General features: G+C 58.2%; 1 protein-coding gene across 1 annotated transcript; it reads left to right on the top strand.

Moving 5' to 3' along the window:
* The first annotated feature begins 47,046 nt into the window (after positions 1–47,046).
* On the top strand, positions 47,047–50,762 carry HMX1 (H6 family homeobox 1). The gene is made up of 2 exons (XM_045984335.1): positions 47,047–47,440; positions 50,107–50,762. Exons 1-2 carry the CDS (start codon positions 47,047–47,049, stop codon positions 50,760–50,762), a joined length of 1,050 nt encoding a protein of 349 aa, XP_045840291.1.
* Positions 50,763–69,597: the final 18,835 nt, after the last annotated feature.

Raw genomic sequence — 69,597 nt, 5'->3', positions numbered from 1 at the left:
TCTCTCTGTGTCAAATGAATAAATAAATCTTTAATTAAAAAAAAAAAAAGGCGGAGGCAGAGGCCCTGAACCAGGGAGCTGGAGGGGTGGACACCCCCAGAATCTCAGGAGGGACTCAGCCCCACCCACACCTTGATTTCAGCCCAGTGAGTTCCTGGCAAACTTTCTGACCTCCAGAGTGTCAAGATCAGACACTTGCGTGGTCTGGGGGGGTTGGTCACACAGCCCCCAGAAACCAGCAGGCTGCTCTCAAGAGCCACAAAGAACACCACTGTTCCCTTCCTCTCCTTGGGCCTCAGTTCTCCAGAAAGAGAGAGGTGTGCACCCAGTCCTAGGGGTCAGCGGCTAGCCGAAGGATGCCATCAGCGGTGTGGATGGCACTTGCCACGTGCTCCAACTCCCTCCCCGGCCTCCCCTGTGCTCTAGCCTCACACACCCAGCTGACGCCTTCACGTGGGTGCGTGGGTGTGTCTGCGGAGCTTCCTGAGCTCAGTGTGCACTAAAAGCCATCTTCTCTCCAAAAGGGCAGCTCCAGGCCCTAGGTCAGCCTCAGCTCTAGCCAGTCCCTCAGAAAACCCCAATGGTGCCACCAAGACTGATCTCGAGCCAGGCCCACCTCTTCTCTCTCCCCTTCCACCCTGGCCTGGACCCTACCCCCACCGTGCACCTCGCAGCCCCTCCTTCACCTATTCTCCCTGTTTCCACCCATAACCCAGTGGGGCCACCTCGCAGCTCTCTGCCCACACTTCCCGGTGGCCTCGGCGATGCCATGCGTCTCTGCCCCCTGAGGGTCTCTACCTGGTTGCCCTGGCTCTCTTGCTTTTCCCCAACACCCAAGCTTTTCTACCCCAGGGCCTTTGTACCTGCTGTGGTCTCTGCCCAGGAACTTTTCTCGCAGGTATCTGACAGATTCCTTTCTGCAGGAACCAACTTCATCTGGTGGTCTTCCCTGACCACCTTACTGACCTAACGCTCTTTCTCTCTGACGGGGTCTTGGAGCCTGCCCCCTATTGGATATGCGGTCATGTCCATCTCCCCAGAGGCTGGTTCACACCCGCTGGACCCCATTGACCCCCAGCACCTGGGACAGTAGGTGCTCACCAAGCCTTTATTGGACAGAGAGTACAAAAGCCCCAGTGGGAAGGAGGAACATGGGGGTTAACACCCCAGACTGCCTGTCTCTGCCTCCTGGGAGCCCAGCCAAGGTGAGTGCTGGACCTGGGCTCTGCCTGCCCCTCAAGAGGGCCAGGGGCCCTCTGCATGCCAGCCCAAGGATCAGCTTCCTGTGTCCGTCCCTGCGCTGTTCCGGGGTCCACAGTGCATGCCCTCTGGGGACAGTGTGGTTGGAAAGTGCGGAGGCCGTGGGAACATGGCCGAGGCCCCGTCCTGGCTTGTTGTCCTATCTACAAGCTGTGTGACTTCAGCAAGTCTCCGAACCTCTCTGATGGTTCCCATCCAAAGGGACGGGCCGTGTTCCCTGCCCACCTGGGGAAGTTCCCTGGGATGCTCAGCCCCAGACTCGGCACTCAGGGCACTCACTGCTCTGGGCCCGAGTGGTCCGTCCATCGTGCCCTCCTCCCCGTGGTGGGAGGGACTGTGTCTCAAGGCAGGGGCCTTGGAGCACCCCTCAGCTGAGAACAAGCCTCAGTTTCCCCACCTGTGAGGCAATGGCTGTGGCCCCACAGAGCAGCATGTGATCGTTAGTCAGCGGTTAAGTATTCTCTAGTGGGATGTTCTCAGCAGTGACAGACATGCCACGGCACTATCTGGGGCCGCTCCGAAGCCTGCAGATGACACACAGGAGACCACATAACCATCCCTTTATATCCTAAAAGCGCCGGGCCTCTACCCCAGTGTAGGACACCTTCGTCACCATAAGGAGACGCAGGTAAAAGTGAATTTCAGACAAACGATTGATCTGCAGCATTGGCCTGTTGCGTGCCCCTCCTGGTGGTCATCACTGGTGCAGACCACCCCCTGCAGCCCAGAAATCCTACCTGGGAGTGTGGCACTGGTGGGGATCCCCCGTGGGGTCTCAGATGCAACCCCCCCCATGACCTGGACTTCCTGCCGGGCTGTGGTCTGAGGGGCGACCACTAGGTGGCACCATTGTCCTGCAGGTGCAGGTCCTTGGAGACGCCTGTCTGGCAGAGACCCCCCAGCCCGCACCTCATGGGGGAACCAGACCCAATGGGCACCTTCTCTGGGCCTCAGGTCGCGGGAGAGCATGGGGAGTGCAGCAGGCGGCAGGTGAGCTCTGGGGCTCTTACATGGCACACTCCCCCTCTCCCTGCAGGTGGAGCCCACGGGTACAGGCCCCTCTCCCCAGCCCATCAGGTCCCGGGGTCGGGCGACCCCAGGTGCTGAGAAGGCAGAGGAGAGCCAATTGCACCCCACCCCACCCCACCCAGAGGAAGCCGCAACTGCTCTGAGTCCTTCCTGTCCCCTCCTTGTCTGTCCAGCTTCTCCGTCCCTCCTTGCCTGTGCTGCATGTGTGTGTGTGTGTGTGTGTGTGTGTGTGTGTGTGTCCGAGACTCTGTCTCTCCCTCCTTGCAGCCTCCTTGTGCCTGCGGCATGGCATTGGCCCTGAGCCTCGGAGCCTCCTGTCCCCGGGGAGGGGGGCTGCTATGCGCCCCTGGAGGGGACAGTGGGGCCCAGCCCAGAGCCCTCCGGACAAGCCAATGCCCCGCAGAGGCTCGCTGGTGGGACTGGGCTGGGCCTAGTGGGCGCTGGGATACAGCGGGGGCCTGAGGTCAGGGGGCTGTGGGAAGGACCCCAACTCCGCTGGAAGCTTCTAGAACAGTTCAGGCTAGCATAGGTGTTCTCTGAGCCCGCTGTGCCCTGGCAAGCCCTTTCGTGTGCTAGCCAGTTTGATGGGCAAACGCAAGCCAGAAACTGCGCCCACGCACAGGTGTGGCCCCTGTCGTCTCTGAGACCTGAGGTTGTGGGAAGAGCACTGGCTCGGCCCGGTGACAGGCTGATGGTGGCATAACCCCCCTCCTCAGCCGCTTCCCAGGCTCCATCCCTGCAAAGTGCGGGGAACAGGACTGGTCAGAGGCATTTCCCAGCAAGCCCATGGGCAGGGTGCATCCCTTGGCCTTCTCTCTGCATGCCATTGGAGCTCTGCCCAGGCCCTTGAGGACAGGCAGGGGGGCTCCACGTGCCGCTGCCCCCACCCCACCCCCCAGTCTCTGACGTACCTTCAGGGCATCCCCTGGAGGCTGCTTCCCATCGCAGCACCCACATAGGAGGGTTCCGAGGGTTCTGGCTGCCCAGCTCCCCCACCTGCAGGAAGGGCCAGGAGGCCTCTGTGTGTGGGCCTGGACGCCCTCCAGCCAGCTGGCCTCAGCCAGAACCCCCATGGCCCCAAGCACCTGTGCAAATCACCACATTAACCACCCATTTCCTTAATGGAGTGTCAGCCCTGGAGACTTGGAGGCGGCATGAATAATGCAGGCCAAGCTGCCGTCACCAAACCAGGAAGCGCTGCTGTGATTTTCATCTTTCCCTGAAAGTACCCAGAAGGGGAGGGGGGCTTGGGCTGGTCCCAGGCGTGTGGGTGACAGGCACACTGGAGCTCGTGCCTTCCAGGGGGCCCCCTGCCCCTTCCCACCCTGGTCACAGGTGTCGGGGTCCCAGGAGCTCAGAGAACCCTGGCTTGCGTTCTAAGCTTGGCAGAGACCCTGTGGAGGCTGCTTCTCCCCGGCTGCCTGCCAATGCTCACACCAGGCCCGCACTGGGGGATCACAGCCTGGGTGGAAAGACATAGCAGGCCAGGGGAGGCTAAGGGGCAGGACGGGGGCCAGGGGTCCATGGCTGTGGTCTGGGCTGGAGGGACAGAGCAAACTCAGCAGGCTTATGGGATGGGGCAGGCAGCCTCCATCCCGAGAGCTCTAGGCATCCCTGTGGGCTCGTGGCCTTGACCATGGAACCAGCTCTCATGGACCTGAGCCTCTGCAGTCTGGCCACTGGGTGTGTCCCAACCGGGACCATGCGGGCAGCCAGGAAGAAGTCCCACAGGGAAGCTTCAACACCTCAACAGCTCTGCACACTGTTTCCAGGTGCTCCCCAACCCCCTGCGGCCTGCGCCCTGGCTCAGTGCTCCTCCATCTCGCACGTCCATACCCACCGCCCCCCCCCACTGCGGGACCCTAGCTTCTTCCTCCTGGGGCAGCCCAGGTTTGGGGGGGCATTTACTACCAGCTTCCCTGGCTGGGCTTCTACCCTGGGCTGCATCTCCATCACTCCCGCGGGGTCCCCACCACAGTGTCCCCAGGGACCCCAGGGCCTGGCCGGCAGCAGGTGCAGGTGAAACCCACGTCCGGGCCATGACCACTCATGAGCCCTGGTTCAGGCTCACTGTGCATCCTCCTCAAGCCTTGCCCCAGAGCTCCAGCAGTCACTTGGAGGTTCTGCCCCGGACACAGGAAGACCCCTTGAGGCAGAGGTGTGGCTCCTGGCCACGGCCCCACCCCGACTCTCCTTGCCCCTGATGCCCTGGAGAGGATGGCGGAAGTCCAGCTCCGACCGTCCGGGACCCCAGCTGGGCAGGTGCGGTGCTAAGCTCTGCCTGTTTCCTCTCTCCCAGCCCTACACCTGCGTGAGGCCGGCACGCTCTCCGCATCCTACAGGTGCAGGAACCTGAGGCCCAGCCAGTCGGGGCGGCGGGCCTGAAGTCATACCGCTAGGAAGCAGCTGTGCTGGGATTTGGACCCCAGTCCCAGGTGCTGGGCGCAGACCCAGGGGCCGTCCTGCCTCCTGATTCTTGGAACTTCCAGGGCTTCCAGTCTTCTCCCTTTGCTTGACAAGCATCCAGGGGATGCCAAGAAGGTGAGGCCTGGTCTCCATTAAACTCTACATGAAAACAATCCTTCCCAGAGATCTAAGCCCTGAGGCTGTTCTGTTACCAACAATGGCTGCTGCGGGGAGGCCCGTGGTACAGCCCGCTCCCATGGCCTGCTCCTGAGACACCAAGGCATGTGGAAAGGGGTTATGGCAGCGGGGGGTGGGGAAGGGGAGGTGACATGGCTTGAAGTCAGCTGGGGGCACCGTCACAGAGATGCACAGGACAGGCCAGCCTCAGACAGCTCAAGGGACACCACACGGAGCCCCCGGATGTGGGGTTTCCTATACTGGAGGCTGGTCATGGGCAAGAGGCCTAGAAGCTCCCCACCCCTGGGTTTTCCGGTTTGGGGTTCCATCCCTGGGCACCTCTCCCTGCAGCCCTGGAGCCTGGGTGGCTGAGATCAGGGTGGTGGCAGGGCCGTCTCCCCTGAAGGCACCCAGGACGGATCTGCCCCATCCCAGGGTCTGGCTGTTCCTGGGGGCACCACCCCTCTAACCTGCATGTCCGCCTTCCTCCTGACCCATGACACGGGAGGAGACCCTGCTTCCACATGCCGTCACATGCTGAGGTCCTGGGAGTTGGGAAATCAGCATAGGGATTTGTGGGGGGACACAGTTCAGCCCATCACAGATGGGCACCACAGCTGACTGATAGGAAAATGCTCCTATGCCTGGGGTGAGTGGCAGGCAAAGCGTGGATTTCCCCCAGCAACCACCATCAGCTCAGGGGAGGGGCCCCCACGCTGCACTGAGTGTGTTGGGAGCGAAGGTCTTGGCGGGAAAGGTTGGTAAATTCTGTGTGGTAAGCGATAGATTCCTTTTGGGGGGGAAACGAGCGAGAGAATGGATGTGGAGCCAGCGAGTGGCTTTCAAGTCCAGCCCCCTTCATACACTGCAAGGTCAGCAAACCGCTGAAACTGCCCCCCCCCCCAGTAAGCTGAGAAGTGTACTCAGAAATAGAAAAAATGATTTTTTTATGGCATTTACTGCTCAGACCTATCCATTCAGCTAAGGAAACGATACCCCACTAGGAATGCGATTGGCCTTGGGTATCCCCATGGCATTTGATCTTGTCTAGAGTTACACTCGCATGGGTCATGGCCAGGCACTTGGCAAAGCCTCAGCAAACCCCTGTCACGGGAGCACATGTATGAATGAATGAATGAATAAATGTGGGTGTTCCAGGTGTAGGCTCTATGGGAGAGCCTCCATGTCATTCATTCCCGGGAGCCAGAATGTTCCAACGCTTGGACAGCTCCGTCGGGAAGTGCCACAGGCGTCGCCAGGGGATGCATTTGATGTCACGGCTCTGCTGGCTCCAGAAGCCGCTTCTGTGGTCCCAGAGCAGGCCAGAGGGAGGTGAGGGGTAGAGACCAAAGTGTCCCGTCACCAAAGGAAAGAAGATTCGGGGGACAGGGTCACTGCCTTCACCCATTGGAAGCGCTGCCGTGGGGAGGAGGGGCTCCAGCTGGTCAGGTGGGGCTCTGTCTTGGGGACACAGCTAGAACTGGTGAGTGGGAGCCCTAGGAAGGCAGGTTAACAGAGCTGTCCAAGTCTAGAAAGGGAGTCCTTGAGAGATAGTGAGTTCACTGTCTCCAGAGGTATATAAGATGGGACGTCTTACAGGAGCAGATAACAGAGTTGTTCGAGTATGGAATGGGTGCCGTCAAGAGCGAGTGAGATCCCTGTCCCCAGAGGCATGCAAGACAGGGCTGATCAGCAGTGAGCTGGGAAGACTGTGGAAGTCACCAATAGGCACAAATATGGACCGGGGGGCACATAAATCTTGCGCCAAGTGGCAGGAGGCTGAGGAGGGGCTGCTGTGAGGCTTGCCCTGAGCCCCACGCGTGGGTCACAATGTGACCTCCGGAGACTCGCAGTCACCGCTCCGAAGCTGGGGGGCCCCACTTTCTCCATCTCACGGAAGAGAAGGCTGAGTTCCTGAGAGGGCCAGGTGTGAGGCCTGCTGGGGAGCCCTCTCTTCAGCCTCCTGCCTCAGGTCAGAGAGTCCAGGCGGGAACCCCTGGGCTGAAGACCCCGGGCTCCCCAACAAGGCCTGAGGGCCAACCCCACAGCAGCGGGAGTTCAGCAAGGATGAGGAGAAGGAAGAGGAGGAGGAGGAGGGGGAGGAGGAAAGGGAGGAGGAGGAGGAGGAGGGGTGCTGGCGGTGGTGGGGTGGTGGCGTGGCTGGTCTTTCCTAGCCGAGGTGTTAGAAGAATCCCAGGAATGATGATTGCTTCAGCCTGCAGGGCTGGGTGGGGTGGCCAAGGTCTGCCGGCCTGCCCCGCACCAGAGCCCCAGTTCCCCAACGCTGCCTCCCGCTGCCGAGCGCCCAGCTCTGGGCTTGTGATTAACCGCCAGCCTCCGCCCGCTGGCGGTGAGATCATGGGGCCGTATCCACCGTCCTGTCAGCTCCTCCAGTGTAATGGGGAACAGATGCTCCCCGAGGGGCCCCCGGGCGTAGGGCCGCCCGCAGGGGCCGGCAGGGCCCCCAGGATCCAGCCAGGGACTCCCATCTCTAGGCAGTGCCATCACGTACCCGAACCTTCTGTGTATGGCCCGGCGCTCTGCTAGGCCCCTGTGTCCCGCGGGCTAGAGGAGGCACTGGGTGCTGGGAGGGACCCCGGGATGCTGACCACACCAGCCGGGGCTTGGAGACACCGGGCGGCGGGGCAGAGCTGAGCTCGGGTCTCTGGGGTCCATGTGCAGTCCCCCCAGGCTGGGTCCTGATGCCCCCTCCCCATGCAGGCACCCACGCACGCATCTGGCCGGGTCCCCACCCTGGCTGGTGTGCCAGCGGAACCAAAAAGTGGGCCGGTGTCTCTGGTCTGGGCTGTGGCTGTCCTTCCTTCTCCGTCACAGCGACATCCGTCCCTCATCATGCATCAGGCGCACAGACTGCAGCCCCAGAAAGGCAACGGGCCTCCCCAGCAGCCACAGAATCTGAGTTCCCAGTTCAAATCGTCCAACACAAATGCGCCGCCCACCGGCTTCCGCACCAGTCACGTCCCAGGTCGGTTGGGCTCGCTCCCTCTGGAAGCCCCAGGGGAGGGCCTGTCCCTGGACTCTCCCCTTCTGGTGGCACCAGCCTTCCGGGGCCGGTGCCACATGCCTTGTGTCCACCTCCTCCTTCCAGTGGCTCTAACATCCCTCCGGCTCTCTCCCCTGCGGCCCCTGACCACACGCAGAGCGCGCCTGCTGGAACCCAGCACTGTCTCCTCCCTTGAGGACCTTCACTTCATCCCATCCACAAAACTTTGTAGAAATAAGGTCTCATTTGCAGGGATTAGAACATGGATGACTGGGGGTGGGGGGAGGTGGCATTTCTTGGTGACAAGCCCAGGTCAGGGCCGTCCCCCTGGTGTGCCGGGTGGAAGGTGCTTGGGCAATGTTGGAGTGTGACCCTGGTGGGCCACGCGCCATCCACACTCCACTGCCACCCACAAGGTCACTGCTCTCTGAAGGTGACATGAGGTCGGAACGGTCCCTGATCTGGAACCCCCGGTGCCCTGTAATGGAGGAGGGCTGAGTCGCTGGGGGTAGCGACACCTTCGCGCTGGTGGCCAGGTGGGCCCAGGGGGCCAAGCGGAGCTCCCGTCAGTTGCCCGAAGATACAATAGTGACCCTGGCTGCTGCTGGTGCATGACAGGAGCAGCTGCACCCTGCTTTCCCCGGACGGGACCCCCTCGACCGCGGGAATGAACCACAGCCAGTCCAGGTGCCCCTCGGGAGCCCCCGCTGGGGGCAAACACGAAATTAGGAACGCCGCATTGGAACAAAAGTGAATTCTTTCTGCTCCAAAGTAGAAGGAATCCCAAAACGCGCCCCATTAAAAAACAACAACAACAAAACCTGACAAATGCCACAGCCACAAAAACATCCGGAAACAATAACATTTGATTTTTATTCTGGGCCGGACAACATTAATGACACTTTAACCCGCATGTTTCACGTTGGGTTCTCTGCGGCTTCTCGCGTGACAAGCCGGTAGCAGCATCGTGGGCATGAAGACTGGAGCGGCCAGCCCGGATGCCAGCAGTCTGCTGCTGCTTTGGCTGGGCTTTGACCGCCATGGCTGGATGGAGGCCCCCCATCCGTCCTGCTCTGTGCTCATCTCACAGCCCCTTGTGGATAATGCTGCGGAAGGGTGTGAAGCTTTGCCAGAATGTTTGCACGGTCAGCTCAGGGGGTCCCTCGGGTGCCCTGCTCCGGGTGCCCAGCTGGTGTCTGTGGGCTGGCTCAGGGTATGAAACACAGTGTGGGTGCTGGCCTGGGGGGCGGGCAGGGGGTCCCCGTGGTGGGGCTGCCTCCGCTTGCCTCTGATGCTCACTCCGACCCCGTCCTCCGTGGGCTGCTCGGCTCCATAAGAGGGAAATTTATGGTGGACAGCAAGACCCCTTTGATGTCTATCCAAACCGGGAATCTGTGATTTCTCACTGGTTTGATTGAACCGCTCCAAACCGTCTGTGGAAATTATGGTCTAACCCACACCTTCGAGTTTCATCATTTAGATGAAGCCTCTGGCCTCTCGATGGCCCGCAGGGGTCCGTTCCCGCTGCTTGAGCCCTTGCCTTCCAGTCCCCGTGGGCTCGTGGCACCTCACTGGCTGCATCCCTGAGGTCGGTTGCTTGGGGAGTCTGGGTGGCTTGGGCTGCCAGGAGCAGGAACACTCACGACACCTTCCACGGTAAGGAATGCTGTGGCCCGGCTCCCTCCACGGTGTCCTATCCAGTGTCCAGTGTGGTGAGGCCGCCCCTGGGGACAACAGGAAGGGGCCATCTAGGCCAGGGGCCCCTGTCTCCCGCTGCGCCAGGTGCCAGAATGCGCATGGAGAGCCCAGGGTCCCTGGTCCCTGGCAGGCGGTGGGGAGGTTTCTGCTGCAGACCTGGAGCCAGGGCCTGCCCCTCTGTGTCCTGGGGGGTTGGGGGACAGCATGAGAGGGAAAAGCCCCTGGGAGGATGAAGGAATGTCTGTCGCAGACCGAAGCCTGGGCCTGTTGCAGGGTCTAGCTGTGGGTCCCCTGCACCATTGGCCCCCGCGGTGGGGACCTGTGGTCTGGGGAGGTGGTCGCTGCACGTCCCCTGAGAGCTCTGTGCCGTCCCAGCACATAGCTGGGCTCCCAGCATGCGTAGGACTGGCGGGAAGAGAGCAAACTAGGTGCCCAGGGCCTTGGTTGGGGACAGGGGCAGAAGAGGGGCCATGGGCCTGGGAACACGGGGAGACTCCTGAAGCTAGAAATCAGCCAGTAAGGGGAGCCTCCAGGGGGACCCAGCACACCGGGTTTTGGGACCCCCCCTCCAGGCTGTAGGCAATCACACTTGCGTGGCTTCCAGCCACTGTGTGTGCACTCATTTGTCACCACGGCCACGGGAAACAAAGACATGGGCTGGCACCTGCCTTTAGCACCGTGTCCTGCCTCTGGGGTTCACGGCCCAGTTGGGGGGGTCCATATCTCTTCTGCTGAGAGGTCCCACAACCCCGACACCATCCTTTTGAGCAGGAAGCCCGTGTGAGCACCTGCCACACACTGGTCGGGCACATGACAGAAGTGTCCTTGCGGCCCCATCTATGAAGCACGGAGCCCTGCTTTACAGGCAGGGAAACTGAGGTCCAGCAGGGTGTGGTGGGGAGTGCTGGAGAGGCCCAGTGGTGAGAGCAGGTGTCCACAGGGGCTGGGGGCTCAGGGGGACACAGACCCCAGACAGACCCTCAGGGCAGAGTAGGCATGAGCCCAGTCCCCGCCCCCGTTCCTCCAGCCTCTCCTCCCCCTCTATCCTCTACAAGGACAGAACATTCCACTCACAGCGAGACAGCTCAGATGGGCCCAGCTATCTGCTGACCATCTCCTCACAACTGAGGACCTGTGAGGGCCTGGCCCCCAGCACTGCCTCCAGGCCCCAGTGGGGCAGGTGCAGAAGCCCCCCAGGGGAGCCGCCCACAAAGGCCCAGGCCCTGCTGGGAGCCATGATGGCCAATGGCAGGTACTGCCTGAACCAACCAATCTTCAAACATTGCTCGGAGGCGTCTGGGGACCTGCTCACGGCCTGCCACTCGGAGGCAAGAAGGGGCGCATGGATGTGCACCATCTCTGGGACCGGCAGAGTCTGGACTGGGTGAAGATGGGTTTGAACGTGGCCCTAAGGCCCTGGGAGCGTTGGCGAGTTTGCCATAGAGAAACGGAGGAAGGAGTGATTTTAGCTAGCGCCCCCTGGCTGCAGAGGGGACAGCGGGAGGCAGCCCCTGGGTGCCTTGCTCACAGATGGTTTCCTGGGACAAAGCCCCGCCTCCATGCCTTGTGCCAGGCTAGGTGCTGAGGCTACACGGGGCCAGAAGGCCCCTTCCTGGACCCAGAGCCTTAGTGCCTCACCGCGGGGGGTAGGGGGGACGCTGAGCAAAAATCCACACAAACAATGTGGAACTGCAAATGGGATGCAGGAAGGCTTCCTGGAGGTGGTGAGTGCCGTTAGGAGATCTGAGGATGTGCAAGCCTAGAAGTTGGGGAGAGTCGCAAAGAGGACAGCAGTAAATACGGAAGGAGACCCCACAGAAGATGAGAGCAGCAGGCAGGTGGGGCGGGAGGGCAGACGGCCCATCTCCCTTCTGAGCTGTCCTCCTGATATTAGGCCACCCACACGCAGCACTTCGACAGGCATGAAATATTTAAAGCAGAACAGGGAAGGAGCAGAGAAGAAAGGAGGATGAAAGAAAGGGAAGCAGGTGCATTTGAGAGGGAGACACAGCCCTGAGGCTGCAGAGACTGGACATGATCACAGCTTGGAGCCAAGGCTTGGAGGTGTACGTGCCCGTGGGCATCTGTCCTGAGGCGACAGGGAGAGGTCGTGGTGGAGCGTGGAACTGCCCAGTTCCTGCATGTTCCTTTCAAGCACAGTGTCTGGCCCGGAACAGAGGGATGTGGGACTTCCCAGTCACCAGCCCTCCTGCGTCCAGGGTGGGACCAGGCCCTGGACCTCACCCCAACCTCCTTTCAGCACCAGACAGAAGGAAAGCAACACAGCAGGGAAGTGTGGCAGACCCTCAGAGCTTCAGAGAGCTTCAGAGTCCAGTGTGGCTGTGACTCCACCTGAGGACGGACGCCTCAAACACACTGGCAGCACCTACTGGTTGGCAGGGCACGTGGGCACAAGATGGGCCCTCCCGCGTGGGCAGCATCAACCCAGTGCAGAGTTGTCCTTGTCCCAGCCCCACTGGAGCTCCCCGCCAGCAAGAACGGTGCCAGCCCACTTGACACCTTGAGGAGGCGCAGGTGGCAGAGATCTACGAGGGCAGGGCCCAGAGGGAATCGTGCAGGGTGGGGGATGGGGGATGCTCTGCACCCCTAGATAAGGGCCTGATCCTAAGGCCACCCAGAGTCTCACTTCTGTGACCCCCACAGCCTTGGGTGTCAGAACCAGGGTCCAAAGGCAAACCCCATGCACCTGTCCCTGACGTGGCCAGCCCCAGAAGTCCTGGCACACAGCACTCTCCCCCAGGCACCATATGTGGAAAGAACAAGTGGCAGTTATAACTGTCCAGGCATTCCGTGCTCTTTCTCCAAAGAAGCGGCCATCACCTGTGAGATACGTGCCCAGACAATCACTGTGTGCGGAAGCCCTTGGTTGCCGGGGCAAAGCTCTCCGCCTCCTCCCTGCATGATCCAGTCCACGGCACAGTGGCCCAGGGTCTCATGCCCACCGCAGCTCCTGCCCGGTCCTCTCTCCAGCTGTGTGCCCTCCAGCATACCCTCTCTGAGCCTTGGTTTCTTTGTCGATCAAATGTGGGTCATGACCGAATGCACCCTTAGAGGCTGCCCTAAGGATGGCATGAGCATACGCAGGTAGAGTGTTAAGCACACACCAAGAGTCAGATTCATGTAGTGGAAATGCCATTAGCTGTGAGTAGCCCCTCTACCAGCGGCTTCTTCTCGCCCAGGCACTTGCCTCTCTGGCCACAGCAACCACCACCTCTGTCCCTTGCACAGGAGCTGGAGCTCAAAAGTTGTCACGATGACGGGCACTTGAACGCATATTTCTACATATGTAAATTGTTCCCAGCAGCAGTCTTCCCAGGAACCAAGAGGTGGAAGCAGCCCGAGTGTCCATGGATGGATGGAAGACGAGCAGAAAGTGTCCCATCCACACGATGGAACGTTATTCAGTCTAAGAGGGAAGGAAATCCTGTCACCTATTGTCACATGGGTGACCCTAGAAGACACTCAGCTCATGGGAACAAGCCAGCCACAAAAAAGACAAATTCTGGATGATTTCACTCACAGGACGTCCCTATAGTCAAAGTCATAGAGACAGACAGTAGGTGGTGGTCGCCAGGGGCTGGGGATAGAAAGAAATCTCTGGACGGATGGTGTGATGCTTTCCCACTTGCTCCCACTCAGTTGTACACTTTTAAGAAGAGTTAAAATGATAAACTCAACATTATGGTATTTTGCCAGTTTTAAGAAGTTTATGTGGTTTTTCCAAGGTCACCAGCTCCTGAGCCGCAAAGCCAGGAGGACTCAAACCCAGCCCCTCCTTTAGGAGAACTCTACCTTCACTTCTCACACCCACCTGTGCCCCTGTCCCGGGCATACTGGCACCCAGATTGCTGACCCCACCTTAGACTTCCCTGAGCCTCCTATCCACCTCGCTACAAAAAGATACTTCCCCACTCTCAGGGCCCAGGAGAGGAGAGGCCATCCTGTGGACGGGGTCCTCTAGACCCGGGGACCCCACTGACATGAGAGAAGAGCTCACCCACCTGGGCAGAGGTCCACAGACAGAGCAGAAACCAGAGTCTCTCCAGGAGGTGTGCCTGGGGTAACATCCACAGCCCTTTTCTCTCTGCCCAGGGAACACCAGAGCACACCTGAGCAGATTCTAGCAAAGCAGCAGGAGCTAGTCCTCCAGGCTATGGCCATGCACCCGTGAGTGTGAATGGCTGTGTGAGCCATACATGCCTCCAGGAAGCAGATCTCAGGAAAGAAGGCACAGAGACAGGAAAATTACCTCTACCCATGGCTAGGCAAAGAAGTAAATTCACAGCTGGTGCTCCCACCCAAGGTCTCCACCATTTAAGACATCCCCACCTGCATAATCTCTGATGATGAAGGGTGGATAAGACAGGTGTGGTCTGACCTCCTGGAGCCCAGGGTCCAGCCACAGCCAAACAAGTGACCCCTTTCCTGCCACCCAAGGACTCCGCTCACAGTGCTGACCACCATGTCCCAGCTGGCTTAACCCAGCAGGGCTCCTCCTTCTGTGGTTCTGTTTCCCTGAGTACTTTGCAATTTTGGGTCAATCCACGACACTTTTGCTGTATGACTCCAAGGTTGGAGGGGCCCAGGGTTTCAGTCATCTTGATTTTCAAGATAGGTACAAAAGAAAGCAGAAATGGAAAATTTCTTCTGAAAATGCTGGTTAAACACGTCTTGAGCACAGACACTTTCTTCTTGACCACCACTGTTGCAAATGCTCAAACCGCCATTCCTGTCTTTCAAGAGGTAGACATGGAGATGACACATGACCCAGCAATTCTGCTCCCCGGTATGAACCCCAAAGAATCAAAAGCAGGTGTTTGAACAAGTAATCAATCACCCATTAATAGTCATTGCAGCAATATTCACAATAGCCAAAGGGTGGGCTGTGAATCCCAGAGGATGAATGAGTACGAGTGACATCAGCAAGATGGCAGAATAGGAGATACCAGCCTTCATCCTGCCACAGAAACCAACAGTCAGAAAGCTTTCTGTTAATAGAAACAGCCCTGTTAGGAACCTAGGGCAACACAGCAAAGAAAAGAATGGAGACTAACCTCACAGAAAGGATCCCTGGGGGACTGGCTCTGCTGAGATATCTGGAGCCTGCTAGGAGCAAAGAGGAAGGGTGAGTCTATCTCTATCAGCCCTGTGGCAGGTGCCAAAAGGAAACAGGTGGTTGTTGCAGACTCCTTGGAGAAGTTATTGTAGGGGCCAATTCCAAATACTCAGATACCGTAAAGGTGGTCTATAAATCATTTAGCTCTAATATAAAGGTTAAGAAGAAAGAATCTTAAAGGATACTGTAGCTATGATAATTCACTAATGGATACACTTTATAAAAAGATATAAATTGGGACATCAAAAACAAACTGGAGGGGGCGCCTGGGTGGCTCAGTGGTTTAAGCCGCTGCCTTCGGCTCAGGTCATGATCTCAGGGTCCTGGGATTGAGTCCCGCATCGGGCTCTCTGCTCGGCAGGGAGCCTGCTTCCCTCTCACTCTCTCTGCCTGCCTCTCTGCCTACTTGTGATCTCTCTCTGTCAAATAAATAAATAAAATCTTTAAAAAAAAAAAAAACAAACTGGAGGCACATGGGTGGCTTAAGTTGGTTAAGCATCTGCCTTCAGCTCAGGTCACGGTCCCAGGGTCCTGGGATCAAGCCCCGCATCAGGCTCCCTGCTCAGCAGGAAGTCTGCTCCTCCCTCTCCCTCTGGTGCTCCCCCTACTTCTGCTCTCTTGCTTGAGCTCTTTATCTCAAATAAATAAATACAATCTTTCAAAAAAAAAAAAAACAACAACAACATAAACTGTATGCAGAAGTCAAAGGGTGGAGTTTTTGTTACCTTATCAAAGAGAAGTTGTTTTCAGCTTAAAATAGACCATAAAACAGTAAGTTTAACTATAAGCACAACCTGTACTAAATATGCAAAAGAGAAAGAGAAAGGACTCCAAGTATCCCGCAAATCATCAAGTCACAAAGCAAGACAGCAAGAGATGAAGGAAGGAACAAAGGAAGTACAAGACAGCCAGGAAACACCTAACAGGATTGCAACAGTAAGTCCTTATGCATCAATTATCATTTTAAACGTAAATGGACTAAATTCTATCAGGAGACATAGAATGGCTGAATGTGGAAAAATAATAAGACCAAACTACTTGCCTACAAGGACTCACTTCAGTTTTAAGGACATACACAGGCTGAAAGTGAAGGGATGGGGAAAGAAATTCCATGTCAGTGGAAGCCAAAGTATGCAGGGTGGCTAGACTTAAACCAAACAAAGTACATGTTAGTCAAGAACTGTGGGGAGCCTGGGTGGCTCAGTGGGTTAAGCCTCTGCCTTGGGCTCAGGTCATAATCTTAGGGTCCTGGGATTGAGCCCTGCATTGGGCTCTCTGCTCAGCAGTGAGCCTGCTCCCCACCCTCCGTCTCTCTCTGCCTGCCTCGCTGTCTACTTGTGATCTCTCTCTCTGTGTCAAATAAATAAATAAAATCTTAAAAAAAAAAAGAACTGTACCAAGAGACCAAGAAGGTCACTATATAAAAATAAAGTGATTAATTCATCAAGAGGTTACAATGATTATAAATATATATGCACCCAACATAAGAGCACCTAAATACATTGAACAAATATTAACAGAGATGAAAGCAGAAATAGGCAATAACATGATATTTTTAGGGTACTTCCAGACCCTACTTTCAACAATGGATAAGTCATCCAGACAGGAAATCAATAAGTAAAAATTGCACGTGAACTGTATTTTAAACGAGATGGACCTAACAGACACACACAGGACTTTCCATCCAACAGCATTAGAATACATGTTTTTCAAGTGCACAAGGAACATTCTCCAGGGTAGATCATAGATGAGGTTGCAACCAGTCTTTTTTTCCCTTAAGATTTTATTTATTTATTTGACACAGAGAGAGAGATCACAAGTAGACAGAGAGGCAGGCAGAGGGGGAGGGGGGAAGGAGGGCCCCCGCTGAGCAGAGAGCCACCCAGGTGCCCCCACAAAACAAGTTTTAACAAATTTAAGAAGATTGAAATCATACCAAGTGGTTTTTACAACCACAATGGTGTGATCAATAACAGGAGGAAGGCTATAGAATTCACAAATATGTAGAAATTAAAAAACATACTCTAGAACGTTAATGGGAAAACATCAAAAGGGAAGTAAAAAATATTTTAAGACAAACAAAAATGAAAACACACGGGACACCTGGGTGACTCAGTGAGTTAAAGCCTCTGCCTTTGGCTCAGGTCATGATCTCAGGATCCTGGGATCAAGCCCCACATCGGGCTCTCTGCTCAGCAGGAAGCCTGCTTCCCCCTACCCCTCTGCCTGCCTCTCTGTCTAGTTGTGATCTCTCTCTCTGTCAAATAAATAAATAAAATATTTAAAAAAAAAAAAAAAGAAAACACACCATACCAAAACATATGGGATGCAGGAAGAGCTGTTCTAAGAGGAAAGTTTATAGTCATAAACATCTACATTTAGAACAAAGAAAGATCTTAAATAAACAACCTAACTGTATACATCAAAGAACCAGGAAAAAAAGAACAGACCAAGCCCAAAGTCAGCAGAAGGAAGGAAACAAAGATTAGAACAGAAATAAATGAAATAGAGCCTAGAAAAATAATAGAAAAGACTAACGGAACTAAGAGCTGGTTTTTCAGATGGGCCAAATTGACAAAGCTTTAGTTAGAGTAATGAAGGAGAAAGAGATATTTCAGATACATAAAATCAGAAATGAAGAAGATATCACAACACATGTGCAGAAATACAAAGGAGAATAAGAGTTTATGAGAAAACCTTATATGCCATGAAATTGAGCAGCCTACAGGAAATGAATGAATTTCTAGAAATATGCAACATAACAAGACTGAACCATGTGGAAATTGAACATCTGAGCAGACCAATTACTAGTAAAGGGACTGAATCTGCAATGAAAAAACTGGAACAGAGCCCACAACCACATGGCTTCCCTAGTGAATTCTACCAAACATTTAAAGAATTAATGCCAATCCTTATCAAACAGTTCCAAAAATTAGAAGAGAAGGAAACACATTCATACCTTGATACCAAAGGCAGATAAGCCACTACAAGAAAAGAAAATTTCAGGCTAATACCCCTTATGAATACAGATGCAAAATTTCTCAACAAAATACTAGCAAACTAAATTGAATATTACATTAAAAGGGTCATACATCATGATCAAGTGGGACTTAGTCTTTAATGTAGTGGTAGCCAGGATGGTTGAACATATGCAAATCAGTATGACACAAACGTATGCAAATAAACATGATGGACCACATTAACAGTTAATAAAGGATAAAAATTATCATCTCAATAGATGCAGAAAATCATTTTTTTAAAAAAGATTTTATTTATTTATTTGACAGAGATCACAAGTAGGCAGAGAGGCAAAGGGGGAAGCAGGTTCCCCACTGAGCAGAGAGCCTGATGTGGGGCTGGATCCCAGGACTCCAAGATCATGACCTGAGCTGAAGGCAGAGGCTTAACCCACTGAGCCACCCAGGTGCCCCCAGAAAATCGTTTGACAAAACTCAACATCTTTTCATGATAAAAACTCTCAATAAATTAGGTATAGAAAGAACATACCTCAACATAATGAAGGTCATATGGGAGAGGCGAACAGCTGACTTCACATTCCATGGTGGATTCTTCTGGGATCAGGAACAAGACAAGGGTGTCCACTCTCACCACTCGTATTCAACACAGCACTAAGAGTTGTAGCCAGAGGATTCAGGCAAGAAGAAGAAATGAAGATCATCTAAACCAGAAAGGGAGAAGTAAAATTGTCTATTTACGGAAGACATGATATGATATAGAGCCCTTGAATACTCCACTCTGGTTAGAACTAACCAACGAATTCAGCTAAGTTGTATGATACAAAACCAACATGCAAAACCCAGCTGCACTTCTCCACACTAACAACGAGCCATCTAAAAGAGGAATTAAGAAAGCAACTCTGGGGAACTGGGATGGCTCAGTCAGTTAGGCATCTGACTTTAGCACCAGTCATGATCTCAGGGTCCTGGGATAGAGCCCTGCATGGGGCTCTCTGCTCAGTGGTGGGTCTGCTTCTCCCTCTCCCTCTGTGATCTCTCTCACTTTCATTCTTCTCAAATAAATAAATAAAATCTTAAAAAAGAGAAAGCAATCCTATCAAAAACAATTAAAATACCCCTTAGGAATAACTTTAACCAAGGAGGTGAAAACTCTGTACATTGAAGATGGTAAGACATTGATGAAAGAACTTGAAGTAAACACAAAGAATAATGGAACGGTATACCATGTTCATGGAGGAGATGAACTAATTTTGTTAAACTGTCCACTCTAACCAAAGCAATCTATAGATTCAATGCCATTTCTATCAAAATTCCAATGGCATTCTTCACAGAAATAGAAAAAAAATCTAAAAATCGTATGGAACCACAAAAAACTCTGAAGAACCAAAGTATCTTGAGAAAGAGGAACAAAGTTGGAGGCATCATATGTCCTGATGTCAAACTATATCACAAAGAAAAGAAATATGATACGTTATGAAACAGTATGGTGCTGGCATAAAAATAGATACACAAGGGTGCCTGGGTGGCTCAGTTGGTTAAGCTGCCAACTCTTGATTTTGACTTAGGTCATGATTTCAGGTCCTGGGATCAAGCCCCACATTGGGCTCCATGCTCAGCAGGGAGTCTGTCCAGGATTCTCTCTCTCCCTCTGCCCATCCCCCTGCTTGCTCTCTCTCTCTGTCCCTCTAAAAATAATAAATAAATCTTCTAAAAAATAACAGATACATAGACCACCAAAACAGAACGAGAGCCCAGAAATAAACCCACACGTATATGACTAATAAATCTATGACAAAGATGCCAAGAACACACGATGGGAGAAGACAGTCTCTTCAATAAGTGGTATTGGGAAAACTGTATTTCCCCCGTGGAGGACTGAAGCTGGACCTGTACCTTACACCACTTACAAAAATTAAGGTGGAAAAAAAAAAAAAAAAAAATTAAGGTGGAATACATTAAAGACTTAAATATAAGCCCTGAAGCCATAAAACTCTTAGAAGATGGGGTGCCTGGGTGGCTCAGTGGGTTAAAGCCTCTGCCTTCAGCTCAGGTCATAATCCCAGGGTCCTGGGATCAAGCCCCGCATTGGGCTCGCTGCTCAGCAAGAAGCCTGCTTCCCCCTCTCTCTCTGTCTGCCTCTCTGCCTACTTGTGATCTCTGCCTGTCAAATAAATAAATAAAATCTTTAAAAAAAAAAAACAAAAAACCTCTTAGAAGAAAACACGAAAACACAAGCAAAGTCTACCTGACATGGGTTTTGGCAGAGATTTCTTGGATACGACCCCAAGAGCACAAGCAACGAAAGTAAAAATCAACAAGTGGGACCACCTAAAAGCTTTACATAGTAAAGGACACAGTCAACAAGATGAAAGGCGACCTATGGAGTAGGAGAAAATATTTCTAAATCGTATATCTGATATGGGATTAATATCTTAAATATATAAGGAAGTCAATAGCTCAATAACAAGAAACCCCTCTCCAAATAATCCAATTTTTTAAAAACAGGCAAAGGACTTGCACAGACATTTTCCCAAAGATGTGCAGGGGCCACCTAGCACGTGAAAAGGTCCTCAACATCATTCAACATCAGGAAAATGCAAATCAAATCCAGATGAAATACAACCTTCCACCTGTTGGAATGGCTGTGATCTGAAAGACAAGAGCCGACAGTGTTGGGGAGGATGTGAAAAGGGACCCTGTGCACTATTGGTGGGAGTGTGAAGTCGTATGCCCACCATGGAGCCCGGGATGGAGGTTCCTAGGGCAATTAGAAATGAAGCTTCCATGTAGTACATTAATCCAACTTCTGGGTGTGTACCTGATGGGGACGAAATCAGCATCTCCAAGATGCTCGTTGCAGTGTTAACAAATTAGCACAGCCCCAGCTTCGTCTTCCCATGGTGTTCTCCTCTGTGTGTGTGTGTGTGTGTGTGTGTGTGTGTGTGTGTGTTTGTGTGTGTGTGTTCCACGTTCCCCATTTGACAAGGACACCTGTCGTTTTGGCTTAGTATGCTCCAGTATGGTCTCCTTTTAACTAAGGACATCTGCAAAGACCCTATTTCCAAATAAGGTCGCATGGTGAGGTTTGGGGGTTAGGACTTCAATCTATGCATTCTGGGGACACACAATTCAACCCAAGATATTTCCTTCCAGGACAAAGGGCTCCTTGAGCCCTGGGAATGGGAGAACAACTTTCCCCAGCCACCAGTACCAAGAGGCAAAGCCTATCCACAACGTGTTGCTGCAGGAAACCACCCTACCTGTGGAGGCGTGAGACTGTGGTCATTTACCAGCTCGTGGCTCAGCTGTGTAATTCTGCTGTAGGCTCCCTAGGCTCGCTGGTGCAGTGCACTCAGCCTGGGGCTGGGTGGGGGCTGGCTTGGGGCTGGACAAGGGCTGGAGGCCCAGGAGGCCCAGGAGGCCCAGGATGGCGCAGGTCAGCCTCCTGTGCAGGGGGAGTGTGATGCTAAAAGTGGCTGCGGCAAGACCTTAGCACTCCTACAGGGTCCTCGCTCCATCTCTGTGAGTCCAAGCCAGTGGCCAGGCCAGATTCAAGAGGACAGCTCCTCCTCCAGGTGGGCGAGAGGCAGGCCAGCTTTGGAACGGAAGTGTTTTCCAGGGTGGCAGGACGTGGTGGACTGATGATTTCCCTTCTTGCCACACAGAACCCATACCACAGTTCCACCCCATGGGTGAGGTGGCTGTGCTGTGCGGGTCAGCTGGCCAGCACTCAGTCCCGCACAAGACCCGCCCCAGCCCCGGTCTGCACCCCCAGTCCTGTCTGTACCCCAGCCCCCGTCTGCACCCCTTGCCCCAGTCTGCACCCCCAACCCTCCTCTGTACCCCCAACCCCCGTTTGCACCCTCAGCCCTGGTCTGCAGCCCCGGCCCCCATCTGCACCCCTGGCCAGGGCCAGCAGGCACTGGGCTCCCAGGACCACAGGACTATTATGGGGTTGCACAGATGCTCGTGGGTCCCCTTGCCCTGCCAGGGCCTGTCAGCAACAAGCCTTTCATCTGTAGGGACTGGGTCCCAGCTGGCCCAGGCCAGCCCCCCAGGAACACAGCCCCATGGCCCGCTCCCACGGGTTGCTCTGACCCCAAGCTGGCTTCTCGGATGTGACCTCAATGCCCTTCTCTAATTTGTAAAGCAAACTCCGGGGAGGGTGGGGAGGAGGGGTGCGGATAAGGACTCTTCACGGGCTGCTGGGTCCTCTCTGCTCCGTTCAGGACGGATTAGGTAGCCATCCATCAGTGGCCCCCGCCAGGGGCCTGAAGGAAAGAAAGCTGGGGAGCTGGGCAGGGAGCCCGCCCCTCCCTCAGACCTTTGAAGCCCCTGCTGGGAGGTCACTGGGCGGGGCAGGGACCCCGGGCTGGCTGGGGGCCAGCCCTGCCTTGACAGGCACTGCTCCCGCCTGGCCCCTTGGCTCTGTGTCTGGGCACTGCTCCCCACTGATGCTGAAGCCCTGGGACCACGCAGATTTCTCTCCCTGGGGCCATTTGTTTCTGAATGGCCTTGACTGGTCCCCTGGGGAGGCGAGGGGCCCCTCCCCAGCAGCCTCTGTGGAGGGAGGGGCACTTAGTACCAAATGGCTGCAGACCAGCCTTTTGGAGTTGAGACAGGAACAGGCTTTGGGTCTGACATCTGCCCTCAGGTGTGAGAAAGAGCGGTCAGGCTGCTTCGCCCAGCTCTGCCTCCCCCTGCCTCCCTTCTCCGGCCCAGGCTCTCACGGGGCGCATCTTGGAGCCCCGGACTGTCACAGCCTCAGGCACGGGGAGGCAGGGAGCCGTGGGGGAGTCACCTGTTGGGCACCGAACATGGTCACGACCACACCCCCAAGCTCACACAGCCCTCCTAACAACCAGGAGTGCGGGCATTACCAGCCCACCACGGGAAAGGAGTGGAAGCTGGAGAAGCCGAATGTTTGCAGCCCTGACACCGTGGGAGGAGAGTGGGCCCCAGCCCACGGCTTCTCTGTGAGGCAGCCACAGTCGCGGGTGCCCATGACGCTGTGTGAAGACGCACTCCAAATGGCCACGGGGCCTCCCCGGCCCCTGGTTCTCTAGTGTGTGCTGGCAGCGGCTGGGGGCTGGGCCCAGAGACGGTGCTCAGTAACTTGGGGGCTGAGCTAAGGCCGGAGAGGGTGGACGGGTGAATGTATGGGTCCATCCCTGGTGCTCTGCAAGGTTCCGAAGAAGGACGGGAGTGGCTTAGGTCAGTGGGAAGGAGGGGAGCCTTGGGGCAGACAGGACTTCCAATAGGGGTCTCAAGGACAACAGCCTCGTGCATGGGTCCCTTTGTGCTCCCGTGGGGCTCCCATGACCTTAAAAGAGATAGGTCCGTGTCCTAAGCCCCAGGATCTGTGAATGGGACCTCATCAGAAATGTGGGAGATTTCCACATGAGGTCGTCCGGGAGTAAGGTGGGCCCTGTACCCGTTGGCTGGTGAGGGAAGAAAGGGAAATCGGACACAAAGACACATGGGGCGTGGTGGGGGGGAGCGCGTGAAGACGGAGGGGAGATGCGCCCAGGAGCACCAGAAGCCCCCAGAGCTGGCAGCCAGGGGAAGATCCTGTTACCCCTTGACCTGGGAATCCTCCGGGCCTCCAGGCAGGAAGAAGGTGCCTAGTCTGCAGTAATCTGCGACAAAGCCCCCCTCCCCCACCCAGGGCCCTTCTGGGCCAGCAGTGGGAGGGAGCCCCAGGTGCTGGGGCACAAAGGGGAGTGCAGTCCTCCCAGAGCGGCTCAGGTGGAGAAACTTCCAGGCTCAGGTGGAGAAACTTCCAGGTGCGTGTCCAGGTGAGACGCTGCCCACGTTAAGACACCACGTATGGGGAGGACTGAGGGCTGGGAGCCCTGCACGGTCCGGAGTGGGAAGTGGGAGGTGGGTATGTGAGGGCCACAGAGGGTCAGCCGGGTGGAGCCCAGGTTACACTCCCTGGGAGCTGCTAACAGCAGAGGGCTGCAGACCCGTCCCGCCCCGATTCCCACAGTTCCGGAGGCTGGCCGGCCCAGATCGGGGTGCACTGACCGGTTCCTAGAGAAAGCCTGCTCACACAGGGCCTGGGGGCTCTTCTTAGGAGGAAGCTAATCCCCCTGTGGGGGCTCCACCCTCCTCCTGTGTCCCTTCCCACAGGCCCCGCCTCCCGATACCCTCCCACTAGGGGGTTAGGCTGCAACACAGGAATTTGGGAGACACGCGGTTTGTATCAGGCCCTCTAAGTAACTGCGGCCTTGCTGTCCCCCAAGGTGTGCTCTGGGACCCTTAGTTCCTAGGAATGTGACGGTCACTCATTGTCCCTCAGCCCTGAACCCCCCCCTTCCACAGTCAGCTCCCAGACGCTGGCGTCTATGTCCCCTAACCCTGGTCAGCTGGGTCCCAACCAAGCTCTGCCCCCAGGTGTGCTGGGGGGTAGCCAGAGGGGAGGGGGATAGTCCCGCCCCGCCCTTTCTGCTCCCCCCATGTTGCCATGGCAATGCTCCCCACCCCTGTGAGCAGGCAGTTCTACCCCCTGTAGCCCCTGAGCTCGGTTTTGGGCTCCCCCCTCTGCCAGGCCAACTCCTGGCCTCTCAGACACCGGCATGGCCACACCCCCTCCCGGGTGTGGGTCCCGAGTTTAAAATCCCTTCCACCTTTTCGTGTCCTGTCCCAGCCCCGAGGTGCAGCCGCTTCCCCCGGTAGCTGTCTCCAGACCTCTTAGAGCCTCTGTTTGCCTTCCCGGGTCTCTGAGGCCAGGTTCACTGTTCTTTCCAGGGCTTCTCCCTGTGAAAACCACAGGAGTGTCTGCCCTGAGCGGACCCTGCCTGAGGGAAGTGATGAGGACAGGGGGTCTCTGTGGCCCAGTGTTTGGGAAGTGCGGGCCCCTACCCTCCGGGTTCCCGCGCACAGGGTGTCCTGGGGTGCTGGAGGCTCGTCCGAGGCCCCATCGAGGGGGCAGGGGTGACGCCTCTGAGCCCCGGGGCAGGGGGATGAGGTCTGGCTGTGGTCAGATGGGCCTCCCCTTCCTCTCGCTTCTGAGCAGGAGTGGACAGGGCGAGATTTCCTAGAGATGGTGCTTTTGATAAGAGGCAATTGCTTCTCTGAATTCAGCTGGCGAGCGTCGGAGAAGCGGGCCTCGCCCACACCTTTCCCTGCAGACTTCCCAGAGACAAACCTTGGTTGGCCCCAGACAAGGGACAAGTGCCTGGCGGCCCCAGAAGAGCCAGGCCCCCTCCAGCCCAGACTGGCAACGCTCACTACCGGCTCAGTGAGTAAAATTCAAAGAGAGACGGGACTGAGCCGGGGTCCATCCCCCCTACCGGGGTTCACCTTTTACCCTCTGAAACTGAGTCCTTAGACGCCAGGTTTTAAGGGCCCGTGATGACAAATATGCCAACAGCTCTCAAGGGGTCTGTTCCTTGCAGCTCAGTGGCTCTGGGGGCGGGGGGAGAGCAGATATTTTTAAAATAGAAAAAAAAATGATAAACAGTACCCACATGTCTGTTTCCTCAAAAAAAAAAAAAGTATGAAAATAAAATCACTTGGAGCACACACAATCTTTACTCAAGGAACAGGCTTTACCTCCCTCGAAAGATACTTTCTCTTAAATATCATTAACACATTTCCAGACGGGGAAAATTTACCTCTGTTAGTTTTAGACGAATAATATGCTAATCTCAAATCTAGAGCCAAAAACAGGCTCGACAACAATATGGAGGCTATTTTTTTCTGGGTTTCCTCCCACGTTTGATCAGCAGATGCAAACCCAAGTGCTTTGAGCTCCTAAGGGGTGCTGGAAAGTGCCAGAATCTAATTAAAACCATGGGTTGGGACGACGTGGATTGAGGAGAACGTTCTCCTTCAGGCTCCCTACTGTCCAGCCTGCCTGCCTCAGGCGACCCCGGCCACCTTCACATGGTCACATCCTCTGGAGACTTAACGCCAGGTCCACTCTGGCCATCCCGACTTCCCAGGCACACCTCCTCTTCCCTATCATCGCTGGGGGATGTACAGGTGCGCATCCTAGGGGACAAAGGCGGACAAAGACTAGGACGGAACAGAGCAGGGGAGGCGGACTTGGCCGGAGGGTCTTGGGGCACAGAGGGACAGGGAAGCTCTGAGAGATAGTGGCTTTTAGGGTGGCAAGTGGGACAGGTGTGGCAGAGAGATGGTACCCATCTCGGACCTGCGGGAAGGACTTGGAGCAGGGGAGGCGGGCCCAGTGGGGGAGTTTTGGCGTCATTTGCTGGGCGACCTTCGAAAACCTCTTCATCTCTCTGGTGTTGGCCTCTGCTTCTCTTCAGTGAAGGTGGTGAGTCGCCCTACAGGCCAACCGAGGTGTCTCAGGGCCGTGACTTCCACGAAGGGTGGGCCGTGACTTCCACGAAGGGTGGGCCCTGCTTGCTGGTTAGCCGCCTTTCCAGAAACCAGATGATGATTGGCACACCCCAGGCGCGCAGTCAAGATTCTTGGGAGGAGGGTGGGGGGATGGGAGGACACGTGTGTAACTTTTTGCTGGGAATATGGAGCTGTTTGGAAATTGCTAATTGCTCCCGGAGATTCCAAACCCTTCTGGGTGAACGATCCCCAAAACTGCTCAGTTGAAAAAGACCAGACTCCTTAGGTGGGGGCGGTGGGGGGGGGCGCTTTTAAACCCCTCCAGGTTTCCCTGGTAACCTCCATTTGCAGGCAGTATGGGAAGTGATCTCATGGAGGACCCAGCGATTCTGGAGACATCTTCCCCAGTGGAGACCCCCAGGAGAAGTTTAACATCTCTGCCAAGTTCTCTTTACATCGGCCCTGTTCCGTCAGCCTTGCTCAGAACGTGCGTGTGCTTTTCGGTGAATTGAACTGGGCGGTGTTGATTTGTTTTTCCCGGACTTATTTCCATTTAAATCAGCTGCCCTTCGGAGCCCCTCATCTTGCATAATGCAGGAGCTTTTGAAGTGAAATCAATCCGCTCGAAGGAAATGGATTTGTATTCGCATCTTCTGGGGCAGGCTCTCTACCCAGCACCTCTGAGTTCTCCAGCTTTCAAGCTCTCGGGATGTCCAGTCCCTGATTGTGTGAGGGTGCGTGTGCACACGTGTGCAGAGGCTGGGCACCGGAAGGCAGTCGGTGTCCTATTTCAAATCCACTGCTTCCTGCTGCTTTGTGGCCTTCAGGAGTTCCCTAACCTCTCTGTGCCTCCATTTCCAGATTAGTGAACAAACTAGGAGGGTTACACTTTATTGCACCTGGCTGTTGAGAGAACACAGCAGGTTTGCAGCAGCAACTCCCTCGGCCCCCCACCTCCCTGCGTGGAGTGGGGAAAGGATGCTTCTCTTGGCGTCATGGGTCATCCCACGGGTCCCCAAGACTTTCCAAAGCCAGGTAGGTGCAAGGTTAGGGACAGGGCCCTGTGTCAGCGTGGGTCAGGCTCTGTCCAGGCTGGGGCCTGGCTTCTTGTTCCATCAATCCTCCTGCAGTCCAGCTGGGGGCCAGGGAAGCCGCGTCAGAATCGGTGCGCAAGTGAGGACTCAGCTTTTGGGGCAGCTCCCAAAAAGCCCCTCCCTGGAGGCTGGGAGGGGGCATTGGGTGGGACTTTGGACTCTAGGATGCAGGAAGACTGAGCTGGGAAAGCACCTAAGCCCTGTCAGGGATGACATACAGCCATCAAAGTCGCCAAAGCTCCTGGAAGCGCCAGGAGCCCAAAAGCTTCTCCAGCATCCACATCCTTCGAGGAGGTGTGGGGTATGGAAGTGTCAAAAAGGCTCACCATGCACATACGCCCTCTCCCTAAATATGTCCAGGGTAACCCTGTGGCTCTGGCACCCCTGCTCTCACTCAAGTTGGAGAGATAAGCTGATAGTCCCACCCAGCCTCCCTCCCTTCTACAGGTTGGGAAACCGAGGCCCGAAGGGGCCATCTTACCCCGGTTTTCCCTGCGGAGGTGGAGCTGGCGTTGGGTCCCTTCCTTGCCCGTGTGCAGTTCGGCCCCCAGACCAGAGAAGAGAAGTCCCTTTTGGCCAGAGCAGGAGCTGTGAGTTCTGGGGATTGGGGGACAGGTGCAGGCAGTAGGGCAGGGGACAGGGCAGGGGTAGGGCAGGCAGAATGGGGCGGGGTGGGGCAGGGCACCTCGACTGAAGTCTGGGCACATTCAGGTCTCAGCCCCTTCCAGGCTTTCTCCCGCTTTGAGGCAGGTCCTCACAGAGAGAAGGCACTGATCTCCTGCCCCAGGCGTATAGGGGTGCCTAGCTGTGCGGTGCCTAGCTGTGCGTATGCGGAGAGGCTGCCTGGGCGCCCGCAGGGTTCCCGGGGCCACGATGTCAGGCCTGAGAACAACCAGCGCCCAGCACCAGCACCTGCGAGAGTGGACTCGAGGGTGTTACCCAGCATCTCCATGCCCCCTTTCCTGGCCCTGAATGACCGCAAACAGGATCTTGAGGCTAAAAAAGGGGAAAGTCCCTGTGAGGTTTGTGGAGCCGGGCTGCCCCGGGAGTGCCTGCTTCCCTCCCGTGCCCCTTCCCAGCACACCGTCCCTGGAAGCCACATCATTTCCCTCCTCGTCCAGAGCCGCACACTCCTAGCTCAGGAGAGATGTACCCAGAAGCACACAGTGTGGTAGACTGGTCCAAAAGTTTGTGTAATCATAGGGCTCCTATTTGAAAAACAGAGGAACTTAGAGCAATGTTTGTTTTTTTAAAAAAACAGAGCATCTGTGCTGGTGAACAGCTGGCTGGGCCTCCCAGCACCTGGGGAGGGGCCCTGGCTGTGAACAGCCCCTGGATCTTACTCCTGGCCCCGCCTCCACGTTCACGGTGACTCTGTCTTTAAATCTGGCTTGCCAGACCCCAGCGCAGGTGCCCTCAGGGCTCTGTGCAGGCAGGCTGGGCCTGGAGCTGCCTGGTGCACCAGGGCTGGTCTCTCTTACTGCTCTGGGCTCCCAGCCTCACCCAGGACCCCACCCCTGGTTGGTGCATGCTGGGTTCTCCCTTAAGTCCACACTTCCCAGTCCGTGCTTAGCTGCACCGACCCCTCTGGGAGGGGTGACCTAGCCTCAGCCCCTGCTGGGAGAGACCCTGTGGCTGCTTGGCAGGGGACACATGCCTGTGGGTGGCCTTCAAGCTGTAGGGACTGTGAGGAAACAGATGGGGGCTGGAGGGGCTTTGGGGAGGCCTGGGACACTCTGTAGGTGTGCCCACCCCCGCCCCGGCCACTGTCCTCAGCCCAGCTTCTTCTCTAGGCTCCAGAGTGGCCACCCCGGGGGACTGTCTTGTGGGGACATGGCCCATGGTGGTGCTTTTGGTGCAGGGTGGGGGTGGGGAGGCTTGGGACAGGCCCAGGCAGACTCGGGCTGGAGGCAGGGCTGGTTTCTGGGCCTCATGGGCTCTGCTTCATGCAGAAGGGCCCTTCTTCCTTGTCACCATTTTGAAAGTCATGATGCTTATTCACTTGCATTTGCGTTTTTCCACAGAATTGTGTGGCCACAGCAGCCTGGAGCAGAGGGGACCTAGGTTTCCAGGGAGATGCCAACCCGGAGAGGTTTCCATGGTCTGGGGCTCAGCTGGGCCTCCCACCCGGTGCCCTTGCCTCCATCGGACCCGGAAGGGCAGAGGGGATGGTCTCTGTCACTCATGGCCCCACCTCCACTCCACAGGCAGCCCCCCTGGCGCAGGGTCAAGGCTGGGCGGGAAGGTTAAACAAGCAGACAGTGAGGAGGGGTGGGGGCTGCACCGGGAGATTCCCAGCCTTCCCACTTCCCAGCGAGTCAGTGGCCCCACTGGGGCCTGCCTGGGGAGGGGAGGTCATCCACCTGGAAGCGTTGGGGGGTTGGGGATAGGCTGCCTGCCCCGTGGGACCCAGGGGTGATGAGCGCAAAGTAGTGAGTGCGGAGCGGCAGGAGCGCTGGACCCAGACTGGCCTCCCCGGCCTGGGGCCTGGGCGGGCAAAGGCGGCAGCCTGGGGAATCCAGGCGAGGTGGCAGAGGACAAGGGCCTGAGGGCCCATGAGTCGGTGCCTGAAGCCCCCAGGACCCCCGTTCAGGCACCGCTCTGTGGGAGATGGTGACCTAGTTTGGGGAATTTCAAACCCCTGGGAGATGCTGGAGCGCTGAGTGTTGAGTTCACAGCCCTGACCCGAGGGCAGGGGTGGGGCACAGGGGGTTAATGTGGGTCTTTGTTCTTGCTGCTGATGCTGCGTGGCCCACCACTGCGAGTGGCCGGTAGCCTGTGCTTGAGGACAGCACTGGCTCAGCGGGGTCACGGTTGCCTGGGAGCCAGAGGGCGCCACGGGCACTGGGGCTCCCCTGGACCTGGACTTGGAGGAGGCACTGGGGGCACCTGCCCACCTAGCTCTGGTTCTGCTTACGGGCAACACACTCTGCCCCACTCTAAAGATAGTATCACTCCCTGAGGTCCACTCGGGGAAACGGAGGCACTCGCAGCCTCTCCTCCCCTCTGCTAAGACTCAGTTTCTCTGTCTGGGACACAGGCGCCTAAGGCAGCTCCTAGCGGCGTGTCCAGGAGGATTCAGCATGGCCACAGGGTGGGTGGGCAGAGGAAAGGGGCGAGATTGCTAACACAGGGTGCCACGCCAGCGGCCCCAGCCCTGCACTCCAACAAAGGCCCAGGACGCGGGGGGGGGGGGGGAGCACCCATTCCTGGGACAGGAAGGGCGGGACTCCTGCTCTCCAGGCCACACGAGGCTGGTTGGGGGCTCCAGCCTCTGGCAGCCAGTGTGTCACTCAAGGATACCAATCATCCAGGGCTGGGGGGGAGGGTAGGCAATGGGACCACGGGACCCTGAGACCAGCCGCCTATGTCCACCACTGTGCGGGGCCCTAGAGAGCAGCATTTGAGGCCCAGAGTGGCCAGGAAAGGGGTGGTTGTGGGAATCCGGGAGCTGGGGGAGTCAGCCCCGCTCACGTAGTTCCCCCGGAGCGGTTTCTCCCTAAATGCTTAACACTCCTCGTGCACCCTGGTCCTGGGCTCTCCCTTCCTGCGATCCTGGGCCCTCCTTTCCTATGATCCTGGGCCCTCCTTTCCTGTTTTGTGCCCAGGCGAAGGGCTGGCACTGGGGGCTTCAACGGATGGTCCCTAAGTCCCACCCCAGGTGAATGGCCTCAGGACGGGTACTGGGTGCCCGAGGAACTTGCCACAGGGTGCGTGCCCGCCCCCCATTTGTGTCTGGTCGGCAAACTCCCAGGTGCCCCAGGCTCCCCTGTGCTAGAAGAATTGGAGGAGGCATTTTCCGGGGCTGTTCAGTGGTGATTGCCCGCGTCTTGAGTCCCCAGCTCTCCAGCCTCTATGAGTTGGGCCGTGTCTGGGGACAGGTCCCTGACCATGCGATTGCCACTGGAGAAGCTGTCGTGAACAGACCAGCACCTCCTGCAGGTGCCTGTGTTCGAGGGGTGACCCTGTGCTCCATATGCCCAGCCTCAGTCTTGACCTCAGTGAAATGGGACTAACAGCCCTGCCTGGGTCAGGACCCTGGTGGCCTTGGGTGCACAGGGGCTCACTGGGCTTCTCCCACTCCCCCACCGCCCCCCACAGTCCCAGGATGGCCTAGATCAAAACAGGGACCCTGACTCTGCAGACCCCCCTGGTTTGCTCTCCCAGCTAGGGCCCTGCCCCGGACACCCAGGACTCTACTGAAGAGCAGCACCTCCAAGGAGACAGGGCATGGGCCAGAAAGGAAGAGTTAGGAGAACTTGGGGTCCCGGAGGGAGGGCTGCCTGGAGGAGGTGGTGTGCTGCACTCCTAGGGTTGGTCCCTGAGGCTGACTGTTCCCTCCCACCATTCCTCCTCCCACACTGTGTTCCCCAGGTTGCCTCTGTTTCCCACTAAGGACACTGGTGATCTTAAAAGAACCGGCCTCCTACTGGGATTCCCTCCTGAAGTCTGCAAAAAGTTTTGACCCTCTTCCTTGTGCCCAGCAAGGTTCTCAACCCTGAGGCGAGGCAGGGAACTAAAGAGGGGCTGCCCTGGGAGCTTTGGGGGTGGGGTAGACAGGTGGTAAACTGGTGAGTGAGTGCACACTGCGTGGTGAGGGGTGTGAGGGATGTGAGGTTGGGGAGGGAGGACAGAGGCTTTTGAGCTGGGCCCACAGGTGACAGCAGAGATCCCTCATGTCACACTGGGGGTTATGGGGAGACGGAAGCACTGGAGCCGAGAGGGGACAGGATTTGGTGTCACCCTGCCCAGACGGTGGGGAAGGAAGAGGCTGAGGTGAATGCCAGGCTCTAGGAAGCAAGCTGAAAGGTTGACCGCAAGAGGTAGGTGCAGCAGCCCCGGCCCAGGCCCTGGTCAGCACCCACACCCCTGCCTAGAGGGAGGTGCTGGGCCCTGCCGCTTACCACAACTCCCCCAGGTCCGCACAGGCATGGGGCTCCCGCAGCAGCCCATGCAGTCAGCATCATTGTCCCCATTCTCCGGATGAGCAAACAGGTTCAAGTAGGTCAGCAAAATAGCCTTAACCATAGTGGAAGGAGGTGCGCCTGATCTGGGGTCCGCTACTGAGGTCAAACCATTTGGGACACACCTCACAATCCAGGGGACAGCTGACACTGGGGACACCGAACCCCACTGAGGTCAGGTTCCGCCTGCCCGCAGATGCAGCAAATTCCAAGTGAGGCAAACTTGAAACTTCCAGGGGCTGGGCTGGGCTGGGTGCCTGGAGGCAGGGAGGGCTGAGGCCCCAGAGGATCCCACCCCTTGCCACACACCCCGAGGGGTGACGATGGGGCTTGCAGGAGAAGGGTGGGGCTGGGAGGGCTACTGGGCCTGGGGTCAGAGCCCCAATGGTGTGCTCACAGTGTCAGGTGCTCGCTTGGGTTTGGTCCTTTGCCTGCCCACCCCACCCCATCCTGTGTTGGTGGATGTTGGCCTCCGGAAGGCCCTGTCCCCTTGGCCTCTGCAGCTTCCCCTTTCCCGCAGGGGACAGTCCCCCAGGGGATGGCTCTCGGTGATGAAGTTTAGGGAGATGAGCCCACTGGTTCTGGAAACTATCAGGAGGGTGGCCTCAGAGACTCCGTGGCGCAAATCCCGAGGCTGCTGGCTTCAGTGGGTGGTGGCCCTGGGTGAGTGCATCCCCCTCCCAGGCCCTCTGCTTCCCCCTGGCAAAGCCTGAGCACACCTGGGTCTGGCCCCAGGACTTACCTGCCGATGCATGTACTGGTCCTGAGTACCGAGTTCCCTTTTCACGTCAAGTTCCCTTTTCACTTTGTGCTGGCAGACTCTTCTACCCCAAGCAGAGCTAGAGCCCCAACACTTCAGGCAAGGAGGAATAAGAGAGGGAGGGAGCCGGGAGAGGGAAGAAGAGAGGGAGGGAGGGCGCAAGGGAGGAACTGGGGGAGAGCCCCCACCATGCACTAGACCCAATAGAGAGACTTCAAGGAAAGCTGAGTTCAATGGGGCCCAGAGTTGGGTGTTCACCGCCCCCTCCCCCGCTTCCTCCCTGCTCTGGGCACAGAACTCAAAGTCCAAGAGGCAGGAAGCAGATGTAGAGAGCCCTGAGAGGCAAGGCAGAGGCAGTAGAGTTTGCAGGAATTTGATGAGCTGCTGTTGTCCCCTGGGTGGGACAGAGCAGGGCTCAGGGCAAGGATGGGGCGAGAAGGAGGTGGGTACTGCCGGTCCTTGGGGAGTGGAGGGACCCCCCCTCCCACCGCTGCTGGCTTTGACTTTATTTCTGAATATATATTCTGTCTGTTTGTTTACCCCTACTCTGCAAGCTGTTGCCCAGAGATGCGAAGCAGAACCCCCAGGAGGAGGGGGTGCATTTCATTCCTGGCCCTGGAACCCGCCACTCCCTGCCCCCCCCCCCCCCCCCCCCCCCCCCCCCGGTCCATTCAAGGTGAGTATGTGGCTTTCAGATCCTTTCAGCTCTGCGCATCCACTGTGGGGAGCCCTTGATCAGCTCCTCTCTGGGGCTGCCAGAACTGAGGGGGCAGGGGGGATCTCCCATTCGGCCAACTCCTTTGCTTTCTGGAGAGGCTCTTGGTGTGGGTCATTTTGCATTGCCCTGACCAGGAGAAAGCTCAGAAGGAAGGCTGCAGGATGCCCGGTGTACCTCCCCAGCCCCCAGCACTCCTCTCCCCCTTCCCGTCCAGTCCCCTATCCCTGGGGACCAGGCAGCTCATTCCCTCTGGGTGCCTGCATTACAGGGGATACAAAGCATTGCTGGGGGTACATCCTTTGGGAACAACTGCCTCTTGCTGGCATCTGGAGGCATTAAAGGAGGAAGGAGAAAAGGCTTCCTTCAAGACTTCCCAGGAGGAGCCCCTCCCCCAGGTGGAAGCCCCACCCACCAGCAGGGAGACCTGAAGGAGCAGCCCCCAGGTTGGGGGGAAGAGAGGGGTGTCTGATCTCCTTCCCTGTCTGGGAATTACATAGGGTTTCACCGGCCCAGGTCAGCGTACAGGTGTCCACTGGGGAATGAGTGGCTGCTTCCCGGCTGGGAGTGGGGGCAGTGTGCTGCCATGCTTGCTGGCAGACCACCCCCCTGCCCTCCCTGACCCATTTTCTGCTCAGGTAGAGGGATGGGTGGTCGGGAACCCTCATGCCTGGCCTTTCTGAGCCTCCTCCAGCCCCTGCCTCTCAGCTGCCGCCGGTTTCATTAAGTGATGTTCCCCTTCCCCTGTGCTGAGGGGGAGGAGGGGAGGGAATGGAGTTCAGGAAACAGGTGCTCCAGGGGCCCAGCAAACCTCTTTCTGTTGGTTGGGACCCGGTGGAAAAACATTTCAGTTTTCTGCAGTTCTTGCTTTAGGAAGAGTAAATGCAAAGTGAGTGAATTTCCACCAAAATATCTACAAGAGCCGACTGGCACCCCACCCGCCCCCACTGGCCTCCTACACTGTTGCAGCCTCAGAAGAGAGAAGCCCGGCCGTCCCTGGGTTCTGAGGCTGCCAGCCGTGAACTTGGGCCAGATGTAGGCAAGGCCACTTTAGCTCCTTGAGGCTAGAGGGGCCTCCTCCTTCCCCCTGACTGTGTGGGACCACGAAGCATGGGCCAGAAGGACACTGGGGCCTCGGGACCCCTCCTGTACCCCGTGCTTCTCTGTGGAGCCCCATTCAGGTATACTAGGCCATGATAAGCGTCCACTGCCCACCCTGCTTTCCCCTTCTGATTCCACCAGCTGGGCTCTTTCCTGGGACCAGAGCAGGGTCTCCACGCCCAGCTGCGTCCTGCCCGTAGTTGTCTGACAAATGACAGAGCGGGTGAAGTGGCTGAATTTCTCCATGCCTGAGTCCTCAGTCTGTGGAACCAGGGTGAAGCAGGTCCCCACCGGGGCGCCGAATGAGCCACAGGGATCACCTCGACCTCTCCCCTCGGTGGGGGCTCTGGCCCACAGTCTGCCTAAGCGATGGCTGTGGGGCAAGGAACAGGCTGTGGATGCAGAATTCTCCTAGACACCGTCTAGCAAGCATTTTGGGGGATGGGGGGGAGGCATGTTTACCCCCCCTCACTTTCACCCCATGGTAACCCCCAAAGCTGGGGCCTTATTTTTAAGGCACTGTGATTGGTGTAGGGTGTAGGGATGCAGGGAGGTCTTAAGGGGGAAAGCGGCTCTTTGCACATCTGCGCCCCAGGTGTTTCCTCCGGCAGTTCCACGAGTTTCCTCGAGGTGGTGCTCTTGCGACGGGACGGCGCAACAAGGCCCGCGAGGCCCTGCGTGGCCTCTGCTTTTTAAGTTTTCAGGGTAAATCAGCCTTAGTTGGATCATCTCTGGGGTGCAGCCGTCTAAGGAAGTGGAATTCCAGCAAAAGCTGGTTTTTTTTTTTAAATTTTATTTATTTACTTGACAGAGAGAGATCACAAGTAGGCAGAGAGGCAGGCAGAGAGAGAGGAGGAAGCAGGCTCCCTGCAGGGAGCCCGATGCGGGACTCGATCCCAGGACCCTGAGATCATGACCTGAGCCGAAGGCAGCGGCTTAATCCACTGAGCCACCCAGGCGCCCCAAAAGCTGGTTTTTGCGTAGCTTCAGGTCCAAGAACCTGTTTTATTTTAGCCCACCCTCCGTGGGCCCGAGGGTGTGATGTAAGGGGATTTGGACCCTCTGTGTTTCTGGACACACTGATTCAAGACTTCCTTGCCAGTGGACTCCACACACTGCTGTCTCTGGGCCGTGAGCTGGTGGGGGCCCTGGGGCCTGGGAGCCAGGTCCCACCTTGCAAACTGCTGCCCTGGTTTTCCCGGCATGGTGACAAGGGACAGCCTGTCGTGCCTCTCACCCTGGGACCCCTGCCGACCCTTCCTCTTGGGATGCCCCAATGGGCTGGTGAGTCCACACAGAAATTTCACTGATCACGAACACTCGTGATCACCCTTGGGGGCTGGGTGCAGGGACTAGGGAGCAGAGGAGGGCGTGGCGGGTGTGGGGCGCAGTTTCTGGCTTGCCGGCTTGCCCTCAGTGGGGCTCGGCTGGGAGGCTTCTGCCACCTCCCCTTGGGCGTGCAGTGTTCAGGGAAGCCTACGTGACCTGACATTCTTCGATGGCACAGGTTTGGGGTGTTGTGTGAGGTCACGTGACAGGCAGGTCGGATTTGAGGGGCCTGGGAGCCCAGCGATCCATATCTGGCCCTCCCGCATCTATGCAGTGCATGCAGCCATCCCCAGGGGGGCTCTGGTCAGCCTCAGTCGGCTCACCCCAAGGAGGGAGTGTGGGGAGAAGGGGGCAGAGGAGGAAGCCACGGGGCAGGGCTGTGATCGCACCTGCCCTGGATCGCACCCCAGGGTGAAGCCGGACGTGAGTGCGAACCCAGCCACACTGCCTTGTTGTGACTTGGATGCACTGAAGATAGGGTTCTTGTCCAGGAACGGGGCATTTCATTCGGCACACAGCTCAAAACCCCCTCAGTCACAGCTCTCCCACAGAGGAGCCCTCGATGGGCAGCCTGGCTCCAGCCTTGAGGGTGGGCCCCAGCCTGGAGCTGGCATCTTGCTCACCTGAGGCTTGCAGGCTTCGCCGAGGCCCCTTCTCACTGCACATCTTTACAAGTATAAGGAAAGGGGATGGTAGGAGCAGGAAAAAATGGAGCAAGCGATCTTGTGTGGTAGTGAGTTCTCTGTTCGGAGAGGTATGCAGGCAGCAGGTAGATGGCCCCTATCAGGAGGTTTTTACACTGAGCCACTGTTTGGGGCCCTCCCTCTGAATTCATTTCTGAGAATGATTTCCAGGCTTCCAGGCGTGGCTTCAAACTCGCTTTCTGCAGCCACTGGTCTGGCCTCGCCTGGGCTAGGAGAGCACATGGCCAATGAGCCCAGGAAACAGAGAGGGACCTGGGCCTGAGCTGCTGAGCTGGAGGCTAATGTGGACTTAGGCGTCATGGGCTAGGCAATGACCCCCAGAGATATCAGGTCCTAGTCCCTAAGAACATACAGATGTGGCCTTGGGTGGGAAAAGGGTATTTGTACGTGCGATTAATTAAGGATTAATTGAGATTATCCAGGATTACTCGAGTGGGCCCTAAATGCAATTATATGCGTGTTAATATATGGGACCCACCAAAAGACTCACTGGTTTGGGGGGACCAGCTCTGAGCCGCGGGTGCCGCCGAGGGCTGACTGCCTCTCCCTACTCAGTGCTGAGCCTGGGGCCAGGGGCTGGCTGGGCTTGCATCGCCGTGCAGTGTGCAAACTGATAATAATGTTATTGACTAAGGTTTGAGGGGGCGGGCAAGGGGGTGGTGGATGGCCTGTGCTCACAGGGGCACAGCTGGAGGGGGGACAAGTCTTGACTCTCATCAGTGTACATGAGCCATGTGCACTCCACTGGACTCCGAAGGCAGTGCTCCCTTTCCAAGGCGAAGCTGCCTGTCCACCCACAATGGGGCCGGACCAGGGCGATGAAGAGAGGGGGCAGTGGACGGTCACAGCAACCTCGGCAGAAGTCCTGTAACTTAGATGCCACTTGACCCCCGTTAGTCTGACAAAACAAGGAAAAGGAGCTCGTGCTGCCCGTTGGCACAGGCATGGAGGAGACGCAGCCCACGCAGCACTGGTGGGAGGGCGAGGCAAGGTGGAGAAGTGTGTCAGGGCTCTTCTGACGAACACGCTCCTGGGCCCATCCCTCGTTCTCCAGGGTTCCCATCCAGAGACACAGAAGGAGCCGTGCCTGTGGGCACGGCGCCATGTGTCCCCATAAGAGGACAGAAGCCCAGCACTCTGTGGTCATCACAACCTGGAGACCTCGGAAGCCACAGAGAGGGGCATGCTGAGACACTGTGGCCCATCCACTATGGAGACGACGCAGCCACCTGGCAGCTGGCTGGGCTGAGCTGGGAGCCTGTGTTCCTGGGATGGAATCTGCCCAGCATGGTGACTCCAGAGATCCCGAGGCCTCAGCCGTGCAGCCGTGCACATGTGTATGTCTGTAGCCTGTGTGGGACAAAGTGAGTCTGGGGAGAACGGGTGAAGGTGTATGTTAGCCTGGCACCGGGGGTCTCCAGGGGGATGAGACAGGGTGGGCGGGCACTGATGGGGCCTCTGGCGGAGGGCACAGGAACCCAGGCTGCGCAAGTGTGCAGGGAGCACACACAGGGTGCCCATCTGTGTGCACACGGGCTCTCTGTGGGGGTGGGGCACAGCTGTGTGATCGTGTGTGGGTGGGGTGGCTTGTGCTCCTGTGTGTGGAGGTGTGCAGGGCTGCGGACCAGTGTGAGTGTAGGGGACAGATGTGCCTATGGGTGTGTGTACATGTGTGGGGAGACACTTGTTTGTGAGGGCGGGGGGCATATGGAGGATGGGAGTGTGTGTGTAGGTATGCTCGTATTGTGTGTGTGTGTGCTGTGGGGGTGGGGGTGCGTGTGCGCACGTGTGTCAGGGGTGTGTGCACATGTGTTGTGTGCATGTGTGTGGGGGATCGGAGTACATGTGTGCCGTGGGGAAGTGTGTGAGTGTGGGCATGAGTGTGTCTGTGCCCGGCCCGGGGCTGCCTGGGGAGGAGTGGGAGGGGCCGCGGCGGAGGGTGGGCCGTGGGGTCTCAGGGTGGCGGGTTTCCAGATGGCCCGTATTATCTCCTTTACATCATCACGTATTTTTCACATTTCAGCTTCTCTGTGCTAAGCATGTATGATTTGTGTGATATAAACGCTCTTTTGTGGGGAGTAAAAGGTTGGGGTGACGGTAGGGGCTCTGAGTGGCCAGAGGAGCCAGGCATACACCTCATGGGGGTGAGGGGTTCCCTCGGGGCTCCTTCATCAGTGTGGCTCATGGCAGCCTCCAGACCCCAGGACCCCTCGCCAGCCTTGGGGGACTCCCTTGATCCTGCTGGAGTGCCCGAGCCTCTCCCCTACACCCTCCGCGCCCAGCCCACCCCTGGGGGACTGACTGGGGGGCCCCAGCCTCTAGCCCTTCTGCCAGAGGACCCTCATGATTCTTCCCTCCCAGGGTGTCACTTTGGGACTTTTCCCCCATTTCTATTTTTGTAATTCAGTAAAGCTTGTACCTGCCGCAAAACTCAAATGACGCCAGCGTGAACGCTGTGTGACAGCCGCTCCATGTCCTGCCCTCATCTCTGAGGAGGGAGCAGCAGCCCACCAGCCCGTGTTCCTTCCTGTGGAATTCCTTGTCTCAAAGCTCTAGAGACCAGAAGCCCCAGACCAAAGTGCCTCAGGGCTGCGCTCCCCTGAAGGCTCCAGGTGGGACCCAGCAGTTAGCTCTAATCCTGGGATGAGCGGTGAGACTAGAGGCTGTCATCCTTCCTGCCCTGTCTCCGCCTGTCCCCATGCATCTATCTCTTCTCAGACTGTCTTTTCTAGGAGCACACGGGTTCAGCTACTCCAGTGTGACCTCAGCTTAACTGATGACGTTTTCAATGACACTGTCTCCAAAGCGGGTCCCACTCTGAGCTACTGGGAGTTAGAACCTCAACCTAGGAATTTCAGGGGAATACAGTTCGGTCCATAACAGAGTGTGCATTAATGAGTGTGCGTGAACACACCTTTGTACAATACTTAACTTGTGTGCACAGACCCGGTGTGTACCTGCCCCCTCCATTTACACACAGGATGTGCCCTCCTGCTGCCTTCCTCCAGCTGATCTCCATCCCAGATCCCGGGGGGAGGACCAGGAATCAGGAGCACCCCTCCCCTCCCCAGCACCCATGAGGAGGCAGTGTGGTCCTGAGTCACAATATTCACATAACGACTCCCTTCTGGTCTGCACGCAGGTCTCAGGTTTTTCCATTGCAGTCAGTTACCTCGGTGTCCTCTGCCCTTTGGTCTTTGTGGGGGGAGTGGGGGGTTGGGTTGGGGGGACATTGTGAGTGGTGAAGCCCCAGACAGGGTCTGCCCAGAGCTGGGCCTCCGGGAAGTGCTCTCAAGCATGGCTGGTGAGGAGTGGGTCTTCCTCTCGCCCCTGCCCCCAGTGCCTGCCTCTGCAACAGGGTAACTGAGCACTCCCCAAGACATTCCTGAGCCGGAAGTTGGCGTGGGCACCCTGCGGGGCACGGGGGGCGGGGCACAAGCATGCCTGTCAGGCCACAGGCATCCATCCCAGGACCAAAAAGCGGGGAGTCCACCTGGTCAGACTGTGGGGTTCCCATGCCAGTTGGTCGAGGTTTCCAGAAACTTCCCTCCAGCTCCTGGGAAGAGGTTCCCTCCGCTGTGGCCAGGGTCCTTTGTTCCAGCCCCATGTCTTTAAATCACTTCCAATCAAGGTCACAGGCGCCCAAGCTGTCCCAAGGTTCCTGGTGGTGTGGATAGCTCAGCACAAACCTCTGCTCCGCTGTGGGAACCCAAGCCTGCTTCCCCCTCAGATGCTCTTCAGATGAGCTCCAGACAATCCTGCCTCCCCCACCCCAGCCTTAGTGACCACAACAGCATGTCTTTACTGAGGCTGGAAACAGCAGCATCCAGCAAAGTGTGACTATGGACACAGAGCCCATGTGCCAGGAGGAAGATTTTGTCATCACCCTTCAGAAAGGTTACAAGATCGTCCGCCCAGGGAGCGTCTCCTTAGGGCACCGTCTCCCCATCCCTGGGGGGCCTTATGTGCACATCCAAAGGTCCAAAGGAGGAAGTGGTCATCGGTGAGTCTCAATGCTGCTCAGGGGCAGGGCTGGGACCCACATTCACACATTACCCTGAAACCCGCTGAAAAAAGAAATGGATGGATGGTTAAAGGGGCGGGGAAATGGGCAGATGCGGCAAAGTAAGGAGAGCAGCAACGTGTAAGGTAAGAACCAGATGGTGGACATTCGGGTGTTCTCTGGACAATTCTTCCAACTTGTGCGTGTTTGAAAGTTTTCACAATAAAATGTCAGAGAGAAAATACATCCCTTCATGAGTGAGAGTTCTTGGCAAGGTCCAAGGTCTGCTGGGTAGGGGAAGGGGCACGGGGATCAGGTGAGTGCTTCTTCCAAGAGGGGATGGACAGGACATAGCCACCAAGCCCAGGGTAGGGGTGAGCAGAGGCGGAGAAACCAGCTCCGGTCCAGGGCAGGTGTTCCTGGCAAGGCCCCTGGGGCTTGGAGGTGGAGTGGCCTTCTTGGCAAAGCTCTCTTCCCAGGGAGGCTTTGTTCAGGGAGCTGACCGTGCAGGAGGGGACAGGGGTTGACCAGGGGTTGATGCATCCTTTCATCTATCTGCCTCCCTCACAGACTCAGGGCTGTAAGTGGGAAGGGCTGGGCCCTTCCGGGAGAAGTCACCCAGGCGGCTGCAGGAGGGGAGCCGGGTGACGTGCACAGGCACCCTGCAGAGCAGCCCCCAATGGCCACTGCTCCAGTGTAGAGGACACCATCTTACTCCTCCCACCCCCTTTCCCTCCACCCCTGCCCCGCCCTCCCCCTGCGGTACCCTGCCTCCCTCCTCCTCCTTGGCCCTCCCGCCTCCCCAGGAGTGGAACTCTGGGAACCATCCCCTTGACACATTATGAAAATTAGCCTCCTCTTTCCAGTATTTTTAAAAGGGAGGCTTTCACAAGGAGGGATGCAGCTAGACCCTTAAAAAAAAGGCAGCCCAAATAATTTTCAGACGTTTAGCCTTTTTCAAAGCAAACATTTTAATATACACCCAAGACTTGCCTGCACCGTGATCTCCACTCGGCCCAGACCAGCCCCTCCTGGTAGGCAGCACGGGCTCGTCTGGCTTTTCAGGGTAGGTTCCCTGAGGGGGGGGGCGTGACTGGCCCAAGAACACCTTGGACTCAGCAGCTGAGCTGAGTGCCTGATTGCCTCTGGACAGCTTCAGGGACACTTCATGCTGGCTGTGATGTGGGGAGCAGACCGTCTGATCGGCAGCTAAGGATGTCCCGGACTCTCCCCCCTTCCCATCCCCGCTCTGGCCTGTGCACCAGCTCATGGTGGTGGTGCACACCACATCAGGCTGGACCCTCCTTTGTGCTCCCCCACCTCTCAGCCACCTGCCCCTGCCATCTCTTCCAGGTGACTCCCCACTAAGACTCAGCTTTAACCCTCCTCTGGTCAAACAGCCTTTAGTGGCTCCCCATTGCTTTGCAGACTAAGAGCTCTATTCTCCAGCTCTCCGTGCCCAGGACCTCTTGACTGATCCCTGCTCTCTCCTCCCCAGCAGCTCTCCCACGTCCCCTTCATCTCCCTGCCTCTGGGGGCACAGCCACTTTATCCGCTGAGCACCAGAGAATCACTGCTTAAAGCAACCTGATTTCCCAAACAGGGGTCAGTTACAGCGTCACTGATGAATGTCGGATAAAACCAAGTGCTCATGAGGATGTGTGGACATGGGCATTGAGGGAGCTGTTCTGAAGAATCTTTTGGAATCGCTGAGCGGTTAGGTCTCTCTGGACCCTTTAGCCCAGGGGTGCCCTTCAGGATGCATGCACCCCTAGAGAGCTCTCAGAAATTCTGGCAGGCGTGTTCTTGCCAGTGACATGGACAATAGCAGAAGCGGGCGGCAAACTGAACGTCCCCAACAGGGCAGCCCATGCTCCGTGTGGCGTGTGCGTGTCTCTTCCTGACCAACTACAGAAGATTACTCAACCCACCATCTGAGGACCCTCTTACTGAGCGATGGAGTCCCGGCCCCTTCACCGTGAGCCCTGATGAGCTCTGGGGCTACTGCAGTCCACAGAGCACAGAGAAGCAATCCTCTGAATTCCCAGGTCAGGCTCTGCGTGCCTCTCCCTCTGCCTCCCCACCCCCCCACCCCCCAGCTCTGCATTTTTTTTTAGAAACCCAAGCTGTGTGGGAGCCAGGTCACATGGAGAGGACCCATGTAGGGCTTCCTCAGCAGACTCCAGCCCCAGCCCTCGGATAAATGAGCCACCGCCACCTGGCCCTCAGATGAGTCCAGACCTCATCCCCTATCCCCAAGTTCAAGTCTTCCACTGGAGACAACCCAGCCCCAACCCGCAGACCCCACGGGCCACTAACAGATCGCTGTTTTTCATCACTAAGTTTTGGGGAAACCCGTGACACAGCCACAGTAACTGGAACAATGGCATATGTGGCTGTTGGGTTAGAACACAGTGATTTAAAACTGAGTGCAGAGAGATCTCAAATTTATGCTTTAAGTTAAAAAGAAAATAAGAGGTAGGGGAGGTATGGAATGTAAATTAACGCGCAAGAGCTCATATGCCGGGCAGCATGGGGGTGAGCTAAGGACAAATGGGATTGGGGTCAGAGATGAAGGGAGCAAGAGTAAGACAAAATTTGAATTTAAAGGTGGACATTCCCCATGTTGGGTGTAGAGATTATTTAAACATAAGAATGAATACATAAAAGCGGACATTCCCTAAAATTTTATTTTTTTAAAGATTTTATTTATTTATTTGACAGACAGAGATCACAAGTAGGCAGAGAGGCAGGCAGAAAGAGAGGAGGAAGCAGGCTCCCCGCTGAGCAGAGAGCCCTATGCAGGGCTCGATCCCAGGACTCTGAGATCATGACCAGAGCCAAAGGCAGAGGCTTTCACCCACTGAGCCACCCAGGCGCCCCCCCAAAATTATTTTTAAAAAGGAAAAGCTTATTAAAACCAAACGCAACAGGTGGTGGCCGGCCACAGTCTGCTGGCTCGCTATCCAAGCTGCTGGGATGATTCCCACCACTTCTTTGCGTTAAGGGGCATCTATGGTGACTGGCCCCAAGCTCTGCAATTGGGACTTGGATAACGAGTCTGGGTCTCTGCTCACTGTCCAGCTGAGAAGAGCACTGGGTGTCCTCTGGGACCATTTGCTGGGACTCTGTGGGAGTCCCCCTGCACAGGGGAAGGGGAGATTTGGAGCGGGTAAGGAAGGACGAGAGTAGACAGAGAAGTAAGGGCAGCTATGGGGGTGCCTCACGGAGGCAGAGATGCAGCAAGGGGACTACCAGGAGTTCTTCTGCCCTGTGCTTACAGGTGACCAGAAGACTGCGCTCTGGCCCGCTGAGTGCCAGAACCCCCCCCCCCCCCCCCCCCCCCCCCCCCCGCTCAGGTCAGGGCCCCCACGGGGCAGTGTCAGTCTGGAGAGAGTGCCGGGACAGGAGAATGTCCTGGGGTTGAGAACAGTGAGTCCCTCAGAGCTACCCGCTAGGCTCAAGGCGCAAAGCCTCCGCGGCGGTGATCCCGACCCCCGCCTCTGCCCGCAATCCTGTCTAGGAACCCGCCTCTCTGTCCACCTCGACGCAGGGCTGCCCTTCAGCAGCGGGGCTCTGGCTGGGGGAAAGCGCAGCACACAGAAGTGGGAGGCCTGGGCGAGCACCGTGCGGCTCCCTCTCCTCTCTAAGGGACCCCGCGCCCCAGCGGAGACCATCTGGCTGCTCTCGGAGGTGGAGGACCGCACCGTGCGCTCGCGCTCCGCTCCACCGATGCAGTCGTGGGAACCGGTGCAGGCCGTGGAGAAGCGCCCTCCACAACCCCGGGCTGGCCGGCAAGAAGGCCTCCGGCTCCTCCGCTTGTGTTCAGCCTACCCCTCGCCTCTCACCGAGGGACCTTCCTTCGTCCCCTGGCTCGGCAGAGGCAGTGGGGCGACCCTGGCGAGCCCGCGTGCCTGGATCCCCCTCCGGGGATCTGGGTGCTCCCTTGCAAGAGCCTGTGTGGCTGGGTGCTTACTACCAGAGGTTCATAGGAGAAAAAACCCAGATCAGAGGTCCCCCTCCCCCAGCCCTGGCGCCCAGGGCCACACAGCCTGAGAGCAGAGAGAATCAAAACCCAGATTCCCCAGAAAGCCCCCACTCTCAAGGTGCTTGGAAATAATGGGAATAAGCTGGACACGAACCTCTCAGGCCTGTGGTTCAAGAAGCATGCTGAAGGTGGCCCCAGGACAACTTGTTTAAAGTTGTTGGTTATCTGGAAGGCACCCATCCCCACAGCCATTGTTTTCTTATCTGGGTCCCTCTCTGGCCTCAATTTCCCCCCAACTATCTGAAGTGCCCCCCCCCAATTAGACTGTGTGATTAGCCCAGGGTAGCACTTATCAAAGGACTGAGGATGCCATTTCTTCCCTGGGCTTAGCCCTTTCTGGCTCTCCCCAGCGGGAGTTTCTCTGACCCTGGCTGCCCCCAGGGAACAATACTTGGGAGACCCCAGCTCTTCCCTAAGACCCCAACTCTTGTCACTTTTGCTCAGTGTCCTTATCTACACAAAGTGGGAAGAGCCCTCATCCCAGTGTCTGTCTGCCTCCAGGCTGAGGTGAGTTCCTGTCTTTGACTGTCTTTGCCCCTTCAGCGGTGGGACGCGAGGACCAGAGAAGATGGGCACAGCACCTGCTTGTCCAGGCTGCCGAAATCCACTCTCCATGTAGGTCCCAGCACCCGAGCTCCTGGGCTAGTGAGGGACTGACTAGGGGAAGCTGGCTGGAGGCAGGCATGCCAGGAAATGCCCTGGGGATGCGCAGCATCACAGAGCCTGGCCAGCTTCACCTTGTCCTGGCTGGTGTCTGGGCCTCACCCCTCGGCTCCCCCATCCGACTCTGGGGACGTGGTGCCCATTCTAGACCCAGAGCTCGGGAGTTACAGGTCTGCTAGAGCCACTTACCATCTGGGGCAGTCTCTCCTCTCTTCGCCTCCCTCTGGTTTCCACTCTGGAAAATGGGGTTGATGCTCCTCCGGTGGCTGATCGAAACTTGAAACAAGCCAGGCCTGCAGCCCTCCCAGAGAAGGCCGCAGCACTTGGTTGGACTGGGGGCCCCTGGCTGGCACTGAGGGTCAGGACATATCTCGCTGAGATAACCCGCGTTAGATGAAGCCGGCTCCACCCGCGCAAAAGGGCTGCGAGCCTGGTCACAAGGTTACTCCTGCGCGGACACAGCTCGGAGGGTGACGGCTGGGCGGGAATGTACTCTTGTCCCCAAGTTCCCTGCTGCAGAAAGGGGAGGAGACTCCCCACAGGTTCGCATCCAGAAACGGAGGCTCAGTGAGGGATGGGGCCTGCCCCCAAGAGCTCCGCGGCCAGGGGCAGTGGCCCACGCTACCCGACTAAGTCCCGGGCCTCCTGGGCAGCCGGTCGCTGGGGATCCATTCGCGCTGTGCGGGCCTTCGGACGCCAGGAGCGGGGGTGAGGGCGAACATTTCCTTACATTCTGGGGCTGGGCTTGGGAACTAGAGAGTTCTACGGCACCACATTCAGCGTGGAAAGCATATTTTATTAAGTGCAAATATTGAAACATGCCACAGCTTTGCAGCCGACACCCAGAGTCTTGAAACAAATGGCTGTGGCCCAGCCTCTGACGCTTTCCTGGAAGTCCCGGGGTCTTCACGCCCCCCTGCACACGCACATCCACACGCACACACACGCGCGTGCACACCCACGTGCACACACGCACATACCACACTCGCGAGCGCGCGCACAGTTACTCACGCTCGGTCCTACACTCTCCCCGCCGCGAGGCGATTACGGCCCCCGCCGGACGGTGATAGGCCCGCCCGCCTCTCTCGGGGCCCCGCGGCCAATGGGCGGCCGCCCGGTCGAGGCCCCGCCCCACCCCCCCCCGCCCCTGGCCCGGGCGGCGCGGGCCCCGGGAATGGATCACGCGGGGCCGATCTCGCCGCGACCCCCGGCCCTGGCCTTCCCGCCGTCCGCCCTCGGCCGCGCGCGCGCGCCCGCGCGCCCGGCCCCCGGCGGCGTCTTCGGGCCGCGGTAGCGCTCGGGGCCCGCCGCGGCGTCCTCGGGCTGCGCGGGCGACCCGCCGGGCCCGCGCCGCCCCGCCCCTGCCGGCCCCTCCTCCGCCCCTCCCCGCCCCCAGCGGGCCGGCCCGGGCGGCGACCAGAGCGGCGACGTGAAAGGCGAGCGAGGCGGCTGCCCGGCCGGCTGTCGGCGCGCACCCGCTCCCGGCCCAGCCCAGCCCCGCGCCGAGGCCGCCGCCCGCTCGGCGGGGCCCGACGCCAGCGTTCCCGGCGGCAGCTCCAGGGCCGGCCCGCGCGTGCGCCGGGGAGTCGCGCGCCACAGTCCCCGGCAGGGGCCCGGGACCCCTGAGCAGCGCGCAGAGCCCGACGGGCCCGCGGCCGAGATGCCGGACGAGCTGACGGAGCCCGGGCGCGCCACGCCGGCCCGCGCCTCCTCCTTCCTCATCGAGAACCTGCTGGCGGCCGAGGCCAAGGGCGCCAGGCGCGCGGCCCAGGGTGGCGGCGGCCGCGAGGACGAGGAGGACGACGACGACGACCCGGAGGACGAGGACGCGGAGCAGGCGCGGCGGCGGCGGCTGCAGCGGCGGCGGCAGCTGCGCGCGGGCGCGGGGCCCGGCGGGGAGGCGCGGGCGCGGGCGCTGCTAGGGCCGGGCGCACTGGGCCTCGGCCCCCGGCCGCCCCCCGGCCCCGGGCCGCCCTACGCTCTGGGCTGCGGCGGCGCGACGCGCTGGTACCCTCCGGCGCACGGCGGCTACGGCGGCGGCCTCAGTCCGGACAGTGAGTAGGGGCGCCGGGAGGGGTGGGCGGGCGGGGACCGTTCTTAGGGGCTTTGGGTCCGTCGGAGGCCTTTCGGGGCCGCCCTCCTCCTCGCGTGTAGTGCGGCGGGTTTGGAGGCCCGCTCCCCGGGACGGGGTCACCATACGGCTTCGGCGTCACCCCCCATCGCCAGGCTCTGCGGGTCCGAGGAAGGCTGGAGAGCCAGAGGAGAGGAGCCCGGGGACACGGGGACCACGGGCTGCTGAAACCCAGCGAGGGAAGGGGGCTGGAAAAAGATGGGGAAAGACGGACAGCAGAGAGAGGGTGGGAGAAGAGAGAGGGAGGGAGGAAGAAGGAGGGATGTGGGGAGAGAGGAAAAGAGAAGAGGCACACACAGCAGCCCCGCGGATGATGGTGAGAAGACACGAGGTGAGGGGCAGAAGACTCTACTTTGAAGACAAAGTAGAGTCCCACCCGGAAGGGTGAAGGGACTGGAGTAGAGGGAGCCACTGTTGGGGGGCTGGATAGTGGAGGGGGGAGCATCTGTGCCCCCCAGGCCCCATCTCTGAGAGTTGCAGACTGGGGCTGAGGCCTGCAAGGCCTCCTTCTCCGTCCTCCTGGGCAAGAAGGGAGGCGTTCTGAAGCCCCCAGAACCACCCCTCTCTCTTCCTTTCCTGCCCCTCCCCCTCCCTTGCCTTTGTTCCCTGCTGAGGGCTCAGATGCTGGGAGTGGGGGTTCTCAGCCCCAGAGCTGCTCACCCTTCTTGCCCTGAGTTCTGCTTACTCTGCCCGGGCACACCGCCCCCCTTGAGGACCTGCCCTTTGGAGGAAAACCCCTGGGAGGAACACCAGGAAGTCATTGGAACGCTGGCCTCCAGGCCTGGCCATTACCCCCCCCCCCCCATACACACTGTAAAGCCAGTGTGAGGACTGTTCCAGGCTCTTGCTCCAAAATCCGTTAGCGGATTTTATGCTCTGGGGTAGGTAGCCAGACCCCCGTCGATAAACTCCCCACCTGGAGCGGGAGTGATCCTTCTGCCAAGGGACCCACTTCCCAGAACCCATACTCAGAAAAGTCTGGGGTTTCTACCCCTTTCACATACACTGGATCAGGGCTCTAGCGTTTCCCTGAAATCAAGTGACCACATTTAGTGCCCCCCCCCCGGAATGTTTCTGAGAAGGTCTGGCGGGGTGAGTTGTGGTCCTCACCTTGCCCCAGGTTCCCCCCACCGCCACCCTGGGGGCCAACTCCTGAAGATGGGGCTTCTTATTTCATGCAATGCGGGTTAGGGTCCAGGTTTGCCACCGAAGCAGGCCTTGAGTGGTGTCTTGGGGTAGCATGTGGGCCTCTGTGGGTCTGGGCGCTTAGGGTGCTGTGAAGAGACAGGCTCCTCCTGTCTGGTAGCACACAGGCCGGCCTGGACCTGACTCCCCATCCAGGCACCCAGAGGGCTTGCACCACCCAGGGTTGGGCTGGGCACACACACAACTCCACACACCCCCAGGGGCCCGAGCCGCACGTAGAAGCCGAGTTTTGTGGGCACACCTTGTAAACACTCACGTTGCCGGCAGGCCCTGGCTTCCGAGGGCACGGGCTGCATGGGCCAACCTCCCCTTAGACCTACCAAGCCTTGGCATGGGGGTCGGGGGAAGGTGGAGGGACTGAAGCCAGGGGGAGGCAGGGGAGGCGGAAGGGCATGCTGACCCTGATTGGCCTGCACCCCACAGTCTGGGGGGGGGGGCTGCAGGAATATGGACATGCACCTGGCAGGCTCCTTCACCTGGAGGCACCTTCCCCATCCTGTGCCAGTCCTGGGGGGCATCTCCTTACTGTTGGGAGATCAGGTGGAGCCCAGCATTTGGAGCACAAGCTCAGGAACCCTTGGGGCCCTTCTGTAACCCCAAGCCCCCAGGCTCAGCCAAGGCTGCAAGAGCGGTGGGGATGCCATGCAGCTGCTGTGTTTCTGCAGAGCCCTGTTTGTACTTGTGCTGGGGAGAATTGACACGCAGGTCTCTGTGGGCATCTGGGTGAGGGGTGCAGGAAGTGGAGAGGGGGTGGGGAATCCCAGTGCCACCTGGAGTTTTGTTTGGGGACTGTTTGCATACATTTATTCTCCTTCCCAGGGATGTTTCTGTGCAAGCGGGACTTTTTGCGTCTGTCTTCTTCTGCAAGTGGCTGGGGCGGGTCGCCACGCAGTCTTTGTTTGTGTGTTTGGGGGCTCAGCATAGGGCTGGGTGCTGGGAGTCAGGGTGCCCTTGTTTGTATCTTGGAGGGGAGGACGTCTGTCCTTCCTCCGGGGCCCTGTGACGCCTGCGATTCTTCGATTCTTCGTTGTGTTTCAGTGCGGATCACTGGTTTCGGGAATCTCTTTTCTGTGTTTCTGTTTGCATTTCTGTTTCTTTTCTTTCCTCTCTCCCCTCTTGTCCTCTGGTGTGGATGTGCAGCCCTGAGCGAGGCTGTGTTGCCCGCCTGCTGGTTTGTAGTACTGCTCACCTCCTCCCACCTCTCCCTTTCTCCATCCCTGGGTGAACTCTTCAGGCAGCGGCGCGGGGATGCGCGGCTCTGCACGGGGACCAGTTTTGCTGGCAGCTGTGGGGGAGGCTGCAGGTTGGGGGAGCGGCTGGCCACAGTGATTGGGTCTGGGGATCAGCCCCAGAACCAACCGTGTGTCCCTCTCTCCCCTGCAGCCAGCGACCGGGACTCACCGGAGACCGGCGAGGAGATGGGCCGAGCGGAGGGTGCCTGGCAGCGGGCCCCCGGGCCGGGAGCGGTGCAGCGAGAGGCGGCGGAGCTAGCGGCACGGGGCCCAGCAGCCGGCATGGAGGAGTCCGCGGAGTTGGCTGAGACCCCCGCGGCGGCGGGCGAGGCGCGCGGCGGAGTCGGCGTCGCTGGCGGTCGCAAGAAGAAGACGCGCACCGTCTTCTCGCGCAGCCAGGTCTTCCAGCTCGAGTCCACTTTCGACCTGAAGCGCTACCTGAGCAGCGCGGAGCGCGCGGGCCTCGCTGCCTCCCTGCAGCTCACCGAGACGCAGGTCAAGATTTGGTTCCAGAATCGTCGCAACAAGTGGAAACGGCAGCTGGCCGCAGAGCTGGAAGCGGCCAGCCTGTCCCCGCCGGGCGCACAGCGCCTCGTCCGCGTTCCGGTGCTCTACCACGAGAGCCCTCCGGCCGCAGCCGCCCCCGGCCCCCCGGCTGCCGCACTGCCCTTCCCGCTAGCGCCCACCGCGCCCGCGCCGCCCCCGCCGCTGCTTGGCTTCTCCGGGGCCCTCGCCTACCCGCTGGCCGCCTTCCCGGCAGCTGCCTCCGTGCCCTTCCTGCGGGCTCAGATGCCCGGCCTGGTGTGAGCCCCACCCGTTGGGCCCACTGCCTGGGGCTGCTGGGGACCTCTGGGGCAGCCCAGGGAGCAGTGGGGGAGGGCCCCTCTGTGCCAGATCAAAGGCTGCACAGCTGGCCAGAACCCTGTCTGAAGCTCATCCAGAATGTAACAGAGATGTCTTCCACCGTGGCACCCAGACAGGCTGGACCTGTGGCAGGGAAGACTACATCGGGAGAGACACTGTGCCCTGCAGCCAGCAGCTCTGGCAGGACAGTCCTCCACTGGGGAGCAAGTTCAGCCACCTCCCACTGCCCCACTGCAGCCAGCCAATGCCCAGGCCCACTCCACCAAGGCCAAGAGGCTGTCCAAGGTGCTTCAAGGTGACCGCTCCCCAGCACGGCCCCCACCCCACAGACATGTCCCTTCCCGGGACTGCGCAGGACTCTGACAGCAGGCTTCCAGAGGACTGTGACCAGCCTCAAGGCCTTGGCAGTGGGCCCTGCGGAGGGAGACCCCTAGGGCAAGTGCCTCTGCACAGGGGAAGGGGCGAAGACCGGCCAGTGGCCCCAGCATCAGAGTGCCCCTTCCGCAGACAGGGCCAGACTGGGGCTTCTCTCCTGGGCCGTGGCCTCCAGTTCTTCTGGTGAAGACTTTTTTAAAAAACGAATCTACTTATTTGCGTACGGAATAAAAGGGACGTTTTCTGGACTGTTTCTGCTGCTTTGTGATCACTGGGGCGGGGCCCCTTCTCTGCTAGCAGGCCACCGTGGGTCCTGTCCATCTGTCAGTCCGTTCCTCCTTCCTGGAGCTTTTTCTGTGCCGACCAAGGACCAGTGGCAAGGTGGAAAGGGCAGGCAGGAGTCCTTGCTCCAGCCCCCATATCCTGGGAGGCCCAGCTGGTCCTCTGGGGGACTTTGTCGCAGGGAAGGTAAAGGGTTGGGGGGGAGAAGGGGGCTGTGTGGCCTGTGTCCCACTGTTCTGGGACTTCCATGAAACCTAAAAGCTGTGAGTCAGGTGGAGGTGGAGCCCATTGCCTCTGGCACAAGGGGCTGTTGGCTGTGGCTGTGTGGGTCCCCCCATCCACAGCCCCTTTGTTGATGGCCATCTCGAACCGTATGGATTTTTCTTTTGGCCCAACAAAACACAGACACTCCCAGCAAGGTCAGGTGGGGAATGGTGCTCTCCAGCCTCTCCTCAGCCCCTGGGCCATCTACAATCTCTGGCAAGCTTCAAGGGGGGGGATCCAGGTCAGTGGGCAAAGCCCTAGCTCAACGCCTGAGTTTATGGGCTCGGAAAAAAAGTTTATTCCAGTAGTCTGGATTACACCGGTGGCCATTCAGGCCCTGCCCACCCCAAGATAGGCTGTTACAGGATGACTACAGGGTCCCCTGCCAAGGGGGAGAGATGAAGGACCCTCTGTGGGGTATGCTTCTCCAGTTGGGGAGAGAGGTCATTTGGGGCTAGAAATTTGGGTCCCTTCTAACAGAATTGAGCCCCCCTTGGAAACCTGTCTGTCCCTCAGCTTCTGGCTCTTGGGCTGAGATGTAGTGAACGGCCACACCAGGGGCTCCGTGCTTTCAGAAGTGGCGCCAGACGGCCCAGGAAAATGTGCCAAGGGGGTCTACCCTGCGCTGGTGGTCCATCTGTCTGCCTGTCCCTGCCATCCAGCTCCTGTATCTGGAACATCCCAAGCCCAAGGGCCAGCCAGCTCCCAGTGCCCGGAGGCCAGGCCTGGAAAGTGGGGCCTCTTGGGGGGGGGCAGCCCATGGCTTGGGCGGTCCTTGCGCCTCTAGGTCCTTGCCTTTTGGCTTATGGTGCCCTCCAAATAAGAGAGATTCCCGGGCTCCCCTCCCCCCCAGTCCCTAACCCCACAGGTGCATTCCCGGTGGCCACCTTGGCTTTCTTGGGCCCTTCAGGGGCCAGCTGTCCTCCTCTTTGTGCTGGTGGGGGAGCTGCCGCACACTGCTTTTCTCCAAACGAGGTTTTAATGAACTTTGGGAGGGACTTCTGATCTGCTTCAATTAAATGAATTTCCTGCTAGTTATTTTCTGAGGTGTGGCTCCTGGTCAGTGGCCAAGGGGGGCGTGGGGGGTGCCCAGGAGGCCCCTCCAAGGGCAGCACCAGCCCATCTCTCCTCTGCTCCCTCCCACTCTCTCCACCCTGCCCTAGGTAGGCTTCAATTAGGAGGCTTCTGCCTCCGGCCCCACCTGGGGCCCTTCCCCTTTGTTCTTCTGGTGCTTTCCTGGTGGCCTCAGGCAGGCAGCAGTCCTCCAAAGGACACCAGCCCACCTGGGCAGAGGCCTCTGGGGCCAGCGCCCGGTCCTGCTGGAAGCTGCCGTCCCCTCTGCCCCCTTTCCTTCGTGCCAGGCGGGTTTGGGAACTCTGGGGAGCACCCTCTCCAGGGTACAGAGAAGAAATGGTTTTGGGGAACAGTTAGGGTCACGGGGACTCAGACGGTACAGTGAAAGCCCAAGTCAGAGAGATTATCACTAGGAGACAGTCATTTTATTTAACTGTTTATGGCTGGTGCGGGTACAGTCCCCAGGTAGCCTGGTGACCCTGCTGACTGCAACTCCCCACTGAGCTGGTGTGGCCAGGGTCCCAAGGCCGGTCACCCTAGGCAGTGCAGGGCTCTGCTGCCTGGGGGGAGGGGGGCACAGGTGCGGAAGAAGGTAAAGGAGAGTGCACGTGCCAAGTCTAGGAAATCTGTTCTGCCTCCTGGGAAGCCAGCCAGCCCAGGGACCATCACCCTCACTGGCCACCCAGCCTGTGTCTGTCACCGCATCAAGGGAGGAAGGGTCTGTAGCTGCAAATTCGGGCAGGATTTGGACGAAGGGCTGTCTTTCAATGGAATAGTGAAAAGTTGATCTGTAGAGAGGCTTTCTTGCCTTCGGGCTCTAAGGTCTGTGGATGGAGGGAGCCAGGAGGTAGAAAGAAGGGCTGTGTGGGCTGTGAGGGAACAGCTGGGGTCCAGGAGCCTAACCTCAGAGTCCAGACCTGGGTTAGGCTGGCTGGGCTCCGGGAAGCTGGCTCCCCACCCCCTTTCTGAGCCAGCACACTGGGTGTCGCGGCAGGGGTGCCACAAAGCAGAACAAAGCACAAATCCAAGCCCAGGAAACCCTAGAGGGCGCGCGGGTCCCAGCTGGGGATGCGCTGGCCCCAAGCTCCAGCAACATCCATTACCAGGAACCCAGGGCTCAGCGACCCTGCTCCTGGCAGATGATGAATGTCTTTGATCACTTTCCACCACACCTGCCCTGCCCCCTCTAGAACCCACTAACCTCACCTCCTTCTTCCATGAGGCCCAATTCCCGCTACAGTGGACTGGTGGACTGTGCTGGGGCTGCTGGTTGCAGAGTCCCTGAGCCTAGGCAGGGCCGAGGGACTCTGGAAACCTGGGGCAGGCCCACCTCGACACAGGCTCAGCCCCACTCCCCTCAGTGACTTTGAGCAAATCCCTCCTCCCCTCCAGGCCTCAGTTTCCCCACGACAGACCAATTTGAAGACGGGGTGGTCTATAACCTGTAAGTGCTTCCCCTTCTCTGATCTGAGCAAGGTGGCGAGGTTCCTGGGGCCAGGGCCATAGGGACACCCTTGCAGTGATGTGCAAACACGGGGTGGGGGGGTTCAACCCCCTCCCACCACCACACAGTGCCCTGCTCAGTCCCCTTCCCAGGCTGACTTTCCACCAACTCTGCCCTGAAAAGAACTTGGAGAATCAGTCTCCTCCCAGAGCTGGTCCCCAGGACCTCAGAAGGTGAAACTGATCCTCACAGTGTTGGGAAAGGCCACCAAGGTCTCAGGTCCCTCCTTAGGCCAAGGCTGAATGGGGAGTTGCAATCTGGGCAGGATTCCCAGCCAGGTTCCTGCTCCATGTAGGAGCATACCCGCTCTTGAAGCAGATGAAGCCGATGAGCTCACCCTGTTCCTCCCCAGAGAGTTGCCCTGCCTGAGCCGCCTGGCCTTGGCCATGCCAGACCCTGGGCTAGGAGCGCAGGCAGCACCCTCATCCAGAGCCCTGGTGCAGGAGTGAAAACCCCGACAACCACCCTTCTGGTTGGCGGCTCCCCTCCCTCTCCACTTTGAGCGGGGAGCACCTGGCCTTCATGCCCCCCAGCCCACCCAGGGCCTCCTGTTGGAGGAAAAGCACTGCCCACTGACCCTTCTCAGCAGGCGTGGGTTACAGGTGGTCTGTGGCCTCTGTCCTCCTCCCACCAAGTCTGGCCTGGCTGTGGGGGAGAGGCTGTCCCAGAGCTAGGCTCCCCAGAAGGCAAACACACCTGGGTTCACTGAGGGGGCCGGGAACTGGTCAGATGGGCACCAGGAAGGAGGCAGAGGGAACGAGATGGGCTTCTGTCTCTTTCTCTTATGTCTGCCAGCGTCTCCTCACCAAGCATCCTAAGTGGCCTTCTGGTCCCATCCAGCAATTCCCCGGGGAACTGAGGCTCCAAGAGGGGCAGAGACTCTGGGGAAGGGACTCAGCCATGAGGTCCTTCAACTTTCTTGCTTTCACCTTGTGCTACGAGTTCAGCTAAGAGTTCAGCGGCCCATTCTGGGGGCCTCACAATGGGGTTCCTCCCCCCTGCAAATGCGCCTGCTCAGTGTCCTGGCCTTCTTTCCCACCCTTCTGAAGCATTTGGATCCTTGCCTTTGGCTCCTTTGCCCTTCCAGTGGCCAGCACCCACATCTATCCAGTTGCTTGCCTATGGGGGAATGTAGTGGGGGTCCCACCGGGAAGTGGGGTCTGGCCTCCTTCATTAGCCAGAAGCATTGCTGGACTGATGACCCAAGCCAGGTCCCTAAGGTGGCTCGCCCCCTGCCCCCCAAGGCCGTCTGTCCTTTCAGGCAGAGGGAGGGGCTGGCCCCTCACAGGTGGACTGACCTGGGGTCTACCCTGCAGGGTCAGTGCTGAGCTCTAAATCAGGACCCGCATGTGAGACAAAGGCTCAAAGGAAAATCAAGAACCCAGAGGCAGCGAACAGGGCTTCCCAGCGCCTGGGCAGGACTGCAGCCTAGTGGCGAAGCCTTCGCTGGCTCCCAGAGAGGCTGCTGGCCTCAATTTTTGTTGGTTTATTATTTTTTTAATTATAAAAACATCGTGTTTATTATTATCTGGGAATTGCAGTAAAAGGGACACCAAGGGATGGTGTCTGTGTGCCCGCCATCGAAAGTCCGCGGCTTCTGGGTGTTAGGCAGGACTGCGGATTTTATTGGCAAGGTGATTTACAGCTGTGTGGTTAATTTAAAGAAGTTCTTACCCGTTAAAGTTGTATTTGTGCATTTACCAGCGAAATGATGTGATGTCTGCCTCTGCTTAACGATATTGCAACAGAACGAATTAATTAAATAGTAGAAGCGAAAACCGGAACAGATGGCACTGGGTTGGTCAGGAGTTGCTGATGGTTTAACGGGGGGTGGAGACCCCAGGGTTCATTTTAAGGCTTCCTTTACTTTGTTTTATATTTGAGACCTTCCCAGATAAAAGTACTTTAAAGAGCGACTGCCCGGGGAACACCCGAGGGATATGCTCCTAGCGACCGATTCTCTCGTCCTGGTTCTGCTTCCGTGGCTGGCTGCTTCCCTCCGATCGGGGCCGACTTCGGTCCCCTTACACCCGGCTCACTTTCTTTCTCCCCCTGCTTGCGCCCAACGAGCACTTGAAACCCCCTGCCCTCGAACTCCGCAGATCTGTTTGTGTCCAACCTTCCTCTTCCTCCGCCGCCCCACGGGTCCCGGAGCCCCTCCGGCTCCCCCGCCGCGCTCGCGATCGCCTCCGCGGCGAGGCCCCTAAGCCTCGCGCTGGACGATGCAGGCGGGCAGGATAGCTGGCGCCGCCCCCGGACCACGCTCTTCGGCTGCCTGTGCAGGCCCGCCCGACCCCGCGGCGGATTTGGGAGACAGAGCCCGGCGGCGGCCTCTCCGGTCCGCGTTCCTGTCGTGGGATCCTTGGCGCTTCCCTGGAGCACTCGGCGTCCCTGCGATGGGATCTCAGCGCCCCAGACTCTGGCCGAAGTTGAGTTGGGTGGCCCATGTTTGGCCAGGAGACTCCCATGTGCTGCGGGCTCCATCCCGAGAGAGACCAGTCGGAAAGGCGCGCCCCACTCCCTGGTGAGGGCGTCGGCAACCGCGGGTGTGAGGGCCCAGGCGTGAGGCCCGGGGAGAGGCCGGTGGGGAGCCGGCGACGTGCATACAGGGCCTCGCGAGATGCAGACACCCCAGCCCCGAATTACGGGTCTCCCCAACCCCCTGGAGGGGCCGTCCAGCGGAAGCTGCTGACCCGCGCGACCTCAGCGGTGCCTCCCGGACTCCGCCTGCCCGGCTGCGCGTGAACCTCCTCGTTCAGATTCTCTGATTCAGTCGGTCTCTGCCTCCGCGTCTCTCTCCGTCCTTTCTCAGCTCTCCGCCCTCCAGCGCCCAGGATCCCGCCCGTGCGTCGGTCCCCGCCGACCGCGGGCCCCCCTTTGTTCCATTTCCCCCTCTTCGGGACGTCATTCCTCCCCCCTTCGGATCTGCCTTGGTGGGAGGCTGGGAGGCCGGGACCTCCGTTTAAGGTTTTATTTTTTTTCGGAGGCATCTTCTCGACTTAAGTGGCTGGAGGCGCGCACTCTGCGGCGCCCGGATTCCGACCGGCAGAGGCCTGCGTCCCCGGGTCGGGCTTCGGGGAGTCGGCATAGCGGCTTCGCTTCCGGCCCCCGCGCCGACCCCGTAGGGGCTCTGCCGCAGGGCTCGTCCCTTCTCCTGGCCTGAGTGTCCCTCGGGTCTGCCCGAGCTCGAAGAAGAGAAACTGGCGGTGGCGCCAGCTCCACCGCTCCCCGGACCCGCGGACGCCCGGCCTCCTACCCTTCCCTGAACGCGTGGCAGCGCAAGGCCGTGGCGGCGCAGGGCCAAGGCCGCTCCACACCCCAGCTGCCCGCGGTCCTCGCGGGCGCCCCGCCCCCTCCCCGCAGTCCTTCCGGCCCCGCCCCCACCCTGCCCTCCGGCGCCCGCGCCCCCTCCGGTCCCCCCAGCCTTGCTTACCTGGCGTCTCGGTGGCGTCTCGGAGTCTGGCTTGGCCTTTGGGCCCCTCCCCTAGCTTCTCACCTCGTCCCTTCCCGCTCCCCGCTCCCCTCTCCTCCGTCCGTTCCCGTCCCCCTCCGACCCCGCACTGAGGACCCGTCCGGATTCAGGGCCTCCAGCCAGAGAAGGGCCACGGGCTCAAGCTAAGGGCAGGGCCTGGGGCCGGGGAGAAGGGAGGTGCCTGAGCCCGCCTGGGTCCCGGAAGGCTTCTGGGAGGAGGCGGCGTTAAACCCGAAGGCCGGCGAGGAGTGGAGCTCGGGATGTGCGCAGGTTGAGAGCTGGCAGCTCGCCCCGAGTCAGGACTCCTTTTCCATTCTTCCGTCCCGGAAGGATGAGGCCCAGAGTTAAGATCGCTGGACCCTGTGCCGCCTTCAACCGCGTCTGAGTGGATTTGGGAAACTCACTTCACTTTTCTGCGATCAGCTCGCCTGTCTGTGGCACTTTCGGGATGTTCAGCCCCTTTGGTCTGGGGCGCAGAGAGAGTCAAGTGACCCCAGCCTCCATTCACAGTCGTGCCCTCCCTGGTTCTCCAGGACAGCCACTCTGTGCGCACCTAAGGGTGCCGCATGCCATCTCCCGCGGGCAGGCGTAGGCATGTGCAACAGCCCTCCACGAACCATTCGCACCCTAACCCCCGAAGCATCATTAGCGCTGTCATCTGCCCAGCCAGGGTCTAAGCCCCCACTTTCCAAGGCACATAAATCCTCCGCTCTTGGTCTAGTGGCCAGCAGAGACCCAGCATGTCCAAACGCCTGTGCCCCCCACTCCCACCATGGGCAACTGAGGCTCTAGTCCCAGGAATTCAGTATCCACAAGCCGCTCAAAGCCTTGAGCTGCAGGGCCCTGCTCCACCCACTGCAGAATGATGGAGATCCGAGCCGCTGCCCCTGGGGCTAAGGTCAGGGTGACTGGGGGGCAAGAACAGCCATCGCCTTGGGTCTAGACCCTCCAGCCCCTCTCCCTCAACTTTCCTCAAGCCTCCCCCTCTTCCAGTAGCGCTTTCTTCCCCTACATGGGTCTCCCACATGGGGAGTGTCTCAGAGGCGGGACCTCTATACCCCAGAGCGGCTGAACTACATTGTGCCTTCCTTGGAGTGTTCTGAGGCCTTCTAGAATGGCTGGGGTCTGAGGGCGGAGCCCTAAGCCAGCAGAGACTTGTGTGTTGGATTACTGGAAGGCAGGCTGGTTGGCTTGGGGCTGGGGGTGATGGCATGGACGGCAGGGTGCTGCCCCCATTGATTCGTGAGGACTCAAAGTGTTTCTGTAGATGGTAGCCGCTGAAAAATACTCCATTCTCCTGGGGACAGGTGACAGCCCCAGTCCCACCTCCCCCTAAAGGGACCCTTGCCAATCTGTCTCACCTCCTGCTCACGTTTTACAGATAAACCTCCTGTGGCCCCAAGAAAGTCAGAGACAGGCTTCTCTGGAACCAGGAGTCAGCTCTCCTCCTCTGCGCTTTAGTCCAGCGCCAGGAAGCAGGTCCCATGCCCAGCCAGGTGCCCTGGGACAAACAGGGGCCATTGCAACCCCCTCATCCCCCCAGTGAGAAGAAGAGGGACCCGGAGGGCCCCCCGCGGGACCCTGGCCTTTGAGGAGGCCCTATCAGCTTGGTGATTTCCCTGCAGGGCCGGGGCGGGGAACTCCGGGACACTACCCCAGGACCGCCCCCCCCCGCCCCGCCCATCAGCCTGTGGCCATGGCGTGGAGTGTGTGTGTCTGTGTGTGACCGTGCCCACCTCTCCAGGCTGCTGCGAGGGAGGCCAGACCCTGCCGACCAGAAGCGGCGCGCTCAGGCTGTGGGGGCGGGAGCCGGGCCTCTCCGTCCTGCCTAGGACTCTGCCCCCTTCCCGGGCTCTTGGGGTCTCCAGCGGGGGCGCGGGGCTCAGTGAGGGCCCTGGGCGCAGAGCAGCCGCAGGGCCCGGTTCCTTCCGCCGAGGGTGGCCCGGCCCCTGCTCGCCCGGGCTCTGCTTCCCCGCATCCCTGCGTCGCTCCGGTTCTCAGCTCGGCTTCTCGCCTCCCCTTCCCGGAGCCGCTCTCGGGGCTCCAGGTCCGCGCGGAATCGCGGCGTCAGCACATCCGAGCCCCGGTCACTGGGGTCCGAGTTTGTTTATTAAATCGCGCGAATCCATTTCCCCCCAGTGGGCGGAGCGGTCGGCGGTGCGGCCCCCACCTCCACCCGCCGCGACCCAGAGGCCGGCATTGATCCCGCGTCTGTGCGCAGCACATTAGCCCTAATGGTTTCGCTGATGATTCAACTTCTTTTTCGTTAAAAGCCGCCCCCGATCCTCACCCCTCCTCCGCCCGCCCTTCTCCGGGCCTTGCCGCCCAGGCGCGCCCGCAGCCCCGCGCTTTTGGGACCCGCGGGCCGGTCGCGACGCGGCTCCGGGGACCCGCCCGGCCGCCGCGCTGCCGGTGTAGACGCCACGGGCGGGGCGCGCTCCGGGAGGAGGGGAGGGTCTGCGACCATTTGGGGCTCCCCTCAGGGACCCTGGGCTCCCCCGCGCGGAAAATGCTGAACGGGGACGGAGCCGTCCTTGGCGGAACCTCGGGCGATTCGGGGAAGCTGGCGGAGCCCGGCAGCCCCGCAGAACGGCTGCCGGCGCCGCGGGGCCCCGGCTCCGCGCTCCAGGGCGGCGGCCGCGCGAGCGCAGAGCGGCCCCAGGAAGCCGCGGGCACCCGAACCCGTCTCCGTCCCCAGGCCCCCTCCGAGGCCTCCTCCCTGGGGAGGGTCCCTTCGGGTTCGCAGGGAAACTCAGTTCGTTGTAGAAAATTCAGAAAATACAGGAAATAGAAAATACAGGAAAAAGAAAAAAAAATGAGGCACCACAAATCTGACTACCCGCATAGCCAGTTTTCCATAATTCGGTTTCCCACCATTATTTATTATTTTTAGAAAGGGCAGAGCAGGACTTGACGCAGAATTCCAACGTTTAACCATGTCCTCGTGTGCGGACTCCCTCGGCCCTTAAAAATGGAGATACACTTCCTTATGGCGAAAAGCTCCCATCTTAAGATGTAATATTGTACTATGATGGTTTTTTTAAAAAAGATTTTATTTATTTATTTGACAGACAGAGATCACAAGTAGGCAGAGAGGCAGGCAGAGAGAGAGGAGGAAGCAGGCTCTCTGCTGAGCAGGGAGCCCGATGCGGGGCTGATCCCAGGACACTGGGATCATGACCTGAGCCTAAGGCAGAGGCTTTAACCCACTGAGCCACCCAGGCACCCCTGTACTATGATGGGTTTTAACAAATGTACACACCCGTGGCCATATCCTGAATCCGTTTTTTTTTTTTTAAAGAGAGGAAAATGTCCGATAAGTGTCTAGAGGATTTAAATTGAGAGATCTGTGTACCTTTCCCCTTCCCACTCCTCTTCCCTCTTGTTACTGTGATTGTTGAAGTTTGCCAACATTTATGCATGCACACGATTTAAAATGTCCTCTGCTTCCAAGAAAGGAATAAAAAGCACAGCCAGAAACGATTCCCCACCCCAGCCCCAGCAGCAGACGTGGCTGTCCTCGTGGCTAGCAGCTCCGTGGGCTCCCACCTGCTGCTACAGAGCTTGCTTGGGCTGCCTTTTGATTTCATTTTAGATGTTTTGCTTTGTTTTGTTTTTCAATGATTCTATCAAGAGCCTGTGGCCAGTCTGGAGAAGGGAAGTCGGCTTGCTCACGAGCCTAGGGGTGGTCACACCATCTGGCACTCACTATCCTTCTGTCTCCCTTCTCAAAATGTTGTCCTCTGGCACTGGGTGCTGAGCCGGGGACCCCAGTTCACTGGGCTCTCTTCCCAAAAACATCCTTCCCCACTGCGTGTGAGCTGCAATGGCATTCTCTGCCCACCCGGACGCAAATTCCCCCCTTTGTTTTCTTTGTCCCTCTGGGAAAGCTGAGGGAGTGGGAGGTAGGTGTAAACACCCAGAGACCCCATGTGTTCTGGTGGGGGTGGGGGGTGGGGGGTGGGGGAGGGTGGGGGCCTGGGGCTTCAAACAAGAACCTCCTGGTTCCAGCTCAGCCTGGATACCTCTGTCAGAATCCACGGCTTCCCAAGCCCCTGCACGACTGGCCTCGCTCCCAGCCTCCCACATTCTCCCGGCCCTCCCACTTTTGCCAGAGTCTTCCTATGTGACTTCTGGGACCTGGTCCATTGGGTTCACACCCTTGGGTTCAGCAAGTGGGTCCTCTGATCAGTCCAGAGCAGTCCTCTGTGTCTCAGGAAGACGTAGTCCACCGGTTTAAATGTTAACGCCTTCCCTCAGGTCCAGACTCTGAATTTCAAAGGGTCTTGCGGGATTATAGCCCCTGGCTGGAGTCCTCTGGGATCCTGGGAAATCTCTTTTAAGGCGAGGACCAAGGGGACTCAGTGCCAGGTAGAGAGGGCTTTTTAAAAAAGATTTTATTTATTTATTCGACAGAGAGAGAGCGATCACAAGTAGGCAGAGAGGCAGGCAGAGAGAGAGGGGGGGAAGCAGGCTCCCTGCTGAGCAGAGAGCCCTGATGCGGGGGCTCAATCCCAGGACCCTGAGATCATGACCTAAATGAAAGGCAGAGGATTAACCCACTGAGCCACCCAGGCACCCCGAGAGGACTTTTTTTTTTTTTTATCTCTACTAGGACTCTTTCAACTGGGGGTTCACTGTGCAGTGAGCCTGCCTAGACCCCCACCTCATCCTGCCCCCTCTCAACTAAGAGACCACTTCCCCACCCCAACAGTCTCCCAGTCCTGGTCCTCCCATCACTCCATTGCTTTGGTCGCTGCTGTTTCCCATCTGACTCCTTTCTAAGTAGCTCTGGGGTGGGGTGGGGGTGGGGTGGGGGTGGGGTGGGGGTGGGGTGGGGGCACAAATCAGACCCTGCCATCTCCTCCACCCCCCAGCCTCTTAGAGGCTGTCCTTGGTGTGTGCTTCCTCATCAGTGACCCTGTAATTATTAGAGTGGGTAAGACTGAGTTTAATCCCCACACAAACCATGCGCTGTGGACCCAGGCCTCCCCACAGCCAGTTACCTGGGGCAATGAATCCAAGTCCGTGAAGCCCATCTCAAAGTACTTGTTCTTGATGTGGCCATGAGCCCGCAGAGCCTGGCACGTCCATCTCTGCTGAACATCTGAGGCAAGGGGCTTCTGCATGGTGGGGAAAGCCCACCCTGGGGTGTGAGCGACCTCCCAGCCCCTCACCCAGTGGCCACCTGTGCCTCTACAGTGACTTCTGGTCCCACATGTGTGTGTTCTCTGCAAAGTGAAACCACCAGGGGGAAAGAAAAAGAAAGCCCGTGTTCCTCACCTGCTGGGAGGTGGTTTTGATGCTTCTATACTCGTAGATGTATTTCAGGTGCAAAATGCATTTCTTGCGACGATTATATCTACAAGGAGAGTTTGCAGGCTGCTGGCTCATGCCGAAATCAGTTTTTTTTTTTTTAACCTTATATTCTAGGTTTTTTAACTTGGCGGGAGAATTTTTCTTGGGAATCGTAATAGAGTTCTCCAGAGAAACAGAAGTGGTTATATATACACATAGAAAGAGAGAGCCAGTCAAGGAGAGGGAAGATTTATTTCCAGAAAATGTCTCACATGCTCTGGGGGGCTGGCACTTCCCCAATCTTTCAGGCAGGCTGGCCGGAGGGCCCTTGGGCCAGGTCTGTATGGGGCAGCGTCCAGGAGAATTCCTCCTATTCTGCAAAGCTCAGCCTTTGCTTGGAAGGCCTTCCACGTGTACAGCCCACCCCCATTATGGGAGTCATCTGCTTTGGCTCATAGTCCACTGGTTTAAATGTTAATGCCATCTTAAAAAAACCCCATCCTGGGAACATCTGGGCCAGGGCGAGTTCAGGCCAACGAGCAGCCGAGCTGACACGTAATATCAACCATATCAGGTGCTCAGGCCTACGTGTGGATTCGAACATTCTCCCTCTACATCGAAAAACAAAAGGACATCCTGCTCTGGGATTTTCATGGGCACTGGGCACGGAAGTCGTTAGACATGAATTGGAGGGGCCTCTGTGAGCCTCGGGCTCTCCCACCCACTCAGGCCTCCCCAGGTGCAGGCCCCATTTGGGTGCTGGCCCCTGGGGTCCTGGGACAAGCCGGGCCAGGGGCTGCCACCCCTCAGGACTGGGATCCAGCACGTCTCACTCCAAAGAACCGGTCAAAGCTGGGTCAGCTCCCAGAGAGGCACTGTTCCCCCGGGGCATTGGGCTGTGGCTCCCACATCGTCCAGGTGGTGGCAGTGGAGGGGGTGGGAGCCAGAAGATTGGCTCACAGCACACACCTGTGTTCATTTCTGGGCGATTAAAGATGTAAATGCAGAATAAAAAAGCATACAAAGACTGAACATACTTTCGTTTCTCCCCCAGTCTCAGGGGAGGGGAGGCACAGGGCTCTCCCCCTCTGCCTTCAGCAGGTGGGTCCTCTGAGCAGCACCGGCCACTCACCTTGAGGCCACATTTCCCAGCTTCCCTTGCAGCTCTCGGCCCGGTCACACTGGGGTTCTGACCCGTGACGCGAGGATCCTTGCTGTGTGCGGCTCCAGGTCTTTCTTTTTGCAAGAAGCTGGTGGTCCTCAGGGCTCTTGTCTCCCCTTCCTGGCTGCCCGGGAGGAGTCAGGTAAAGACCGGCTGCTTACAGCAGGGCGGAGCCTCAGATGGAGAGAGCTGGGTCCTCTCGGAGCTGCCCTACCCTGGACCATTCCCCAGCTTGTGTTTTCGTGAGAGAGAGAAAAAAACCTCTGTGTTGTGGAAGCCACTGTGACTTGGTTTCTATTCAGGAAACGGAGTCAGTATCCTTCCTAACACAAGAAGCCTTTCTAAGCTTGGCCAGTCAGTGCCTGTGTTTGGCTGCTTTGGACAGAGCACTGACCATAGCACCGTGAAATGAGTTTGGAGATGGGCAGCCCAGGGGCTCCACAGAGGCACTGGAGACCCAGGGCCTCCTCGTTCTGCCTTTCTTTCCTGCCATCCCCAAACATGGGTTCCATCCTCCAGGTTGCAAGATGGCTGCTGAAGCTCCGGCCTTCATATCTCTGTTCCATTCAGGAAGACAGAGAAGGGCAAGATGCAAAGGGTCCTCCTCCCACCTTTTAGGGCTGTCCCAAAGGACTCTTTCCCTGATTACTGCCTTCATCTCTTTGGCCGCTCCTGACTTCCAGATTTGGCCGCTCCTGACTTCCAGAGACAGTTTTGTTCCTGAAGTGGAATGGGGATAGGTACTAAGTGGCATGTAGGAGGCCAGGCAGATGGGGCTGTGAACTGTGGCCATAAATCCTCAACAAGACCAGGACTTTTTGGAGATCTTCAGCAGGAACCCATCTCCCCAATTTTCCTCCCGATGGCTGCCCAGTTAGCAGATCTATGGAGCCCAGCTAGCGGGCATGGGGCATGTGCCGTCCCCCGCACCCAGGCCCCGATGCCAAGAGGCGTGCCAAGAGGCGTGCAGCTCCCTGCGAGGCCATGTGGTCCCAGGCAGGAGCCTGGCTGCGCTTGGACAGACTGGGGGTGGGGGTGGGGGGCCCTGGTGCTTCTGCAATCCAGCTGTGCAGCTTCAGGCAAGGCCCTTGACCTCTCTGAGCTGCCACAGCCTCCCTTAACTCTTGCTGCTCCGGCAGCTGAGAGCATTCCAGGTGTGCATCTTGTGTCAGCACCCTCCTATTACGTGGGGCCTGACAGGGGCCCAGGGAACACATCCTAGGCATGTGGCCGGCCTTGTTACTGCTGCCCATGGACCAAGCCCACGAAGCCAAGCCTCAGACAAGGAACCTGGGCCTCAGGCGGTTCGGGCCTGTCACACTCCTCCCCGAAGCCGTGCTCCTCGGAAGTCTGTCCTGTGGCGGGAGAACCGTCTGTAACTTTTATCACAAGTTGCCACTCAGTTGGCTTAACTTGCGGCCTGCTACCCCAAATAATGCGAGGGATGGCCCAAGTAAGTCGGGGTCGGTACTGGGTCTGCTCTTCTCGGCCATAGCCCCTCGGAGTCAGGAGGGAGAGGGCCCCAGGGACAGCTCCCATAGCGGGTACCACTCAGTGCCCCGTGGCAGTGGGCACCTGGCCTGAGAACCAGCTTTATGTAAAGACCCCGTGTGCCTCCAAGACCTTCAGGGACACCAGCTTCCTGTCTGTGCCACCCTGAGAACGGGCATGGGCTCGAGAGCCTGCCCACCTTGGGGTCAGACCCGCTGGGCTGGCCTTGGGGACCCAGGGGAGGAATGTGGAGAATTATTAGCCCAGCATGCCAGTGGCGTCCACCTTGCAGAGAAACAGAGAGTTCATTGGCCATGGGGAGTGGGGTTCAGCCTCTGTTTTTCGATGGAGAAGTGGAGGCCCAGAGAGGCCCAGAGACTTACCCAAGGGCACACAGCTGCCAGCAGCCGAGATGGCAGTAGGTCTCAGGAGTCCTCTTGCCCATCTAGGGGGTTTACTCCAAGACCCAGAGGTCTCAGTGATCCACGCACAGACCTCAGGAGGTCTCTGAACCTCCTGGACTACACCAAAGCCATGTGTGCTTGCCTGGGCTGCAGAGGGTGCCCAGACTATGTCAGACCCCCTCAAGATGCCCCCAAAGGTTATGGACAGTGAAAACCCCGGGGATCGGGTGCTCCCTGTGCCTCCCTCCCAGCTGTCCTGCAGAGCTCCTCACCTGCACGGGAGTCCTGTCATCCCAGCTCTGAGCACTGCTGACAGCCCCCATGCCTGGATTGGGAGGCAGGGGCCCCGTGCTTCTGTCCTGCAGGCAACGGGTACCCAAGGCCACTTCTGATGGACCGGCAGAACATCCAGCTGCCTTGACGAGGATGCCTGGGAACTGGAGCCAGCCGGCATGGAAGTGCAGGGAGACATCCACTGACTACTGGGGGTTGGGAGGACTCTGGGGCACCCTCTGGGAAAGGAAGCCTGTGGTTCCTGTCTTTTGTTCTGCCATCTGGACCCAGACCCAGACACTCTCCAGACCCTGCCTGTCCTTCCACAATGTGAGGGGGACACCCGGGCTCAGGGCAGATTTGCAGGGATCTGGGTTCCCTGCACCATGAGGCTGTCCCCTTGGCTTGTGGCTGAGTGGCTGCAGCCCTTAGCTGCTGTGTTTGCAAACAGAAATACCACCTAGACTCCCAGAGGTCCGCAGAGCGCCTTTCGCATGCAGGATGCAGAGATGGGCTTGAGGGTTCCTGGACTTGCTGAGGAGATGGATGAGCCCAGAGGCTGAGGCGTCTTCCTGGGCACAGTGCACCTTCCTGGGGTATCCACTGTATGCAGGTGCTGTGCTGGGTATCAGGGCTCCCAAAGACCGTGGAGCCGCAGGCCCTGGTCTGGAAACGTCAGTGTAGCAGGAGAGACGCGGATGAAGGGGCACAGACGATGGAACACGGCTGGTGAGTATGGCGCTAGGCTTAGACCCTGGGCAAGAGGGGGCACCAACACCATGGCTGAGTGGAAATTACCCAGCCTGAAGGCAGTGGCTGTCAGAATGTTCCAGACAAAGGGCAGGGTTTGAGCAAAGGGGCAGAGGGACTAGGGGTGTGGTGGAGGTGACTGAGGGTGAGTCTGGGTGCTGTCAGGCGTGGCTTGAGGTGGCAGGTCCTGGAATCCGGGGAATCAGCTGGAGGATTGGGGCCAGGCCTACAAGAAAGCACAGCTTTGACCACTGGCTGTGAGTCTGGACTTCGTCCCGAGGGCCCTAGTCCAGGGAGGGTCCTATGTAGGGGTCCCCACTTTCATCCTGCCCCAGCCAGGAAGGGCAGGTGCGTGGAGGGAAAGAGGTGGGGAGAGGAGCTGGGGAGCAAGACAAAACCATTGGGGGAGCTGAGCCAGAAATGGGCCTGGCGAGAATTGAGGGGGGGCTCCAGGAGGACCAGAGCTCATAGCTGCCGTGTCAGTGTCCTGGGGCAGCCGGAGCAAGCATCCGGCACTGGGGCCGACGGCCGCTGCAGTGTACTCTTGCAGGCGGGAGGCCAGAAGTCCGACCTCAAGGTAAGGGGAGGGCAACGCTCCCTCCAAAGGCTCCAGTGTGTGTGGGGGGGTCCTTCCTTGCCTCTGCCGGCTTCCGGTATTTGCAGAATCCTTGGCTTGCCTCATGTGACGGTCCTCCCCATGCTTCAACATCCTTCTGTGCGTGTGTGTCTCTGGGCCCACTTTCCCCTTCTCATAAGGATATGGTCTTATTGGATTAAAGTCCATCCTAAGAATCTCATTGTGCCTGATCACCCTGCTCTCCAAATAAGGTTGCGTTCACACGTCCTGGGGCTTTGGACTCCCGTGTAGGAATTGGGGGGACACAGTTCAGCCCATAAGAGATCCCCATGCGCTCATGTGCCCCGTGTGCTCATCAGCCCTATGGCTTCAGCACAGTGATGGATATCACAGGCAGGAAAATTGAGGTTCTGGAGTGCTGCAGAAAGCCCTAATACTGTGTCCTGGCAGCCTTGTCAGGAGCTCAGGGGTAACCTGACTGGGGTCAGATGTCCCATTTGTGTGTGGGTGTCTTGCCTGCTTGGTTCTGCAGCTGCAGATCAGAGTCCCTGGGGAGCAGATCTGAAATGCAGAGGCTTTGAGGGGCTCCAAGCACTTGGCCCCTCTAAGTATGTCTGGAGCAAGTGCCAACCTCTGGGCCCAGCTACATCTACACCATGCTGTGTGACTCGAGGAAACCGACTTACCCTTTCTGGGCCTGGACTCCCTTGTTCGTAAAGCAAGGGCATTGAATTAGGCCATTCCGAGGATTCTCCCCAGGGGAGTCAAAAACAATCATAAAATCTCCACCAACTTTTCATTTCCGTTTTATCAAAATATCATAGGCTTTAAGGCAATGCTGTCCGGTAGAAAATGTGATGAGAACCACATACAGGATTTAAAATTCCCAGTAGCTACGGTAAAGAAGGAAAAGGAAACAGGTACAAATACGTAAATAACACCTTCATCCCATGTATCAAAGATTGTTATCATTTCAGCACATGGGTCGATACAAACACATGGGGAAGCTTTACAGTTTTGGTCCCGTCTTTGAAATACGGTATCTCTCTTGCACTCCTGCCTCCGTTGGGAGGTTTTCACTGGAAACGCTCCATCTGTTCTGCATTGGTGGATCGTCGACTGTCCACTTGACAGGGCAGGTTCCCAGGCCCCGGTTGTTCCAAACGCATGAGTGGCCATGCTAATGGCTCAGTGATGTCTGGTATTGGAGCCTGAGCCGAACATCAGTTTGTAGATTTAAAATTCAGTTCCTGGGTTGCAGGAGCTGAGCTATGTCTGCCCTGTCACAGGAGGCCAGGCTTGGAGGGGAGGGTCCTGGCTGCCCTCCTGTGGACCTTGCCGTAAACCCTGGATTATAGGGGCCTCTGATTCCTACGTCGGATTTGAGTCGCCTACTGTCAGCTCAAGCCCTTCTGTGGCCGCCCACCCCTCCTCCGAAGCCCGTTTCCTCCATGCTTGCGCCCCCTTCTGAATGCTGGTCCTTTATCATTGTGTCCAGAAAGCCTTTAAGGAGCGCTGACTGAGTACAGTATGTAACAAGGAACGGGTAGAGGTAGGGCAGAACCCAGAGTCTCCAGTTCAAATTCAGGGGCTTCCAACTCTTTGGAAGCCTCAGTTTCCACTTCTGCACCCCGGGAACTCCCCTCACTGACCAGCACTGCCACGCATTCGGCACCTGTGGCTGGTGCTCCTTCAGTCCCACCCTGGCTCTCCGAGCAGGGGCTGGGCAGGGTGAGCACCTCCCAGCAAGGGTGGCTTGGCGGTTCCTGTCTGCTGGTGCCGTCCCGTTGGAGAAGCACTGGCTATAGGCACAGATGTGGCTTCAGCTGGACAGGATTTCCAACACCACATT

This window comes from Meles meles, chromosome 2 (genome assembly GCF_922984935.1).
Source record: "Meles meles chromosome 2, mMelMel3.1 paternal haplotype, whole genome shotgun sequence".
NCBI lineage: Eukaryota > Metazoa > Chordata > Mammalia > Carnivora > Mustelidae > Meles > Meles meles.
Note: the sequence above shows the minus strand (reverse complement) of the source record. Positions and strands in the feature narration are given on the sequence as shown.

Bases quoted from the DNA above. Each gene is read 5' to 3' on its own strand.
- HMX1 (XM_045984335.1), top strand. From the start codon at position 47,047: ATGCCGGACGAGCTGACGGAGCCCGGGCGCGCCACGCCGGCCCGCGCC. The intron at 47,441-50,106 runs GTGAGTAGGGGC...TCTCCCCTGCAG, and splicing joins CGGCGGCCTCAGTCCGGACA to CCAGCGACCGGGACTCACCG.